Genomic DNA, 72,089 nt, shown 5'->3' on the forward strand with positions numbered 1-72,089 from the left:
CATTTTTCTCCTCACAGTTACCCTAATTCTTTGATCTCTCAGAGCTACTTGTACCACTTTCGCAATTGAAAATTTTCCCTTTTCTCTTCTAAATCCATGTTTTCACTAAACCTTAACAATTGCAAGATGATTTGCACCTTAGACAATTGTTGTGCCACCACAAACGCTCTTTAATGCTTGGGAGAGGAAAAGTATAAGACCAATATTTCCAAGAGGCCATTTTGCCTTGAAAAAGGTTTTCTTTTCAAATATGAACCTTTTATAGGGTATGACGCTTCCGTCTCTTCTATGGTAGAAAAACATGGTTGAATTACCTCTGATGGGTTGAATCAGGTCCTCCAAGATCTTTGTGTTGAGGGAACTCAGTGGGCAATATCTAGGCAAGACTGTTACACAGTTGAAAGGACATCCTTAAAGCCCAGTTGCAGAGTTTGGTATCATTTCTTAAAGACATGATTAATCCCTCCTAACCATAACTCTACAGTCTCCAAGGAGCAGATGTTGCTGCTCCACTCCATCATGATAGGCAAAAGGATTAATATGGGCAAAATAATCTTCAATGAAGTCCACCATTCTACGTAGAAAAATGCATGGAGTTTCAAATTTCCATCCTAATCACTGCACTTTGTCAGCATGTCAATGTCCAAGTCTAGCCTAGTGAGCATATAACCCTAAATATGGGGGCAATCATAAGGGTTTTTGTAGCCAAAATATCTGGAGAGGCCTTGCCACAGCAGCAACCACCTAGCTCAGCTTCTACATCCTCTACACCAACGTTTGCTACAACAACCACTTCTTTTTCCAACAGTCTATTTGAGCAAAAAGTGCTCAGCTCATTTGAGAGGTTGCAGAAGCAGCTCAATCTCTTCAAGGCTCAGCAACTTTGAATTGCTACAGGCTTGAAAAAGGCGCAAGAACGAATGGCCATTTTCTGGGCCTATGTGGAGAAGAGAGATGCTACCTTGAAGAGGTCCCTTCAAAATAAATTTACCAAGCCCATGCCTGCATTCCTTGAATTTCTTAAGGAATTGCAGGCATTTGTCAAAGAAGGGATGGCCGACGCAAAGCCAGCTGAAGTAGAACCTAGCACCACCAACCTTGCTGCTGAAGAGAAACAAACCAAATCATTTGATGAAGATGCAGAAATGACTAAATCATTCTACATAGAGATCGATGACAAGGGGACTAAAGAAGCAACCTCTACACCAGCACCACCGAAGGATAGTACTGCAACTGCCCCACCTACATCTACAGAAGTAATGACTAAACAAGACCGCAAAATCGATCGTATCATTGATGAGACCACCAAGTCTGATAACAAAGAGGAAGACATGCCACTCCAATCACTAAAATAGAAACTATGTTATAAGCATTCGGCATGAAAGTCCACCAGTCAAAATTGAAGCAACGATAATTAAGCTCCGAGTCAGGGGAGTGCTTTTCCCTTTATTGCATTATAACATCCATATTTTTGCCATGACATTCTAAGTGTAAATCTATTCTTGCATTCATGATTCAAGTCTATGCATCCCTTAGGTTTGGGGTGTATTGAGCATTTAGGATGCATTAGATATTTAGTTGAGCATGTTCATTTTGACATGACACACGTAATTTCCAAGGATTGTTTAGATTGTTGTGAGTGTAATTTTTCTCTGTGATGTTCGATGTGGAGATTAATTCTTCAATAAATCTAGAAAATATGATAGTGGATTAGGTGAATTTAGTTTAGGATAGTTTGCCTAAGAATGGACCCCTAAAAATGAGATGTCCTAACTTCAATTACAATGTGTCTATAGTAAGTTCTTGTAATAAACTTAGAGATTTTTGAAGCTAAGCTCAGTAAAAAGGCAATACCCAATAATGAATAAAATGGTGAAACTTAAGAAAAAATCAGAGAAATTCCATAAAACACTCCAATGCTTAGAATTGCCGAATAGGTCAGCAACACTTTGTTTGCTCCATTGTTTTTTTTATTAGAAAAAGCTACTTTAGGCAAGAGTGTGTAATAAAGAAAAAAAACTCTAGGGGCACTCCACTGTAGTAATAGGCTGAGTAGCTAAGGAGGTAGTAGTTTGCTGCATCCATCTTCTAAGTCAAAAGCCTTAGCTTCATGAGTGACTTCCATTCCACTTGTGAAATAATTAAATCCTCGGCAATAATTGTATGCTCCAATGCTATTGTCATATCAGAAAACCATGTGACAAGTTGAATCCCCTAGTTTTCTAAAAAATATATATTAATATAATAAATAGATATACATGTGTTTGAGTAAATACGGGGCCATGGTTAAAAAGAAAATTGAGTTTAGGTAAAAGATAAACTAAGTAAAATAGGAGATATTTGCTATAGTCAAATTGCATACAAGAGTATGTAGGATTTTTGTTTTTACGGCAATATTTTCCGCATTGCCTTTGCTAAATAAACTTATGAAACTTGAACAAATTTTTAAACATAAAAGGTTGTTGAGAACTAAAGTACAAAAGGCTCTATATATGGTTTGGCAATACAAAAGTGGTTATGTGGCCATGGCAATTCTTGCATTCATGCATTCATAAATACTTTGCTTGAGGGCAAGTAATAACTCAGGTTTGGGGGTCTGATAACTCTTGAAAAGAGTTATATTCCATGCCCTTAGGCTTATTTAATTCTCTGTACTTAGGTGAGTTTAGTTGCATTTTAGGATATTGTATTGGTATTTTTAGAGCATTGCATTAAAGAGCTTGAATTGTGCTTAACTGTTATTACATGTTGCTTTTAATTGCCAATGCGAAGGAATTGCTTGGTGATTGATTGGCAGGTGCAGAGTGTAGAAAAAGAAGTAAAGGATTGAAGGTTTGTCATAGCAAAGTTTGGACAGTTTGCCAACACAAATGTTGTGGCAATGCTGGTGTAACAACCCGATTTTAGCTAAATTGGAACAGTGTTTTAGAACTACAAATTCAAGATCGTAAAATTATTTTAATATTATTTTTGGTATTTACAGTATTTTATTTGATATGTGTGGAAATGTTGTGATTTAATTTTACCGTTTGAGTGGTTAATTCGGTAAAAAGGACTAAATCACGTAAAGCATAAAAGTTGAATTGTATTAGCAAAAAGGGTTCAATAGCTATAGAATCTCAAAATAAAAGTCTTTAAATTTAAATTAGCCACAAATAGCATGAGTCGACGTAGTGGACTTGAATTAGTGAACTTTTAATGTTAAAATAAAGGTTATTATAGTAAATTGGTAAATAATGTTATAATAATTAAAATAAAAATAAAAGCCATCATCTTCCTTAATGCACCACCAAAAATTTGAGAAGAAAATATCCATGGGAGTGCATTAGGTTCAGCCAAACTTTGATTGCTCATCTAGGTACGGTTTTAACTCCGTTTTTAATGATTTCTACGTTTTGTGATCGTTACAGCTACTATTAGTTAGCCCGTGTCTTCGATTTCAAAATTGTTAAAGATTTTGATAGTTTTCATTGATGAGTTTATGTGGTCTTTGATGTTTAATGATGAAATATGAATATTTGATGTTAGATTTTTATATTTTATAAAGTGATTTTTGATGAAAATCCAAATTAGGGATTTATTTGTGAAATGTGAAAATGTGTGATTAAATGTGTGAATAAATGATAAATATAGGCTGATATGTGCACTAGGAAAATTTGGCTAGCTTAGGAAGGTATTAAATTGCATGAACTTTGTGTATTTGTAAAGTAGGGACTAAATTGAATAAATATGGAACTTTAGGGGCTAAAGTATAAAAATGTCCAAATATGTGTTTGTAGACTGAATGGGACGATTTTATGAATAAAATGAGTTAATTTTTCATGTATATAGATCAAGAACGAAAGAAATCGGATTTAGATTGGCTAAAATCAAAGGTTATCAAATAGTCGATCCATTCTATTTATTCCAAAAACAAGGTGAGTTCATAAGTAAATAAATGTTTGTTTTGAATTGAAATGTAAATGTTTTTTATATTACCAAATTGGTTTATATATAGATATTTATAGCCAATTTGATTTGTATCTGAATATACATCACCGAATTGAATTGTATAGGTATACACCTATTTAGAATTGAAATGTATATATATACTTATATTACCGAATTGAATTGTATAGGTATACACCTATTGCGAATTTAAATGTATATATATACTTATATTGCGAAATGAATTGTATAGGTATACACCTATTTCGAATTGAAATGTATATATATACTTATATTGCCAAAATGAATTGTATAGGTATGCACCTATTACCGAATTGAATTATATATGTATACTTATATAGTCGAATTGAATTTTATTTGTATATATATATTGCTGATTTGATTTGAGCATTGGATGACTGGTTTTGTGCATGAATTGATTTAGTTACAAAGTCGAAAGCCCCAAATAAACCATAGGATAGGATATTAATGTCATAATATTATGATTTCTGAGGTGTGATTTCGTGTAAGGCCATGTCTGGTACATTGGCATCGTGTATGATTCATATAAGACCCTATCTGGGATAGTGGCATCGATATATGTTAACATGTAAGACCATATATGGGATATGGCATTGTACTCACTTTACATGATTTTCGAGTGTCCTTAACAACTCTGAATGGTTCAGCGGGCAAGGTCAAAATGAGTACGAATGTGAATTTGAACTAAATAACTCAGGTACGTATATGGTGTATATGTTCGTTAAAGAATAAGGTAAGTGAAGTTACTTAACATAGTAATTTGGATTATATGAGAATAATGATTGAATATATGTTTGAGATTAGCTAAATTTTTGGTCTATTACATATCAAATTATATATGTTCTCGTGATGAAATAATTGCTTATGACTTACTAAGCTTTCAAAGCTTACTTTGTGTGTCTTTTTTTTGTTTTATAGATTTTGAAAGCTAGCTTGAGTTTGGGGATCATCTAGGAACATCGTCACACTATCGATCACTATTTTGGTACTTTAAAAGTTTGTATTTTCAACTTATGGCATGTATAGGCTAGTCTCAATAAGGTTTATTTTGATCTGTATATATGTAGCCATGCGAAAATGGCTTGATAATGATGCTAATGTTTGAGTATATTCGGCCATGGTATATAAATGTATGGTGTTTGGTTTATAAGTTTAGGTTAATCAACGATTTATTTGATGGATGTGTTTTTACAATAAAATATGAGTTCCTATAAGCTAAGTTATGTATAAGAGATTGTTTTACATATTGGTTGTTTAGGTACGGTTGGTGATGGCAAAAGATGACTATGTATAAGAGATTGTTTTACAGTCACTTGAGCAAGTAAAATGTGTTTGGTTAAAAATGTTGTTTAGTTACGAAATGGTACCTAGTTGGGATTTAGTTTTGATATTGGTATGACCTATAAAGGTTAAATTGGATGATTGAATAAATGATTAATTGATTGATTGAGTATATGAAAATTTGACATGCTATTTATCATGCAAATCAGGTGTAAATTGATTTGTTATTTGTGTACAAAAATGTTTAATGTGGCTATTGTGAAATGAACCTAAGCTGGCAATGGTTACAATTGTATTTGGTTATTTAGTGATGCTTGTTTATGTTTTATATAGGTATGCCTAGAAAGTCATATGGGATAGTTTTACTTATATTAATGTGCGGTTGTGTATAATTTTACGAAATGGTATGTTCATTAAGTGGTTATGACTCGGTTAAACTTCAGAGCATGAATTGTAATAAAGAACTGTGTTAGACTGTGTTATGCTCAGTAATGCCTCGTAACCCTTTTTGACAATGAATACGGGTTAGGGGTATTACATTTTAATGGTATCAGAGCTACGGTTTAGTCGGTTCTTGGATATTAGGGTCAATTCTCTTTTTCCATGAATTCTTTCTTGCTCTTTCCTTTCGCGCTTTATGTGCCTAACTTCCTCATGGATTTTGGTTTTCTCCACCAAAGCTTTGAAAACCCTCTCTTGAAGCGAAGCTACTTGCATTATCAACTCTGACCTTAGCCCAAACTCAAATCAGGCGCACTTATCCTGTTCATCTGCTACCATACCCAGAGCATAATAGCTAGCCTCAATAACTCAGCCTCATAATCAGCCACGGACATGTCACCCTGTCTAAGCTCAATGAATTCTAGTCTTCTGGCCTCTACGTACCTCAAGCCCACATATTTCTCCGGAAAGCTTCCAGAAAATATTCCCACATCAATCGATGGGCTTGGGTACCTCTCACAATGGCTTGCCACCAGCGATAGGCCTCATCATGTAGCAATGACATAGTCCCCTTAAGCTTCTATTCAAGGGTGCACTCCATATCATCTAAGATCATTTCTGTAGCCTCCGGCCAATTTTTAGCTACAATGGGGGTCGTCCCATCAACGCTCCTAAACAACTTAACCCTACTTGAACAGAGTCTCTCAGCAATAGTGCCACGACTATTAGCTCCAGTCTGAGCACCCACCACTTGCTCTAACACTCGTAACATGGCCTACGATACAGCCTCGTTTGCATGTTTTTGTTGACTTTCCTCAACAATGGGTGTGCTTTCCATGTTTTCCGCTACTGGCTTAGGGGTTCGCACTTGATATGCGAATGAGTGAACTTGGGTTCCTTGAACTTGCTTTCTACAAGCTCTCATTCCTCGAGTTCTAACTCCGCGATTACTCATTCTAAGTTTTATGAACGTTTGTCAATAAAGATAAGTTGTCACTTAAGTATTTTTAATCAAGGTTTTATTCTTTTAATTAACACTTTTCTTGATATATATCGTTTTCACAATCTAGAGTTTTCTCAATTTATAGTTTTTTATAGTTTTCACAATCTATAATGCATGAAATTTTGAATCGGGAGTCTCAGATTTCTTTTATAACAAATTTAAAGTGGAATTTTTCCCCAAAATACCCTATTATAATGCATGAAATTTTTCGAAAACACTTTACCCATAGTTCATGTTTTGAATCGGGCTCTGATACCACTAAATCTAACCCCTCAAATCGGGCCTAGACATTACAACTCAATCTAAGTAATTACATAGGCCATAGAAATGGTGAAAACCTTTATTGACTTGGATTCATTTGTTTTTGTAAAACCAAAGTTATTGTTTCTTTAAGAAAATAAGGGAAATCCTTTGTCTTTATTTTGAAAACATCGTAGTGATTCTTAAGTTCATGTTCGTTAAATAGAGTTTACAAAAATAGTTTTATTAAGAAAATACCAATTCATTCAATCCATAATAGAAAGCCATGCAAATTAACCAATGCTCAAAATTTAAAATACCATGCCACAGTTCAATAGTTTATCACAAAAATAAAAGCCCAAAAAAAATCATAAAGTCCATAAAAGTCCCAAAATAAAATGTAAGTCCATAATCAAGAAAACCTTTTTCTGGGAGCATCTTCGATAACCGAATCCAAGTCCTAACCACGAGGATTATCTGAAACACACAAGTAACGTGGGTGAGCTTTAAAAGGCTCTGTGTGAGATCAATACAAATGTATTTTCACACACAGATCATTCCATAAAAGAATTATGACATGTCTAACATCATAATTTTCATAGATTATAACACTAATACTTATGCATGGACATTCCATGCATATTTAAAAATAATGCACATTTTATAAAAGTTCTTACACATTTCCGCTACACACCACATATGGAGTTCTCCAAAACTCATACATTCGAAACACCTGTTGTGGATAAGCCACCACTGAATTGTAGATAAATTGCCATTGATAACACTTTTGTGGACAAGCTACCACTGATATGCAGATATACTACCACTAATAAATTTTGTGGACAAGTCACCACTGATTTGTAGATATACTACCACTGCTTCCACCTTTCACAATTACCCACCCCATCGTGTGATATGGCAAATTCACTTTTTAACACATATGGATCACTTTTACACTTGTACATGTAAACATGCTCTCATAATCACATATCACATGATAATCACTTTTAACATGTTAAACATGTTTTTCACATTAGATCATGGATCTCAATATTTTTAGCTTACACATATATAAATCTCACATGTTTAAATCATCGCATATATCACATAAGTCATACATCACATATCATGAGAATGAGATCTACACATACATCATAGTCACAATCATAATCACATCAATTATCATGTGTTTCATAGAATCACTCGGTTAAAGTCACTTATTTTGTGTACATCTTGATAAGTTTTTCAACACTTCTTAAATATTTAGTGTGCTCATGATTTATTATAATTAAGTTATTAATATAATAAAATAACTATATCACAAACAAGGAATAGTAACGATCCCACACCTTTTATCGAAGATCCAATTTTCCACAATCCTTATTAACTATTTCATTTTAATCTAACTCGCAAGACGAATCTAACACATGAGTAACGTTTATTATTTAGAATCCTTTGAAAATAATTTATCACTTAAAGATCGATTACTAATAGTCTTATCAACACTTATCCCACAGGTTTGGACTCTCGAAAAGATTATTTCTAATTTGAACTTAGGGTTCTCCCTTATGATTATCGTTTGGTCCTTCAAATGATATGGAATAGTATTAGTACGATAATAAATAAATAATAAATAATGATATGTAAAATTGACCTTATGGACACTATACCATTCGGCCATGATATGAAATCGCCAAGAGAAGGATTTTACAATCCAAATAACCAACACTTACAACTTGGTTAAGCTGGGATAGACAATAAATTGAGAAAGGGACGAGATCAATGAGTTGAGAAATCTAAAAAAATTGATAGAGCAAAGAGAAGATGTAAGTTTAATTAATATGAGAAACAAAAGAATAAAGGAGGCGACGGCGATAGTGGTTCAATGGAGGTCCGGTGACGAAGGATCGGTGGTCCAACGGTGGTTGAAGGGGAAGAAATTAAAGGGTTTCGGCACAAAGAGAATAAGGAAGAAAATAAAAAATAGAGAAAAGGGCCCACAGTGGTGCTCGACAGCAATGAGAGGAGAAAAAAGAGGAGAGGAGGTGCGACGGCCACGAGGCGTGTTGAACGGTAGTAGAGGGTTTGGTCACAGTGGAGAAAAGAGTAAAGATTAAAAGAAATGGCGGTGGTTATTTTGCAAAATGGAGAGAAAATGGATAAGAAAAGAAATGAAAAAGAAAGAAAATGGGAGTAAGAGGGAAATAGGGACGGCAAAGGGGTGGTGAGAGCTTGGTCAACCATGACTAGGTTCAATGAACCTCAACTAAAGGCAAGGTAAGAAGTTTTGGCAAGAAGAGGGAGACATGGAGTAAAAAGGGGGATCATCTCCCTCCATATAAGGTAAGTTTGACCTATATGGGAGGAAAGGAATCCTCATATTTTTGGTTAAAATGGGGTGGACAACAAGCACTAAAAGAAATGGAAAAATGTCTAAAAATTAAATAAAATGAGTGGGAACAAGAGGGCTTAAACTTAGGACCACTAGGATAGCTAAGGAGTATTAAACCACTAGACCACTTCCTTTCTTGTTCTCAAACTTCTGCAAATAATAATAATATAGGATGTGACAGATACGTCATTTCTCATCCCAACGTCACCGTCAGTTTGTCCCCTCGTTGAGACTGCTCATCGTGATGATGCTAGGCCACATTGGGACATGAAGTGGGCTTATCAAGACGACGCGACATTCCTCGTCTCGACGTCACAGGCTGTCTCGACCTCCCCATGCGCGAAATTTTATCTTCTTCAAATCCTTGATTCTTCTTGTTTCTAAACTCAACGACCCTTGTATAAAACATGTAAAAACATCTAAATTAAAATTTTAAATAAAAAATAATGAAAATAATCAACTATAATGAAAATTTAAAATTAAAAGAAATTTAAATAGGAAGCCCTTTGTCAGGCTCGGGACAATCCGTATCGCCTCTGAAGAAGAACTTCTAGCTAGTTCTCGAGAATTTGATCCATCATTTGTTTTTCCATCAAGATATGCAAACCAGCACCCTAAGTTGATCCCATCGATGTTGCCTTATCTTAAACCAATGCAACATCCACATTTCAAGCCACTTGGTGTCGAATCCAAGCCAACCCCAATTTGTTTTTCAGGGTATTATTACCTCGAGCTTTCTCACATTCGTGTCACGTGAGGCTCTGTTAACTCAAGCTTTACTATCATCATTGAACAAGAACAAGACAAACTCGTCAGTTGCTTTAGTTGGCACCTCCTCGATTTTGGCCAGAAATTGTATCAGCTCGTTTACACTTTTATTCAGAATCTGGTTAAGCTCCATGTTAGTGCTTAGATTTACTTCTACTTCTATATCTACATCTACGTCTACATCTATAGCTATGTCTATCTCTATGTTAATTGGATCGAAGATGCCTTCGACTATATTCAACATCTCCCCGTGGTCTCCAGTTCTAAACTCTTCTTGACTATTATCATCTAACTCAAAGTGATTGACGACGATACGATGGTTCTCATGATCTGAGTTGGGAACATCATGTCCGATTACTTCTAAAAAAATTCATGCCTCTATTTGTTGTGTCAGTGATTTTATCATTTCCAATATTTGCACCAACAGTTCTTTTATTTCCACCACATCCGCAATATAGACTAATGTGGTAGCCTCGATGAAACTATCTCATGCAAATTATGAGAGAGGTCGGTTGGATATTTTATATCTTTAACTGTTCTGATTGTCTTTGGACTTCCTCTAATTTAGCTTGGACTTCCAACTTGAAGCGAAAGGACTATATCCCACCGACTCCGGGGGAAATTTGTATAAATCTTCATAATCACCACACCTTCGATCATGACTTCGTTGGTTTGTTGAAGCTCTATTCGACCATCGTGATATTTTATTGTTTCTATGTTGCTCATACAAATCCCGGTATACCTTATCATCCATGATTAGATCCAATTCTTACTGAGCTGGATATCCAGGAATGTCGTATTCTTTGTCATAGCTCGTCGAAGCTTCATTTCTTCATTAGAGCAACTCTATCATGAGCAATCTTTGGTTTTCCATAATTTCCCATTGATCGTAATCGTACCACGCAAACATCTCGCGTTCCTCGTCCCAATTGCTATCATCATCAAATTCATCATCAACTACATCCATGATTAAATTAAATAGTCAACAAGGTATCTAAAAAAATTAAATTAATAAAAATTAAAAATTAATTAAAAATTGGAAAATTATCTAACTCATATATCTTTCAACTAGTATTATTTTACAAAGCAATTAAATTAATAACAATTTTCACCGTCGCAATCCCTGGCAACAGCGCCAACAACTTGATCGCCTCCAAACATGTGAACATTTAGAGTGATAATCATGCAAATAAAAAGATATAAAATTAGTGTGGTATATGCAAGCGAACATGTCAAATTGTAATATAGATGTGTTACAACGGAACATTGGTAAGTATTTCGAGAATCATACCCAAGGGATTGCAGATAGGAGAAATTTATTATTAAATTAATTACAAAAAATAACTACTAATCTAATCAAGTTACAAATTAGTAGTATGAATCCAATTTGAAATATTAATTAAACTAATTAAATTACTAAACCTAAATTAACCTAATGGAATTTCTTATTCCTAGAGTCAACGATGCGAGCTCTCAATCTATGATCAATTAAATACCTAATTATCTAATTAAGCCATTAATTAACCTTAATTGATTCTTTATCACGCTTAATAAGAATACTTGTCAGGTCTCATCTTTATTAAGGATTACCACCTAGTCACCCTTCCGGTCTCTTCTTAGGAATACGGTTCTCCATTAGGTCTCACCGTTTGACACAAGTTATATACAACAAGATACCCTTCCGGTCTCACCTATCTAGATATTCTATTAGGGGTGTCACTTCCTAATATATTAAATACTCTTGAATAAACACTTAATTTTAGATAAATAATTACTTAATGAATAAATCAGTTCTATAACTGAAACATGTCAATTATAAAATAAAGTTTAATAATTTATTCTAATATTCATACAAATGCTAATTGATCAGGTTAATGAAAATATAAATAAAAGAATAAGAGATAAGAGAAAGCTCGTGAATAGAAGCGTGATTCCGGAGCAATGTTCACTCGCAATCGTCTTCACATCGGAATAAAAATAATTCCGACCACAGGAACATAAAAATAAAAACAAAGTAAATAAAATTGTCTATCTAGGTCTAACCCCCTCTAATGAGGTTATAAAGTTGTCTATATAAGCAAACATTAGGATGCTAGATGCCTAAAATGCCATTGGAGTGATTAGGGTTCAATTAGGGAAAATAACCCTATGTGGCCGTCCAAATTCGGTTGAATATTCCCAAGTTTACTCTTGTTGTCGTGACATCAGGAAACTCCTTGCGCAACGTCGCTGTGAAGATATTCTTTCCAAGTTCGTCAAGTCATCATGACATTGGGAAAATCCCTTGTCAGGATGTGGGGTGGTTTTTCAGCTCTGGCAGCTTCAAAATTTTGTGTTGCAACATAGACCTCCTTGTGTCGTGACATGACCATCCTGAAATGGCATCCTACACACGTAAATAGCCTATTAATCATTCCCGAGGTCCGAATTAGTCTAACGAGTCATCAAAAAACTTAAAACATGTGTAAAACGCTTATTTTGCTAATATTTATATATGATCTACTAATACTGGAAATGCAATAAATAAACATAAAATGGCTAGAAAAAAAGCTCATAAAGTGTCGAAAAGTACTTAAATTGCCACTACAATTTGTGACAAGTCAAAGGTAGAGACATAGATGTCATTGTCTAGACTAACAATACAACGAACAAGACTCAAGTTGAATTATCCCAGATCCGTTTATGGATTTATTTACTTGTAACATTCATAGTATGACATACCTTAATCCTAAGTGGATGATAAACTATATATGCGTAACTTATATACTTTGAGGAATTATAAACCTGAGTTCAAATAGATAAGGAACTGAGAGCTAGTACGTTGGGTATATGACTATTGTATGATGTAACCCCATTCCACAGCAGTGGAATCATAGCCATGTAAGGGTAAATGATACTCTCTCATTGACATTACATGATTGATGAAAATTGAAAATGGCCACGAGTCATTTGTCATATGACAAATGATTTAATTACTATTTGTTAGTAATTGACTTTGTCATATTGAAAGATGTAATGGAAACCATGAGATAAAATAGAATCACATTGGGATAACATATTTTATCCCAAAAAGACTAATGATATCATATAAAGGTAACACACTTATGACATTGTTATTGGACAAGCATTTAATAAGTAGCTTTCATAATGATACATAATAAAAGAGAGTTCAATCATGGTACTATAGAAGGAATAACTCCATGATTATATAATGTTGTAATTAATAGGAGTAGAGTTGAAACTTAGTTACAAATTATTGGAACCCTAATTATAAATGTCCAATCAACCCTCCACTAGTTCGAGATAACTTAAAACGAATTACATGTAAAATCGATAATTGTGAAATGAATGAAAATGATAAGAAAGATATATTAAAAATTTAAAATATATATTTTGAGAAAAAAATAAAATAGTTTTCTATGTGGGTGGTTTTTTAGTAAGTGGTTTTTTAGACTTAAGTGCTATTTGATAAATTGAAAAATTAAGTACTAAAAAATTAAGTATTGAAAAACTAAGGTCTTGTTTGATAATGTTTTAAAAGAAGTTAAATTAATTGAAAATTAATATTTTCAACATCATTTTTAAATATGTTTTATAACTCACAATCAAAATTACTAGATACTTTTTTTAACAAAAAGTGTAGAAAATGATAAGTAGATAAGGACCTACTAATCACTTAAAGAGAATAATTTTATTTTATTTTATTTTTATTTAATTTAATATTATATTATTCTTTATCAAACTGTCTAATTGCATTTAACATTTAATTTTAAATAATATACAAAAAGAATTATAACATAAATTTAACACTTAATTTTTCAAATAAGTTATAAATTTATTCTGTATATGTATTAAAATTAAGTACACAATATAATTAGATTATTTGATAAATGTAATTTTTTAAAATTTTAAAAAAGTATATAAAGGATAATATTAAAAGAAATAAAATAAATTGAAATTTTCTACCTTATACATTTTCCATACTTTTTCATTTGCTTTTTATTATAAATTATAAAATATACTTAAAATCAAATCATTAAAATATTAATTTTTAATTAATTTAATTTTTCAATGAATTACAGGTATTATTAAAAACATAAATGTGACTATACCCATAATCATCTTTTACCATAAAAAATTAATTTGGGCTTTGTAAAAATTTTGATTTGGGTTTTTTTGGTGTACTTAATTAATTGAGTTTGACACAATTTGTTTATATATTATAAACTTTATTACATTTATGTATTCATTTTTTTCCTTCTTTTGTCATTTTATATCATGTTTTGTTTTATGTTTTAATTAGGTTTAATTGAATAAGAACCCTTAAATTATACCACTTTTTGAAGTAGACACAAACTTTTTTTTTGTCAAACTAAATACTTAAATTATAGTTAAAAAAGAAATACCACATCCTCAACTCCTCCGATGGGCAGAATGGTTTTCTAAATTTACTTTTTGATGTTGTTCATATAAAAGGAAAACATAATGTCCTTGCTGATTTCCTTTCAAGACCACCGAATTTTTCAGCTCAAGTCCATCATCCAGTTGAAGTTTTTATGTTCCAACCTTCCTCCTCCAAAGGTAAAGGTAAAATATATTAGATTAAATTAAATTATTATTGAATATCCATTTTCCTTTCAAATTCTTCCATTTTCATCCTCTTTCTCTCTTTCACTTTCACCTCTCCTCCATCATACACCCCATCGATATTGATTTCTTCAATTTCTTTTTTCCTTGATATCTAAAATTGACAAATCTACTTTTTCCATTGGAACAACAATATATTAAGTATAATCAAATCCGATCGGTTTTTGTTTTAAAACTTGAGCTTAGTTTGAAATAAATTTGGGGATAAACTCAAAGCTACAACTTTATTATAACGTGGACTGTTATTTATTAACTTTAATTATATATATAATTTTCATTTTATTCAAATTTCATAAATTATGAACATAATTATTGATAATATTATCTTCCATATTACAATCACAAATAATTACATTTATCTAATATAAAAATAAATTGATGCATTTATTTATTTAAATATATGCATAAACGTGCATAATTACACCAAATTAAAATTGATGTATCAAATTATCGGTTATGGCGCTCTGACTTGGAGCTCAATTATTTAATTGATTTTTAAGAATGAAAGAAACCATTTTACTGTGTTGGAAATTGCATGTATAGTTCTGATTGAAAATCAAAGAGAAAGAAACAGGGTATCAAAACAAGGTGGGTAAGCCATAATATGTTCAAGCACCCCTGCATGGATGCATGCATTCTAAACCATTATTGCTCATCTCATAAATAACAGGTTCCAAATAATCACATACACTCCACTTTATAAGAATATTACCATGGAACCTTCACATTGCATTACTATCATCACAAGTTTTAAAGCCTCTTAACAACACCCAACTTCCATCCACATTAGCAATGAAGAGCAAATATACAAGAATATGATTCAGTGTATAGCCAAAATGACACTATGATTCTTGTGCGGATGCAAGTCAAGTTATTACTGGGAAGAACCGAATCTAATCGGCTACCAGATCAAACAATCCAATTTTTGTTTTTCAAAAAATGGAGGACCGATCATTCATGTATGGCTGCTTTAGCCCAAAAGCAGACAAAGTTACCTTTGTTTCAGTCGAATTAAACCAGGGATTTATGCTTATGGCATGATGCAAGCTTTGCGTCTCGCTCACAGATGATCTTATGACACATGAAATTTCATTGTCCGTTATATGGATTCATTTAATGGGTGGCTTTCCGTGCTGGCTCTCTCCATGATCCCTTTCTACAGTTCCATTAGAACATAAACAATCAACAAACACAAACAAAATGAGTCAAGAAACAATGTGGCTTCTCATGCAAAATGGCAACCCATACTTCAATATGTTCTCTCTCTATTTTATTCCAAATATGTGCAATACTAAAACACATGAACATTTATACGAGTTGTATAGTTTAAAATAACCTGTACTCATTGAATTTTACCTGGATGACTTTTGTGATAATCCCGGGACCCTGCTATTTCAACAAAGAAGAACGATTATGAGAAAAAAAACTATGTTGCTCTGAATCTTCATTTCTTTGAAGTACTTGTGTCCAACGCCTATGTTCAACGCAATTTGGTTGCATGAGTATGAGATATAACCCTTCAAATACCCCTCCAATTACATGGAAAAAATTTTCAAAATTTTGTTTGAAGACACCCATTTTCGACACATTCATATCTGCTACTCAAAACTTGAATTCGAATAACATAGGAAAACAACACAGTTTAAAATCCTAGGTCCCTAATGCCATTGTAAAAAAGATACGCACCTGAAACTTTTTCTCAATCCATGATATTCCTTCGAAACTTTTTGATTCGAGAGATTCCCATGGCTGAGGAACTTTAATAGTCTCCACGTGCTGTAAAACTCTCAAGCTATCTGCAAAAACAGTGTATTGTTTCAATTGATTTTTTTGTTTAAACCTTCAGCCTTCAATACAAATCAAAGCCTAGTGATTTAATTCAGCATATTATCAGATCCTAATTGTTTCTTTTCATTTTCTATGAAGCATCCATGTCCAACACCTGGATCCAACACACATTTATGGAGGTATAATTCCCAAATATATGACAAACCTTCGATAAAAAGATTAAACTACCTAGCAGGTCGATGTACCATAGGCTGAAGAGAACATTGGTACCTCTACTTCAAAAGTGAACAACTTAACCTTTTTACATTTAATTTTGAAGCAAATTTGTAAATTTTAAACGCAGTACCCTTAACATTTAAAACTGCTGACTTTGTTTTAAAGTAACATGAGAAGAAAAATTCAACATTTTCTAGAACATGATAAGTACTAAATTGCTCATTTCTTCACTGTCATTTTAAAACACAAGTATTTTTTGAACAGCAGTATTTTCTCAGTCACTTTAAAACAATTTTACCTATTGCTTCCAATTAGATGTACAATGACTAAATTACTCACTTTACAGTAAAGAGACTAATTTGCCCCTGAGCTTTATAAATATGTAGATTAACCTAGAAAAATTGAATATACACATGTCAGACACAAACCATACATATAAAGGTGATGGCATCGCTCTGTGATTATTACATGAACCAACACGTGCATTTGCATGTACAATTCTGAAAATTGATGGCAAATCCAAACAAAAAATATAAAAAAGAAAATAGTTTACTGGTAACAAATGCCTCTTCCCAAAGTCGATGTCTTTCCCATGATGGTGCAACTTCACAAACTGGGATGCCTTTGCTATGGCATACTCTGCACGGATCGGATTGGAAAGTTCACAATTTAGCACAGAAGATCATAGTAGAAGTATATTATTTGTTTAATTCTAGTAGATTGAATTACTCGTATCTGCCATTCATGTCTGACACATTTGGACATGACTGTGAAAATATGACCTTCCAAGAATCTTTCAAATACATGAAAATGTTTGAAAAAATTTGAGTAGACATATGTTTGTATCCTACACTTATACCACTGATCCACCTCAAGAGTGCTGCACCAGCAATCAATCATGTAAGAATCTAAAATCTTTACCAGGATTGGATACGAATAATTTAGTAGAGGGTTAACAGGTTCGAAGTCAACATGCCATTGACACAAAATAGAAATGATACTGAATGAATATAGTAAATTCTATGTAACTTTGATTCTTCATTTTCTTACAGTACATTTGACACATTTTCGGACATCGAATATGAGAATATGATCTTCAAATACATGAAAAAAACTAAAATAAAAATTGATATAAGCGCATCTGACACACCTATATCTAACAAACATCCAAATCCAAGGGACATAAGTTAAATTTATATGTAGCAAAGACTTTAGTTGAATGATACCTTTCAGATAACAAAGAACTAATAAAAGAAAATTGAATTTTGAAGATGAGAGAAGGGCTTACTCAATTACCAGTTGCCGAATAACACCGGGAAGAACACCATCGGAAATAGGCGCCGTCTGTACTTCAACGGAATTCACATTATTGTAGTCATCCAGGTATTTCCCCTCTGCTTCACTCTTATCCTAAAAGCAAATGCCATAGGGGAATACAGATTATAAAATTAAGAGAAGAACAAAGGAAGCACATAAACACCCATAGCTACACCAACACAACACAGAATGAAAATCGCTATAAAATAGTCGTAAAATATCATGAAAATCCATATTTTTCTACAATTCAGCCAGGCTGACAATCTTAGATTGTTAGACCTATGTTTCTTAGACTTGGGTATGAGTATCATATACAAGTGTGTATCTGATACGGGTTTTTTTTCCCTATGTTTTTCTATGTATTTGATAAATCCAAATCATATCCACATAATCATATCCACATACCCATATCTGAATATGCATTGGACACAAATCTCGAACAAAAGTACTTAAAGAAAAATGAAAAATTGGAACAACATAGGTCAAACTACTATCTTAATCTTTCTCCTAAAGTTGGCATCTATAACCAGAAAATCATTTGATGCATGAAACATATACTCCCAATACAATGCTTAGAGCAAACAAGTCATTCACATAATTCTGTTTCTGGCAATTGTATGAGTGTCCGGCACTGATATGTGCAAATTTCTTTTTCTTCTAAATTTTCCATGTATTTGGAGGGTCATATCATATCCCCCATACTTATTGTTGAGAAAGTCTTGGATACAAGTATTTTAAGAAAAATAGAGTCAAAGTAACATATATAAACCATTCCAAGTGTAGGTTCTGAATTCTTGACCACTTACCCTTTGGCAAATGACAAAGAAGTTTGTAATGCAGCCCTCAAGTATTCGATCACCATCGTTAGACAACAAGAGCTCAGTCACTGAAGGAGGCCTCAATTTCTCCAATGGCTTCCTTAACCTACAGAGTGTAAAGTTGTCAAATCGAAAGTTCATCACAGCATATCAAAAAGATATAAAGAAAACCAAAAACTTCACATATATACGCATATATATATAATTATCTTGGTCCAACTCTTCATATTTCTATCCGATATCCATGTCCAATGCTTATCCTGGCATTGATATTTCTATCCGATATACATAGGAATTTTGGGAAAAATTGTGCATACCCATGTTGGACATATATTTGTAACTAACTCTCACATCCGAGTCCGACTAACATAAATTATCCACCAAAAAGAAAGACGAAACAACCCCAATAAGTCAACTTACGGTTTTCTTCCACCTGCATCTTAAATTTTCACATTTTTATGAAAATCTTAACTTATTTTCTTCCAAATGCAACTTGGCAATATCATACACCAACAACACATGAAAAATGTAACTAAAACATATTGCAGATGTAAAAGTAACATGAAAAAGATATGGATATATGAATGTAGCAAAATGATTTAATTGTGAAACGTTCACATAGAAATTTATAGAAATATTAAAAATTTTAAATATGATTATGACAAAAAATAAATAAATAAGGACACGATACTAACACAAGAATTATAAGCAATTCTAACCTTACCCAATCCGAATACTTAGCATCGGCAAGATCCCTTCCGCGACCCACCAAAGCCAAATGTGCTCCACTTTCTTCGATCCCAAACACCGGAGGAATATAACTCCCTATATGCAAATGAAGATCAAGAACCTGAAAAACTCCGTTATCATCATCACCACCACCACCAACATTCTTCATTGCCTTCAGCTTCTCGATATCCCCAGAAACAAGAGCAGTAACCGCCAACTCCTCCCCATTAGACCTCTCCTTGAGAGCAATGGGTAAAACTTGGTTCAATGAATTACTAACCAATGACCGAACCCTTGACTCCCATTTCAATGATGAAGTCACATAAAAAGGAGAAAATAACAATGGGCTTTTCTTGTTCGCCTTGAACATGAGTTCTGGGTTTGAATTTAGTAGAATTCTTGTAGAATTCGACAATCTTTTTAAATGCCTTTCCCAAAACAAAAGGGTTGTTCCATTTTCATGCGTTCTAGTTGTTGTGTAAGATCCTGAGAGTGGGAAAAGTTAATTTAAATAAGTGTTTTGCAAATTTTCAATAAGAACAAAATGGAAAGAGATGGAAATGGGTTTGGGTTTTAGTACCTGGAAGGGATTCAAGGAAAGTAGTGATGGGAGGAGCATCGGGGGAGCAAGAAACGACGCCGTTGCTGTAGAGAAATCTCGCGCCGCTCATCTTTTGCTGTGGCAGCGTTGGACTGAGAAATTGCAGTGACATTCGTATTTTAGATTTATATAAAATAGAGGTGTAATAGAATTTTTATGGTTGGTTGAATTGAATACATATTGTAATAGTATAAGAAAAAAACTTGAATAACCAAAGTACCTTAACAGAATTTTTGTAATTTTTGTAGGTAGATAATTATTGTTATTAAATTTTAATAAGATTATTGTTAAATATATTTTAATAAAAATAAAAATAAAAATAAATAATTTAATTATATTTTAACATAATTATTGTACAAGCCCAAATTTATCCGGGCCCAACAAGCCTAACTACCCAAATAACCCACTACAAGCCCCAAAACACCCAGGCCCATTTACAATGGAAAAATCTTCGTCCACCTGCCCTCTGACCGGCGCCGCGCCTGCTCTCTGCGCCACCTGCTCCACGTCAATCAGCTGCAAAATTGACCAAATACACTGCCAAAGTAGAAGTTAGCCAAATCGGCTATATAGGAAAAAAAAACATTGTCATGGCCACTGGCCTTTGGATTATTAAGAAAATCAGAGAAAAAGGTGATTTTTTTTGGTGTTCGAATATCCTTTCTATCTTTATTTTCTTGTTTTATTTTTACCTTTTTACACTAACTAACAAAGAAACAAAAGAAAGGCCTTACCTGCGCCGCGCCGGAGAAGGGGGAAAACGAACAGATTCCTCCTTTTCCCTTCGGTTTTGGCCCATTTTTTAACGAACCCAACCTCGAATCCGGGTTCCAAGGAATGATCGGCTTCAAACGGGGCTAGAATGACCCCATTTTGCACCTCCGACCGCCGCCGCCGGCGGTGCTACGGCGGAGGTGAGCCGGAACCTCAGGCCGGAGTAGGGGGTTTTGTGAGAAGAGGGGAAGGATTCAGTTTTTTTTTTAAATGAGGGGCTGAATGTTTTTTTAAAATTTTTTAACTTAAATACCCTAATCAAAACGGCGCCGTTTTTGCAAGAGGGGTCAGGAGCCAAAACAACGTCGTTTTGGCCCTGACCCGCGCGCTGACCCGACCCTGGGGGAGGATCCGCGTGTTTTCGCTTATGGGATTATTTGCGCAATTGGTTCCTCCAATTTTGCGGCATATTCAATGCAGTTTTTTTTTTACTTAATTTTGGTCATAAGATCTTGCTTCTGTTTCAATTTGGCCCATAGGCCATGTGCACGCGCCTCACTGAAACGGCACCGTTTAATCAACATGGAATATTTCCCGTTTGGCCCCCCCTCCTTTCGCACGTCCTGATTTAATCCTTTTCTGTTTTCTTTTCTTTGATTTTGGCCCCAAATTTTGTTTTAATTTCAACTGGATCCGTCATTTGTGATTCTAGTTATTTTATTTCTAAATTAGTTTGTATTGTTATTGCTGTTACATAACATCACTAATATTATTATTATTATTGCCAGGTACTCTTTTGATTCCAAGTTTTGTTATATATATACATATACATTTTTATAATATATATCTACGTACATATTTTTATTTGTTATATACATATATTTTTCCATGATGCACACTTTTACATACGTATACATATATATTCATATATTTTAATGCATATACATATATATGTTTATATGCATACTTATTTTTAACTTATATACATGTCTATATATATTTATGTACATATTTTTTAACTTTCATAAATATACATGCATACTTGAATATATATATATATCTTATAATTTTATATATGTACAAACATATATCTTTGTTACATTTTATAATTTCATTCATTTTCTTTATTGACTTTTTTACGTTTTCATTATTATTTTGAAAGAACGTTTTATTTTTATGCACTTACATGCTTGTTATCTTTTATGTTATTGGTTTGTATTTTTATTTATTTTATTTTTGTTGCTATTGTTTGTATTATTTAGGTTTATGCCATCGTATTCATTTTTATTTTGTTACCCATATTGACACCTTGTCTCATTTTTATTATTTCGTGTTACACTAATTTTATTCAATGCATAAATTATAACTTTTGAATAAGTGAAATCTTGTGTTTAGATTCGAGAAGATCATCCTTAACTTACGGAGTTTCGATTTTCACAACGAGTCTAAATTCGTGAATCTTTTCAAACTCAAGTTTTAAACGATCTCGGGAATTAAAAAAGATCGCGTCTTAACTTACTGGTAGTGATCCCTTTTTAAAATCCGAGATGGCTAAATATCTTTTAAATAAATAAAATTTTGGCATTCACTTGTGCATCAGGAATTCAAGACATTATATCCTAACTTACTGGATATAATTCTCTTTCTCGATTAACGTGAAAAAGTCCGTTTCTTAAAAATTTTCAACATTTCAATAAAGGATCGTATTTTAAATATCTTTAAAGTTTTCAATCTTCGACACTAAGACATTAATTAATCAGCTAGGTACTAATTTTTGGGCACTACGAGGGTGCTAATCCTTCGTTGTACGTAATCGACTCTCAAACATGTTTCTCTGAATTTCATGGATCAAAATTGTCGTTTTAATAAAATCAAATCGTTTATTAAAAAAATCACTTTTCGAGGTGATCCGATCACACCTCATCAAAAAGGATTGGTGGCGACTCCCATTTTTGTTTTCGTTTTTAAAATCTAAGTCGACTCCATTTTATCAAAAAAATGGTGTCAACAATTATTATTAAATACAATTTAATAAAATAATATATAATTTAATAACATTCCTAATATAATTATTAATAATATTTAATAATAATTTTAATATAATATTATTATTAAGAATATTTCAATGCCTAATATATTTGCTTCAATCTAGCATCTCACTGTTCTCTTAGGTAACAATAGCCAATATAAAAATGATTTTAACATACGGTATGATAATCCTCTAATAACATTTTATTTTAATAGTCAATTTTAATAGAAAACATATTTTTATATTTTATTTTATCTTTTATGATAACGTGATAACAATTAATTATAAGGTATACTCTTTAATAAATTAATTATTTATAGCAATCTTTTGGTGAAATAAAACCTTCAAATTTTACATAAAAGTTACTAAATTTTAATAACATTAGTTTTTTTCATATGTGAAATAAAAAATCAAAACTCATAGTCCTATGTTATTCAAAAACTCATAGTTCTTTTCAATTAATTATATGATTGTGTTTTTTGCACGAAGCTGCTGCAGAAAAAACATGCTAGAGAAAGGGAAAATTTTGTGTTCATATTCCTTTCTAAGCTACAAGAACTGTTACCAAGGAAAAGAATTTATTTTCAACAAAGAAAACCGAACACATGAGGTACAATTTGTGATTTAAGCAAAGTCTAAATGTGATTATGAATAAGTTTACATGCAATTACGAGTCATAGTTAAAACATTATAATTTAAGATACAAACCAGAAAGTGGAACCCAACATTATATTTTAACTCACATTCTTAAATTAAAACTAGTGATTTAAAGAAACTCATATGCTTAAATGATGTGGAAAACCAGATTATGCGTAATGTGCAAACCAGATTATGATGAGAAAGTCAATGGTATGGATGAGCTCTTAGCCATTTGGGGTTATAGAGTTCGGTCTCCCGACATGGTTGATTTAGCAGCAAAAATCAATAGAAGGTACCATCTTAGCAGCAAAAACCAATAGAAGGTACCATCTTAACTGCAAAAACCAATTAAAATCCCAACCCTAAATTCATGATTTCTTTTTTGATTTCTTGAATGATTTTTTGAATTTCTTTTTTGAGATTTTATACTACTCTTATGAACCCCAAAACCTAAATTGAAGGAATCTGTCATTAAAATCTTGAGAAACATAGTCTCATAAAAATCCATTAAAATCGAATTCATTACTTGGAAATGTAATCATCATAAACTTGTAACAACTTTTTTTTATCAATTAATAAAATAAAACCTAAATTACACATCAAAATTTCATATTAAAAAAAACAAGCACATGATTTCATCGACACCAACAGAAAAGAAATGAAAGCATAACATTTACTCCAAACCGTCGTCACCAACAACATAACATTTACTCCAAACCAATGAAAGCATTCCCAATATAAAAGAGGTGAAAGCTTTACAGTACCTTCGCGACGATGAAGAAAAATGAAACGATCGAAAACCTTATACACAGAGAAGACGATTTCAAGACATTTCAGGGTCATCAACAAATAACAAACAAAAAAATTAACAAAGACAAGAAAACCCAATGTTTAAATGCGCAGAATCGGGAAATCGAACCTTAAATACTGATTCCCCAGAGGACAAAATCCGAATGTCTGGCCACCTTCTCCGTCTTCTCTATGTGGGTTATGTAAGTTAGCAAGAAACCGAAACAATGAAGCTAAATAATCCTTATAAGTTTGCAAGAAACCGAACAACGGAACACTGAAGCTTTTCAATTGAAGAATCGCATGTAAGAAATCGCAGATAGAAAAAAGAATTAGGAATTTCGACAGATAGGGGATTTGTGGCTGGGAGCGGGGATTCAGTCCAAAACTGATATATGTTTAAAATGACCCCATTTTCTATTCCAACTTTTATGGCGCTTACAAGGAAATGCCACTAATTTTACAACTTTTACGGCGTTTGGAGAAAAAACGCCACTAATATTTAATTCGTCAATGAAACGGCGCTGTTTCATTCCATTTTTATTATATTCTCTGCGGCGTTTATTGACAAAACGTCACTAATATTTAGATTTTGCGGCGTTTTTTCAGGAAAATGCCACTAATTATTCACTTTTTAAATATATATTAATAAGCTTATAAGTTTTCAAATTTTTAATAGATTTATGAATTTGATACATTCATATGACATTATTTTTAAGCAACACATTGTTATGACATTATCAATATTATTTCAATAATATTATTTAAAAATATGATCTGATTTAATACATTATTTTAATTGTTAAAATTTAATAAATTTTATAAATCTTAAAGAGTTTATAATTTAAATTTTATCAACATTCAATTTATAAATTATTGATATTATTCAAATAATGTATTACAATTTTAAATTTATGCTCTATTTTTAAGTTAATAAACGAATGTAAATAACACAATTAATTTGTTTCATCATAACATATATGCCACAACGAGTCAATAAACTAAGCAATTGTGTCACTTAGAACCCTAATAACATAATAAGAAGTAAAAAAACAAAAAGTATTTGTAATTTTTTTGAATTTGGTATCACAAAAGTAATTAACCCTAAAGCCCGTAAAACTAAATACTAAACCCTAAACCTTAAACCCTAAATCCTAAATCCAAAACCCAGAACCATGCATTGTAAACCTTAAATCATTAACACTAAACCATAAACATCAAGCCCTAAAACACTAAACTTCTATATCTTATAAGTCGTAAACACTAACCTGATCTTAACACTAAAACGTAAACCCTAAATCTTAAACTCCAAACCCAAGCCCTAAACATGTACCATAAACCCTGAACTCAAAACCCTAATCCTAAAATAATAAATATTATATCATGAACCCTAAAACCCTAAATTGTATACAATAAACCTTAAATACTAATCCTTAAATTAACCCTAAAATTTAATTTTTTATGGCATTTTAACAAAAACGCCGCTAATACCACTAAACCTCATGAAAAGCGACGTCGTTTTATCAAACTTTCCACCAAAGAAGAACAATAAACGAAGTTGTATTGCACAACTGTTTGCGGCGTTTTAGTAAAACGCGCAGCTAAAGTCCCGATCTATTGCGGCATTTAGTAAAAAGCGCCACTAAAGAAATATAGTGAAAAAAAAGAAGTCGTTTTGCTTAAATTTTTTGCTTAAATTTTTTGCGGCATTTTTACAAGAAACGCCGGAATCTATAGCGGTGTTTTCACCTTAGCGCCGCTAAAGCCCAATATACTGTGGCATTTTTTAAAAAGCGCCACTAAACCAATAAAAGAAAAAAAAAACGGAGTCGTTTTGCACAATTTTTTTGCGGCGTTTTATAAGAATCGCCGCTAATTCCTGATCTATACTAGCGTTTCTAATAAAGCGCAGCTAAATCCCGATCTTTTGCGGCATTTTTTTAATAAGCACCACTAAAACAATAAAAGGAGAAAAACGAAGCCGTTTTGCACAAAGTCTTTGCGGCGTTTTACAGGATGCGTCGCTAATTCATGATCTATTGCGGCGTTTTGTTTGTAGCGCCGCTAATTATCATTTATTGCGGCATTTTTGTGTTAACGCCACTAAAACTTGATCTTCTGCGGTGTTTTTGGTTTAAATGCCGCTATAAACGCCGCTAAAAACCTATTTTACTGTAGTGATTATCATACCGTATGTTAAACTCATTTTTATATTGGCTATTGTGACCTAAGAGAACATGTGAGAATATTCTTAATAATAATATTATATTAAAATTATTATTAAATATTATTAATAATTATATTAGGAATGCTATTAAATTATATATTATTTTATTAAATTGTATTTAATAATAATTATGGTAAAATATAATTAAATTATTTATTTTATTTTATTAAAATATATTTAACAATAATTTTATTAAAATTTAATAACAATAATCATCTACCTACAAAAATTCATTAAGGGTACTTTGGTTATTTAAGTTTTTTCTTATACTATTACGACATCTATTCCATTCAACCAAACACAAGAATTCTATTACAACTCTATTTCATTCCATTCAACCAAATAATTGAATTACTGATTACAGCTCTATCCCATTACAATTCTATTCAATTAGAGCCCTATTCCATTACAACATCATTCCATTCAACCAAACACAAGAATACTATTACAGTTCTATTCCATTCCATTCAACCAAATAATTGAATTACTTATTACAGCTCTATTCCATTACAGTTCTATTTAATTACAACTCTATTCCATTACAGCAAACCAAATGTGCCCTTAATTTCTATTAAAGGTTTATTCTTGTTTTAAGTTCGTTATATCCATCTATTCAACCTATCTTCATTTTTATCCGCTGTTTTAAACCATCTTCTTTAAAATATAAACCTTTTGTTAAACCGAAACGAGAACTACTTAATTTGACGATTGGGTATGTCAACGACTCAATTACCCCCGTAATCGGGTTCGTATCACTTGCAATTACTTTTATTATATACGTGATGTCCATAGTTTTCAACACATTTGAATCTCAGATTTGGTTGCATAACAGGATGTAATTATGTGTTAAGCTTAATAATATGTATAAATTATTCAAGTGATTTATAAATAAGATTATAATTGCTCGACAACGAATGTAATATTTTATAGCTCAAATAAGATTTGATCGGTATGGGATATTACAAATTGTAATATGTGAATTTTAAATTATGTATTAAAAAAAAGAAGAAGTCATACTATTGAGTTCATATGATCAAGAAAAATATCTATCCGTCAAGAAAAATCAAGAAAATGGACATGGCATGCCAGTAATTTTAAAAAATAAAAATATATTTTAAATTTGATAAAAAAATCTTTTGAGTTCTTATGATCAAGAAAATTACTAATATTTTTAGTAAATTCTTTTACCCTTAAACTAATAATTTTTTTGAAAAGAAAATTGTATTGGAAACTTGAAAAACCAAAAGAAAAAGTGAGAGCAAGGATATAGTTTTCAATTTAGAAGAAAAGTTTATGATATTTGAATTTTGAGAACTTTAAAAAATTTCTGGGATTTGTTGAAATCCAAATCCAAGTTCAGAAATTTGCCCAAATCTTGATTTTATAAAAGTTAAGATTATCACTTATGAGAATCCAAGTTGTGTGGAGAAAAAGAAGAAACCTGATGTGGAGGGCCATGGATGAATGGGTTATGAGGCAAGGGGGAGTGGGAATATGTAAAATAAAGGAAAATGCTGTAAAGTAAATTGCGATGGTGGATGAGAGGAAGGAAGAGCCTATCTACAAATTTTCAGGGTATGGTAGAAAGTGATTAATATTTATTAAAGAAGAAATAGAATGAGAATTAGGAGAGAATGTAGGCTAAAAGGATATCCTCTTTACAAGGTTTTTGATAATCAAATTCAATCTAATAATGTAGATACCAAATATTAATGCTTATTGATAAAGAATAAAAAAAAAATGCAGGAAAAGATGTTTATAAAATCAAATCACTTCTAATCCTTTGCTTTACAATTGAGATACTCATGGAAGAAAACATATCTCATTAACTGAAAACACAGCTAATTTCCATCAAAATCTACACCAAATTATAAAACAAAAGCAGAAAATATCTGCACTTTGCTATACTACTAATACATAAATTGCATATATAATTCCTGGAAGATAACCCACCAATGTCAGCACCAAATCAATCCAGAATTCCACCTGCCAACCCATCATCATTTTGTAATCCACATCATATACCAATATATATATATATATATATATGAAGAGAAAGAGAAAGGGAAAGTGAAATACCCCTAAGCCATAACGAAGAAAAACTCCAACAGGAGGAAGAAGAATTGCAAGAATCACTTCAATCAAAGTCTCTGAACCCATTTTTTCCAAATTAAACTCAATTTCTTTTCCATTTCTTCGGCTTCAAATAGCAGGGCTGAAGGACAGGTGGCAAAATTATGGAGCTTAGACCTTACAGATGGCGATCATTCCCCTTTGCATTCGGATTTGGATTTTACTCCAATCATAAATTCTTATTCGGCTCCAAGCAAACTTAATTTACCATTTTCCCATTTGAATATATTTTTATTATTCACGTCAAGTCCAACCTGAAAAGTTATGGATTCCATTTTGATTAACTGAACAAGCCAGTTTTGGCAAAAGAACATCATTAGCATTCATGCTTTACAGATCAAATTCACGAGGAACCAAAACAATTATCAGGACCTGATAATCCCCTATACGACATCGATATGATTAAGCAGCAGAAAGAAATAGATTCAATTAAACAATTCTCTAGGTCCTCTCCTCTAGGAATTAACATCAGTGAAAAACGTCATATCATATATTACACTAGCCGGAGCATATGTGAATGCCAATGCACTCAGTACAGCATAATTTGACAAAGAAAGAATCCGAGCACAAGAGACCCGAGTTGCACCAGACGAGCCATCTGCCGCCTCCTTGCTTTGGGTTTGGGTTTGGGCTTGGGCTTGGTTTTTGTGTAAGAATGAGTTTGGATATTGGGTTTAAAATATTTGAGTTTGGGGTTAATTTTCTATACTAAAAATTTGTATCTATAAAATATAAAAATATATGCATATATAACCGAGTTAGGCTTGGATTTCAAAAATTCTATTCAAAGCTCGACTCGAATAGAAAACAGGCTTACATGTCACTAAGAATAATTTTTAGAAAATAATTTCTCTCTCTAACAATAAAATATATTTTGCACAGAGTCATTCAAACACTAAAAATGATGTCTTCTCAAAAAATTAATCCATTTTCTAAAAGTTCTCTAAGAAAAAACAAAACGCAACGTTAAAAGTTACATCAACCTAAACAAAACTTAAGTTTATATACTACTTAAGTTTTACTTACATAAGAGTTATAATCTAATCAATTTTCTATAAAGTAAAGCTAAAATCAAGATAAAATAATATTTTCATAAGAGTCCCGATGTGATCCAATGTTTTCAACTATAAAAGTTCAACTCAAATATGGGTCGCCTTTTGACTTAAATATTCAAGGCTCAAGTTCAACTCAATCTCTTTTAAGTTTATAATACTTTATATTATGTTAGTTTTATATATTATATAATTTATAACACAAAAATAAATTTATGCTGAATATATAATACCGCTCTAATATAAACACTAAAATAATGTTAATATAACTATATAAAAATTGTAATAAATAAAAATATATAAAATTATTACATATTTAATTAAAATAATATAAATATTTTTAAAAATAATATGGACGGTCTTAAAATAGATTTGGTTTGATCTTTTGTAAATATGGATGAGTTTAAACAAAATTTTACATTCACATTTCAGATCAACTAGGCTTAAGCAACATAAAGTATGTTAATATCTTGCATAAATCAACTTGGCTAATGTACACCTCGCTTCTTTTTCTACTTTTCTTTGTTTGGGGTTCAAAGAAAAGAAATGAAAAGAAAAAAGAACTTAATTAAAAAAAACAAACAAACAATTGGGCTATTTTTAATATGTTTAACATATTATAAATTATTATTCAGTAAAAAAAAAAAAAGAAAATGGGAGAAGAAAATAAAGAATAGAGAAAAGAATGTGTTAAATTTTGTATTAATATTTTTATATTTAAAATAAAATTTACTGTTACAAGTTTATAGATTTTTGTAGGTTAATATTTGTTTTATATATTATTTTAATATGTTCATTGCAGTATCCCATCATTCTATTTTTATATTAAATTTTAATTATTCTTCTAAGTCAACACATGTCATGTTTATTAATAAATTTAAAAGAAGTAATTTATTCAACATGTTAGGAAATTTTAATAATTTAAATAATTTATTTAAAGTGATTGATCTACAAACTAACCCTCACATTAGCTTATTATACCTGATTTAAAAAATTATAATAAATTTAATTTTCATAATCAATAAATTTTAATTTACAGTTAATTTTTACCTTAACTAAAATTTTATAAAGAAAATTAGAAACCCCAGCGGAAGCGGGGATCAAGACTAGTGTACATAAAAAGGGACGTAGTAGGTCCTAACACCTTTCTTCACTGCCAAATTTAGCCTCGTTACCGTAAACAAATCACCCTTTTTAAAGAAATTTTACTTAGTTTATTCAAACTCTTGGCATGAAAGTTTTTAGTATATTCCTTTTAAAATTAAGTAAAACTTTCATTGACGGAATATACTAAAACACTTTAAGCCAAGAGTTTGAATAAACTACCATTGATAATGCAAAGGACTGCGCTTACTCTTCGGCTTCTTTGGAGCACTCATTTCCGAAACATTTTTGAACATGAGAATAAGATATGACCCTCCAGAAACATTTAAAAGAATATCCATGTCGAACAAATACAAGTTACACCCAAATCCAATGATTGGATTATGAAGCTTATTTGTCAACTAAAGATGCTGCATGAAGAGGCTACAAGAAGCAAAACTTGACTAACATTAATGAGCCAAAATAAGGTGCACGACAGAACATCTTTCCAGTTTCAAACAAATTGTTTCTCATTCCCGGTTAAACGTTAGGTTTACACACTCTTAATGCTTCAAGATTCTATGGAGTTTTATGCTAACCCTTTAAGAAAAATGGATTCTCAAGATGAACCTGGATTACCTGGTTCCTGAATTTGAACGGATGTTCTTGACAAACTAGCTTCAAGTTCATTCAGCTCATCCATGTCAAGTTCATCATCGTCGTCATCATCATCAAGAAGGATATCTTCAGAATCAGCAGCTACACTAGCTGTGCCACTCGGCCCAGCTGCTGTTGTGTCATCCTTGCCCTGAAATTGAAGACACTGAAAGTGAGCAGAGAAGAAATATATGAAATGCATCTTAAGTTTTCATGATCCTCATCCTCAGTAAATATACAAGTTTCTACCCACTGTAAATCAGACGATTTTAGCGTGTTACCAATTAAAATTTGATGTCTGAGATCAAAGATAAATAACAGATTCTGTTTCAATCAAAGCTCAAAAGCATTGCAAATCCAAAGAACCCCCAATGGTGAAGCCCCCTGTAACCAACACATGGAATAATCCACAACCAGCTTCATAGTAGCTATATGTTAACTCTTCATTTTTCTTGAAGCACACGTCCAACATCCATGTTTGACCATGTATCAGGACACAGATGTAAGTTTATCATATCCGACACTTATGCCCAAGTCTAGTTAGCATAGCATAGCTGGATAGTTCAATTGTAATATTAGCAGTTGCACCACCAATGCATGTTTAGAGAACAAATCAAATAATGAGTTTCCAATATTTCAATACATGGCTACACTGTGAAACACGATAAATCCAGCACTTCATGTCCAACATGCCGCATATAATAATAAATAAGCATGTCCACAAAACTCTTCATTTTTCTTGAAGTGCCAGTGTTCATGTTTATTTGGACATGAATATGATGATGTGATCCTCCAAAGACCCTCCAAATACAAGGAGAATCTTGGAAAAACGTTAAACTTACACATGCCTGACACCCACCATCGGAGTCCAATTAACATAGCTTGTAGATATGAAGTATCTAGAGTTCTAGATTCATGTTCTGTTGTGTTCCAAAGCAGGCAGGTATTAAAATCAAAGTAAAATAAGAAAATTTACAAGGCTCAAGGTTGCTGTTCCTCCAAAGCAAAAATGTCTCCCATATAGGGCTTTTTGTGCATGCGTGCATTGCGGTAGGTAAGTGGAGATAGTGATGGCAAAATAATCCAGACCCATCAGATTCTGATTCAACCGACTCTATAGGATGGGTTTTCTTATCGGGTTTGATGTGATGTGGATTCTCAATTAAATTTTGGATTCAGGCTGGCAGGTATTCAATTGAATTTTGGGTTCGGGTAGGGTGGGCTTAAATCAAACATGCCCAAGAAAATTACCAAAATACCCCTATTTAATTTTATAACTACTTTATACAATTTAATTAGGTTTCTTTTCCATTTTAAGACTTTATAACATTTGAACTATTTTTTTACCAATTTTAATTAGGTTTTCTTAATTTGTATATATGTATCTTATTTGATCTTGTAAAAATTAATAATATATAGAATTATGTAATGTTTTGAGGCAGGGTGGGGTCTAGGAGTTTTCTTTCTTGGGATCAAGTTTGGGTGTTAAAGTTTATAATAAAGTTGAGATCAGAGCGAGATGCATGAAAGTAGGGTCGGGTCAGGTCGCAAAAGACCACCTTGTCTCACCCCACTCTATTGCCATCCCTAGGTGGACAGAGAGGGAGATAGAAGAGTAATGTAGACCGACTACTGATTAGAAAAACAAGTTTTTGGCTGACAGTGTTATCAATGGTAACAAAGATTGATAGTATAAGAATTACCTTCTGCTCAGTATCCTCAGGTTCTTCTCTATGGTATGCCTCATATGCCTCAGCATCATCCACAAATAAACTTGCATCCGAGAGAAACAATTCACGACCACTGAAATTGACAAACAAATAAATAAGATTCCTCAAATGGGAGATGTTAACACCGATCAACCAGCAGGAAGATAATACCTCATGCGATCATTCTTAGCCCTGTCTGCTCGTTGCGCAGCCAAACTAACCTCTCTTTCTTCCATCTTTTTCGTCTTCCATTGCATAAATAGCTCAGTAGTCATTGGTGTCGATGATGTTGTTTTAGAACGCTGAAAAAAAAGAAACAATTACACAATGATCAAATACCGGTAAAAAAAAAATAACTAGTTTACACATATGAGCTAAATGGTCCTTTCATTGAGGGAAGAAAGAAAAAAAGAAAAGGATCAAATCACAACTTCGGCACAAAAATAAGATAATTTACCTGGTTTTCGATCTCTTCCTCAATAGTAATCTTCTCACTCTCTTCCTCCAAAAGAGCTTTCATTTGAGATTTCAAAACATATCCAGGTGGAAGGGCATGTCTGTAGTGACAATCCTTGCCACCATTTGGGCATACCCAGAACCAACCATACTGTTTCTTTTCGACAGCTTCCAGAAAGTGTTTGCACACCTGTGTCACAAGTATTATAAAAGTAAAGTTGAATTGGTACACATATCTAACCACATGAAGAAGTCAGATCACAAATAATAAATCTTCTCAAACATGAACAATAGAAAGACATGGGATTTGTTAAGAATGGCTTGTCAGTTAAGTTGAGAAGAATCAAAGCCAAAAGGGGAAATAACCTAAAACTATGTCAACGGAGTTGGTCATTAGCTGGTATTTAATTATGTTGCTCAACTCTTCATTCTTTTTGGAAATACCTGAGCCCAACACCTGTGTCTAATATGAGATTGGAGATAAGATCAGTCAAGGATTCTCAAAATTCAAGGGGAAACATAGAAAAAGTTGAGCATGTCCGTGTCAGACACACATCTACATCCGGCACTCACACCCAAGTTCAAATAACATAGGTTTTATTCTTCCAAGTGAAAAAAAAAACAACCATTACCAGACAGAATTAACACTTAGTGATTATCATCATTAGGTGTAAAAAAACCGAGTCCACCCAACGAAACCTGATTGCCAACATAATTTTCTAACTTCTAAGTTTTTGCTCCTCATTACACTAAACTCTACTTCCAAAAGCATTATTAAATTGCTATACTTCAACGCAGAGGGAAGATACAAGAGAGCAGAGCAGAAATTTTAAAATATAAACAGTGGAATACAACCAACAACTTATGAAATGAAAGATTGAGAAAGAAAGAGTTACATACAATCTCGGTGGGCTTATTCTGGTTATACTCTGTTTTCTTTGATTCAACAACCTTCTCAAGTGTCTCTTGATCCCAGTCCTCCATCGTTTCTTAAGGAAAACAATCCCAAAAAGAAATCAAAATCCCATTGGTACAGCAAAAAGTCAAATCATTGCATACTAACTATATGTTTATCAGTTACCTTGATCACGCTTATCACTGTAAATATCAATCTTCTCACCCTTCCGTTGAACATTCAAATCATGAGAGAACTTGCACTTAAACCCTTTCGTACATTGTCCTGCTTTAAAAAATTCGCACACTATCGACTTGGGATCCACACCTATCCAATACACAACTTCAGTTATCGACTAAACAAACCCAGATTTTAAATATAAAACACAAAACAAACGGATAATTAAGCACCAAAAACCAAAACTATACGTACCAGGAGGCACTTTTGGTTGTGTAACAGCAATTTTAAACAAATCATTTAACTCCTTCTCCCTAGCTTTCTCTTCTTCTTTCTTTTTCTGTTCATCATAACAATTTGCGAATTCTTTAAAGGAAGAATTTGGTCTCACAAGTTAACCGGACACCAACTCAAGCAAAAAAAACCTAAAATCAATTTTACTTTTACCTTCTAATCTAAAAAGATCTTTAAGCAAAATAACTTCCGCTCTTTAAAAACAAAACAAAAATCTCTGATCTCTCCCTTAAAATACCATCCATTTCAAAAATTACTATTAATTTAAAATATAAATATATATTTTCATAAATATTTTTTAGATATAAAAATTTTAAATTACACACTTACCTCTTCATTCTTTAATTTAATGATTCTGAAACCTTTTTTGAGTTAGTCTCACTAAACTCAACTGGAAGTGTCACTTGATTGTGATACTAAACTCAGTTTGTGTCACTTCACTCGTGACACCATACCCAATTGAAATAGGTGTCACTTCACTTGTGATACTAAATTTAGTCAAAGTATTCCATTATAGCAATGAAATAAATAATAATTTTATTATTAGCATAGATGCGCTAAAATGCATTGTATTTTCAAATATAACCATTGTTGTATAAAATGTGCATTTCGAAAAACTTAGTTTTGTTCTAAATACCCAAAAAATTATCAGAACTAATATTTACTTCAACAGTCAATATTAAAATATGCAAATATTTAACATGGAACGAATTATCCAACGAATACCTATTCCCTATAGAAACAAATAATCGTAAATTCATAAAAGTTTAAGAGTTTCCATAGAGAGAAAGAATTTATATTAAAAAGAATCTCTTTTTTTTTTTTAAATAAAAACAAAAGAAGGGGTTAAAACAAGCATTTACTTCAATATTCAATATCAAAATAAGTAAATAATAAACATAAAATGAATTTATAATGAATAATTATTTCATAACAGACTAAAATTGTGAATTCAAATATTTTGCTTTTGAGATAGAAAGTAGGGTACCTTAGCAGCGACTTTAGACGGGTCGGCTTTGGGTTGAACGGACTGCTGGAGATTTTGAACATATTTCTGAACATTTTTGCTTTTGTTTTTGTTTTTCAATCCAAAGGTTTTGTCTTCAACCACTTTTTGCTTCTTCGCCAAATCGGCTTTCGATTTCCCTTGCTGCTTTGGTGGCATTGTTCCGCGAATCACCGAATCAGAAAACGAAAATAATTAAATCGAAATTAATAAAAGAATGGGAGAAAATTTGAAACTTTATTTGCGGGCAGCGAGGGAAGATTTGGGAATTAGGGTTTTAAGAGAGTTCAATTTTATAGCGTGGAGAGTAGAGATTGAATTTGTTTGATTCAGTTCAAATTACGACTTTGTCCTCGCAAAAGGTTTTGAGCTTAAGGTGCGTTTTTAGCTTTTTATTTTGGGTAAATAAACCATGAGTAAATGGATACCGATCCACCATAATATCATCGAATCGTTAGTTAGAGTTCGTTTTGAATGAGTGTTCAATCGAATTGAGTAATAAATTTTTTGAGTCATATTTTATTATTTTAATTTTATTTAAAATTTTCTCGAGTAAAATTGTTCTAATTAAATTAAAAAATTAAATATGTCAAATTAAAATCTTATGACAAAGATAACTAATTTCATGTTAGAGGAAATAAATTTGAAACCATATGTATTTGGAAACTTTTTCAAAGCAAAACAATAAAAAAAGACTCTAGTGTGATAAACTTGAATAATTAATTAACTTATTTAGATATCAAAATTATTATTTTAGAACATTTTAAAATTTTAACTTTTTATATATCTTTTAGAATTTTTAAAATATATATATAATTTTTGGAATTTTATAAATATCTTGAATTTCAAAATTATTTTAAATTTTTAAAATTATTTGAATTTTTTGTAATTTTGTTGAGAGAGTGATCAATTTGCTCATTTTTAAAATTGACAGAGATTAGAAGGGTATTTACATCAATCTATTATTTGAGTTATTCGACTTATTCAAATTGTAAAATTTAACTCGACTCGAACCCGAAACTCAAATTATTTATTTGAGTTGACTCGAATAACTTGAAATTCAATTTTTTTTTTCAAAAATTTTAAATTAAATTAAGTTTTGCTCACCCCTGAGCTCGCTAGTGAAACTTAAAAAAAAAAACTTAATAGTCTAGTGACTTAAATAAAAACTTTTGAATAGTTTGATAATCAAATTGTAACTTTTTTTAGTTAAGTGATTAAAACGAAAATTTACACATAATTTAGTAACTAATGGTGTAGTTTACCCTTTTTATTTTTCAAAAATTCTTGGGTCAACTTTTAAATATAAGCTTCATATTCCATAAAAAAAAAAAACAAATTAGCTTGTTATCCATAAACTTCCAAAATTTCTAACCAAATACTAAAATCTCTAGCGGAACTTTCACTACGGCCCGCCCGAAATATGGGAGGGTTTGGATTAAAATATAGGCCCGAAATATGGGTTTGGAAAAAAAATGAGGCTCATTTAGAAAACGGGTCGAGCCTCGGGCAAAATTTTTTTGGCTTGGGCCCGGCCCGGCCCGAATATAATAAATATATATTTTTTAAATAAAATTTTCATTTCCCTCCCCATTTCCCATTTCCCATTTCCCTAAGCCCGTATATTTTGAAAATTTTTTTATTTTTATTTTAAAATTTTTAATTTTTATATTTCAAAATTTAAAATTTAATTTTAATTATTAGTATTGTTAAATTTGTTAATATGATATTTCATGGGCAAGGGTTCTACTCTAAAATAAGAATAAAAATTCTTTTTTTTAACTCTTTATAATTTATAAAATTTTAAAATAGTAATGGTAAAATTACACTTTGCCCTCAAATGATAAAAAATTAATTTAATCTTTTAAAAAGGGTTAATTTGGGCAGGCTTAGTATTTTTTCCCCAGGTCGGGCCTAGACAAAATTTCAAATCCATATTTCGGGCTGGGCCGGGCCAGGGCCTAGGAAGCGGGCTGAAATTTTTTCTGGGCCCGGCTCGGCCCATGATCACCTCTAAGCCGAAGATGTTAAATATGTTAGCATAGATTATAGATTTTGTTATATGTATAAAATGTTGTTATTTTTTATAAATAAAAAAAAGCTATGTTGTTATATTTTATAGATTATGGTAGTTATATATCATATAAATAGATTTTAGAATCGATGACGTGACTTGTCAAGGTCGACGTTGACTGATCAACGCTGATCATCAATGTTAATCAATGTTCGAGATCAACGTGCCACGTCATCTATTTCAAAATATATTTATATAATATATATAACAATATTTTTATAACAACTACCAATACATATAATTATTGCTAAAATTCCTATTGAAAACCTTTTGTAACCAAATACTAAAATTACTTTTGGAAACCCATTTTATAATCAAATATCAAAATTTTTATTGGAAACCTAACTTTGTAACTAAATACTTTGTAAAAAAATTTAAAAATTGTGAAAAGTATTAATTAAAAATTATAAAATTTATAATACCAAAATTAATTTTATAATCTTTATGATTCTTCAACATATCTATTTGTATAATAATATTTTATACTACTAAAATCTATTATATGTACCAATATATCTATTTATATAACAACATTCCTATTGGTCCATGCACAAAGAAATTTTGGCATTGACTTATAACGGTTTGATTTGATAAACCTATTTCAATATTTTTTGAGAATTTTGAACTTAAATCTTATCGTGTTAATATAATTTGTATTATCATTATACTCAATACATATCAATAAAAAGTAGTTTTTGTTTAATTGCAAATAAATTATTTTAAGGTGCATCTGTTATTGGTATAAACATTTTTAACATATAACTGTATTATTAAGTAAATACATATTATATAAATTATTATTTTAAATATACAATTTTATTTTTAATAAACATTATTCGGTTATAGAAGGGTTGTTTGATTTGTGATTAGAAAATTTATTTTACTATTGTCAAAACCAAATCAATTGAATCGATTTTGAAAATTGATGGTTCAGTCGATTTAATTAATAGTATATAATCAAAAATAGTAAATCACTTTAAATTGATAAAAAAGAGAATTTGTGATTAAAATTAGTGGTTTAATTAGTTCAATTGGTTATTATTATTTTAAAATTATTATTAAACCGATGACTCAATTAATTAAACAAATTAAATCAAAAATCGATAACTTGACTGATTCAAACATAAAGTTAAAGAAAAACCTTGAGCAATAAACCTTTGCAATTCGAAAGCCTTAGTAAACAAACTACAATTAGTGATGAATATTTTGATATCCCCATGCCATAATGATATTGTTAAAATTCATCCGTGTGATACATCAAAAGGTGAAAGGTAATGATATTTTTGGTGCCTTGAATCTTGACACCAACAAAGCGTATGACCGTATTGTGAAGCTTGCTAGAAATAATTTTAGGAGTTTTTAGTTTTGAAGTTTGTTAGATCATGAATATTATGGTATACATTACATCAATTTCATATGAGATTTTGTTCCACGGAGAAGTATTTAAACCAATAAAACGAGAATAGGGACTAATACAGGGTGTCCCTTGACAAGAATAAGATAATTTCTTGAATTTTATTGATAGACCTCAATGGTATATATATATATATATAGTAATAATTACTTAGAAATCAAATTGCTAAAAGATAATATATCATAATAATATCATATAATATCTCATTATGAATCAAATTGCTAAGAGATAATATCCATAATAATATCCTATAATATCTCATTTTTTGTAAAAGATAATATCCTATAATAATATCCTAACACCCCCCTCAAGTTGGAGCATACAAATCATAAATGTCCAACTTGCTGAGAAGATATTCAAATTGCGATTACCGAGTGCCTTTGTAAAAATGTCAGCCAACTAAACAGAGCTCGAAACATAAGAATGTGCAATCAACCCATCCCGGATTGCATCCCTAACAAAGTGACAATCCATTTTAATATGTTTAGTACGCTTGTGAAATATGGGATTTTGTGCAATATGCAATGCAAATTGACTATCACAAAATAAAGGAATTGTTTTAGGATGATGAACACCTAAGCTCAATAGCAAGGCCTTTAGCCATTTGAGCTCACAAGTGATGGAAGCCATAGACCTATAACCAGGCTCAGTAGAAGAAGAAGAAACATTATGTTGTTTCTTAGTTTTCTAGGAAATAGAATATTATCCTAGAAAGACAAGCCAGCCAGTAAGTAAATGTTGAGTTAATGGACAAGCAGCCCAATCTGGATCACACCACTCTTTCAAAGACAAATCACTATCAGATCTCAAAAGAATCCCTTGGCTAGGAGAGTCTTTCAAGTATCGAACAACACACAGAGTCGCGTCCCAATGCTCTTATCTCGACTTATGCATAAACTGGGGTAAGACATGAACTGAGTATGCCAAATCAGGTCTGGTCACTGCCAAATAAATTAAATAGCCCATTAACCATCTGTATAGCTCAAGGTCAAACAAAATCGTCCCTGTAGCATGCGCTGATTTATGATTTTGCTCTATTATCGATCCTGTGGGCTTTGCTCCCAAAAGACTCGCATTCGAAATAATATCAAATGCATATTTTCTTTGACAAAGAAATAACCCCAAAGAGCTATGAGCTACCTTTATCCCCAAAAAATATTTCTAAACACCAAGATCCTTCATATGGAAGCAAGAACTAAGATACCCCTTAAAAATTTTCAAAGTAGCGGAACCGTTCTCAGAAATAAGCAAATCATCAACATAAACTAGCACATTAATGCGTGCAGATCCCAGAGTGTATATAAAGAGAGAATAATCAGAATACGATTGAAGAAATCCATACTCTTTCAGTGAAGTAACAAGTTTTGCAAACCAACACTGAGGAGCCTATTTCAACCCATACAAAGACTTGAACGACAAACCATTCCAGGCTCATCAGGAGCAAAACCTGGAGGAAGTTTCATGTAAACCTCTTCATCAAGATCACCATGCAGGGAGGCATTATGGGCATCCATTTGATGTAATTGTCAATTTTTTGAAGTTGCAATAGCTAATAAAGCCCGAACACTCACATTTTTCCCCACAAGTACAAAAATTTCACTATAGTCAATACCTTCTACCTAGTGATTACCAAAAACAACAATACAAGCTTTAAGTCTCTCAATACTTCCATTGGGTTTATATTTAATCTTGCACACCCACTTACTACCCAGTGCTTTCTTTCCAAGAGAAAGTGTTTTTGGGAAATGTGTCAATATTGCAGTAAACATGTAATTGTTTTCTATGTATTTGAACGATGAATAAATAAATTTCACATTTCATGTTATGTCTTTTGTATTTCTGTCTTTCATATTTTGCATGCATAGTGAAATTGTGACAAACAAATATTAGCTCATTTATTGTCTAAGTTCAGACTAATGATAAGTGGTATTGTAAGAATGTTTACATTGTAAGAAAGACAACTTACTTCAGTAGATAATCTAAACGAGTCCTTAATCTCGTAAAAGAATCAAAGTAAGCATTTTATTGAAATATTGAGAATGATTATTATGTCGTCTAAAATTCCAATTGAGAAGATGGCTAGTCTTGGCTATCTGAGTAGTTGACTCCACAGGTAGAGACGGATGTATTCAATGGCAGAATGATACATTGGACTGGACCTAAGATGAATTAATTTTGAATCTGTTTGTGAATTAATTCACTTGTGACATTCATGGTGTGATTTACCTAAATCATGAGTTAGTTACTGACCATGCGTATGTAACTCATGTGCTTTAATATAAGTGAAGAATTGTAACACCCTTATCCCGTATCCGTCGTTGGATTAGGGTTATGGAGCATTACCATACAATCGGAACATTTAAACTTAATTTCATTTAATATCATAAACATAACATAAACCATTCATACATACACACATCGCCCCTATATTGAGTCCTCGAAGCCCAAGAAACACCTTAGAAATGATTCGTGACAAAATTAAAATAATTTGGAAAGTCTAGGAAAAAGTTACAAAAATTTGAATACAGGGGTCACACGGCCGTGTGGTTAGGCCATGTGCCTCACACGGCTAAGACACATGCCTGTGTCTCAGGTTGTGTAACCTTCAAACTAGGGACACACGACCGTGTCCCAACCCGTGCCCCCACCTATGTAACTCACAAAGTAGGTTACGCGGCCATGTCACACATCAGTGTGGTAGGCCGTGTAACATTTGAAATTGCCCCACACGTCCTTGCATCCTAAAGAACTCATCAGATGACACACGACCGTGTCGCCATGCCGTGTGTCTCATACGGCTGAGTCACACGCCCGTGTGGACCCAAAATGAACCTTAAACAACAAGTTTACCATTTCAAGCTTACTTGGACTCTAAGTAATCCATTTACCAACTAAAAGACCTATTCAAAGTGACATTAAGCGAGCCACAAATAAGCTAAATCAACATCCTAAGTGCCTAACCAATGTATCCTCATTTATACTACAAGTATATACAATTATACATCAAAATGAAACATTAATCGAAACTTATCAATTCACCAAATCTAACACCTAACCAATGTACCAATCATAGGCACCTCAAACAAAATATTGCATTAACACATATCATTCATATTTGCATTGAAACATCTTACCTTATTTACACATATATCATATAAGTTACTTATTTGCAGTTAAGGTCATACTTAACATTTTACATATCCAAAACAATAGTAATGACACAAAAGCCTATTACATGCCATATAATCCAAAATGAACGTTCCAAAAACTACTGAACTATATGGATAGTATGGCTTGAGTGCTGATCCGACCGTCCAACCTTCAGAATATCTACATGAACAAAAAATAACACAAGTAAGCTCAATGAAGCTTAGTAAGTTCAACATATTAAAACGATAAATCTTACCAAAGTAAGTACAACAAATCAAATAGTAATAGTATAACCAAATGTGTTCCCTGTCATCCACAATCTCAACCGGTGAATCGTAAAATTCAATTCAAAACTCAAATATATGACAAATCCATCAAAATCATTAAACAAGTTACCTTACCAAGATTTACAATCTGATGAATGACTTACGGATGAGAGTACATCGACAATCCAACCAAAACACACTAGATGCTCATAAGAGTTTATCCATCCGAAACACACCAAATGCTCATAAGAGCTAATCTATTCGAAACACACCAATGGCTTCGAAGAGCTAGTCCAATCGAAACACACCGAAACAGAGAGTATAACACGAGAGTTTGCAAAAAATGCTGAGCCTCGTTTACTCGAGAAACATATATATATATCACTCCATAACCATCTCCACTCCAATCCCCCATAACACACCATATCTTGACTGTATTCTATCCCGCGTTCAATCCGATCCACGTATAAAATTTCAACAATTTTTCCTTAAATAACTTATATAATTTATAATCAAATATAACTATCACATTACATATTATCATCAAACATTCCATAAAGATGTTAAGTTATAAACTGTACGAACTTACCTAGACTGAATTGTAATAGTTGCAGAAGTTCAGGGATTATTCCGTAATTTTTTCTTTTCCACGAGTATCAACTAGATCTTGATCTAAAATATAAAATTCTACAAATATTACCTTACATTTCACCTTCCAATTCACTTTAAATTTTATACCCTTTTATTTTTAAATGTAAATAATTACCCCTAACTTTTACAACTTTTGCAATTTAGTCCATTAACTTGAAATTCATCAAATTAACCATTTTTCTCAAGTCAATATTCCAGAAGAATATACTAGGCCCTTAAATAGTCCCTAAAGAACATCAAATTCACTATCAAACACTAAATTTTTGACATTTTCAGAATTTAATCCTAAAATGAAAATTTAACAAAAATCACTTCACAAAATCATCAAACAACCAACCAAAGCTTCAAATACATGATTATCATAAAAAAAATTTAAGATTCATCAATGGAAACTTCTAAAATTTTTAACAGATTAAAAAATGAAGGTACGGGCTAGTTAGACCTAGTTGCAACGATCTCAAAAACATAAAAATTACAAGAAACGGGCATGAATTTCACTTACATGCAAATGTTTTATTCTTAGCCGAATTTGAAGCTTCAAAAATGGAAATTTCCTTTTGATTTTTGGTGGAAACATGGAAAAGATGATAGAAAGCCTATTATTGTCCATAAAAAACCTATTATTGTCCATAAAAAATAAACTTAAACTTTAATTAATTTACTAAATTACATATTTACCCTTAGTTATAACCTTATAAATCAACAATTTAAAAGCCTATTATTGTCCATAAAAACCTTATGGACTAATTGTTGCTTTAGTCCCTTTTCATTAATAATTATGCTATCAAATCAATAGAATTGAAGATTTACTATGTTTTGTATGTTTTTCAATTTAGTCCCTTTCCTTAATTGACTATCTACACGTTAAAATTTCTTAACCAAATTTTAATACGACTCTAATGATCCATAAATATTCTAAAAATAATATTTACGAGTCAACACGATGAAAATTTATGGCCCCAAAACCACTATTCCGTCACCATTAAAAATTGAGCTATTACAAATCTCCTCCCTTAGAAAATTTCATCCCTGAAATTGTTACCTGAGAATAGATTTAGATATTGTAGTTTCATCGATTTCCCAGGTAGCTTCTTTTGTTCCATGACGATTCCATAAGAATTTTACTAACGGTAGCCATTTATTTCGCAGTTCTTTAACATCCCGAGCCAAAATTTTCAATAGTTCATCAAAATATGTGATATCTGACTGTAATTCTATCTAATTATGAGGAATTATATGTGAAGGATTAGATCTGTACCGTCTCAGCATTGAAACATTAAACACATTATGAATTTTCTCGAGTTCAGAGGGCGAAGCCAATCTTTAAGCTATAGGGCCAATTCTTTCAACAATCTTGTATGGCCCGATAAATCCCAGGCTCAGCTTCTTTTTCCTGCCAAAACGTAGCACTTTCTTCCACAGAGAAACTTTTAGAAATACTCGATCGCCAAAAAAAAATTCTATATCTTTTCTTTTCAGATCCACGTACAATTTCTGATGATTATATACAACTTTCAAACAATATCGAATAATTCGAACTTTGTCTTCTGTTTCTCGGATCATATCAATTCCCACCATTTTGGATTCACTCAATTCAGACCAATACAACGGTGTTTTACATTTTCTTTCGTAAAAAGTTTTGAACGGTGCCATCTTTTTACTGGATTGATAACTGTTATTATAAGCAAATTCAGCTAACGGTAGATACTTTTCCTAGCTACCTTCAAACTTGAGTATACAACATCTCAACATATCTTCCAGAATCTGTATCACTCGTTCTGACTACCTGTCTGTTTGAGGATGAAATGCTATACTGAAATTGAGTTTAGTGCCCAAAGCCTCGTGAGTTTACTCCAAAATCTAGATGTAAACATCGGATCACGATCAGAAGTGATAGATATAGAGACCCCGTGTAATATCACAATCTTAGACACATATAGTTCCGATTATCTCTCAAGTTAGAAATTTGTTCTGACTGGAATAAAGTGTGTCGATTTAGTCAATCTGTTAACAATTACCCAGATTGAATCTTTCTTTTTTGGAGTTATAGGTAAACTAGACAAAAAATCCATCGTGACTCATTCCCACTTCCACTCAGGAATCATAACAGGTTGTAGTAAACATGACGGTACTTGATGCTCTGCTTTTACCTGATGACAAATCAAACATTTAGCTACAAATTCACAAATTTCACGTTTCCTACCCTGCTGCCAGTACATCTGTTTTAAGTCACAATACATCTTCGTGCTACCAGGATGAATGGAATATGTACTATTGTGAGTGTCAGACAGAATATAATGCTTCAATTCTAAATAATGCGGAACATAAATCCTATCATGATAACGTAATGTACGATCAGCATCAACACTGTACTCAGTAATCAAATTATTTTGAACCAAATGTTGTTTCAATGTCAACTTCAGGTCGTCGTTTTGTAAGTCCCGCATTCGTTACAGAAACAAGGGTTTAGGTCTCAACTTTTCTTCATTCAGAGCTAAATGAGCGTTCAACGTTCGAAGTGCAAACAATGACGACTTTCGACTGAGTGCATCCGCAACTACATTAGCCTTTCTAGAATGATAATCAATAACCAGATCATAATCTTTCAGTAGCTCTAACCAACGTCTTTATCTCAAATTTAGTTCTTTCTGAGTCATCAAATACTTTAAACTTTTGTGATTCGTAAACACGTGACATTTCTCGCCGTATAAATAATGTCTCCAAATCTTCAAAGCGAATACAATTACAACCAATTCGAGATCACGAGTAGGATAATTTCTTTCATGTGGCTTTAACTATCGTGAAACATAAGCTATTACTTTCCCTGCCTGCATCAATACACAACCTAAACCTTTGAGAGATGCATCACTATAGACAACATATGCTACCCCATATTCAGGCTGAATCAACATTAGAGCTTCTGTCAACATGTTTTTCAGCTGATCAAAACTCTGTTGGCACTTATCAGACCAAACAAACTCGACATTTTTCTGTAGTAATCTGGTCATCAGTGAAGCAATGATCGAAGAGTTTTTAACAAAAAGTTGGTATTAACCTGCTAAACCTAGGAAACTCGCACTTCAAAAACATTTTTTAGAGTTTTCCAATTCATCACAGCAGAAACGTTACTCGTTCAACTCGAATCCCGTTAGATGATACTATGTGACTAAAAAATCTAACCTCACGAAGCCAAAATTCACATTTACTGAACTTTGCATACAACTATTTTTCTCTCAAAGTCTGTAACACAATTCTCAAGTGTTGAGCATGCTCCGATTCGGTCTTGGAATAGATCAATATATCATTAATAAACATAACCACAAATCTATCCAAATAAGGCTAAAAGACTCGATTCCTTAAATCCATAAAAGAAGCAGGGACATTAGTCAAACCAAATGGCATTACCAGAAACTCATAATGACTGTAACGAGTTCTGAAAGCAATCTTTGACACATTACAGTCTTTAACACTCAACTGATAATACTCGGATCTAAAATCTATCTTCGAGAACACTGTGGCACCTTTTAATTGATCAAACAAATCATCAATATGTGGCAAGGGATACTTATTCTTTATTGTGACTTTATTCAATTGTCTGTAATCAATACACAATCTCAAAGAGCTGTCTTTCTTTTTCATAAACAATACAGGTGCACCCTAGGGAGATACGCTTGGTCGAATAAACCCTTTATCTAACCACTCTTGCAACTGTGCTTTCAACTCTTTTAATTCAGTTGGTGCCATGCAATATAGTGATATCGATATCAATGCAATTCTAGGAACTAAATTAATCAAAAATTCAACTTCACGATCAGGAGGCAAACTCGGGAACACTTCAGGAAATACATTAGTAAATTCATTAACAATTGGTAACTGATCTAGCTTTGATTCTGGATTTCTGGTATCAGGAATGTATGCTAGAAATGCTTCACTACCTTTACGTATCAATCTCTTTGCGAAAACAGCTAAAATGATTCTAACAACACTATTTGGCCCATCAGATTCAATTGAAATCATCTCTCTAGTCTGGTATCTCAAATCAATCCGTTTCTGCCTATAATTTACAATTGCATCATGTAATGATAGCCAATCCATACCAAGAATAACATCAAATTACCGAAAGGGTAGTAACATTAAATCAGGAAACTCACATCCTCTAACTTTCAGTGGACATTTACAAAAAACTAAGTTAACTATCACACTCTGACCTAGTGGATTAGTAACTTGAATATCATATTCAGTTGATTCAACAAGTAGTTTCTTTTACTTTACTAATGCAATGCAAACATAAGAATGAGTTGACTGGAACGACGGAAATGTGCAAGTGTACACATTCACAACAAGTAATAAAGTGACAAGTAAATGTCGAGGTATCGTACCCACAGGGATTGTGAAAAGAATTATTTATGAATGCAATTAAAAACGCTTTGGTGAAGAAAAATATTTTGATTTGAGAATGTGCTTAAAAACTAAGTTTTTAACTAAGTAAAATAAATAAAAAGAAAATAAAAGTTTCAATGCACGATTTCAAAAGATGATTTTAATCATGATGACATAATTGTGTTAGATTAATTACATTTCTTAACTTAGAATTATTAAACTCATGTTCATGTTGTTACGAATAAATTCACGGCAACTCAGTAATTTGCTAACTTATGAACATACTTACCTACCAAAATCTACTTATGTCTTGACTATATCTCTATGCCAATTCAACCGGTTAAACAAATTTTAATAAGCAAATGTGTTAATACACATACATACTTATGAAATTGAAATAATCTCTTGTACCTATCTCTATGCCAATTCAAACAATTAATTCAATCTCATAAGCACATAAAAGATTACGTGAGGTAACAATGTATTTCTATCTTAAAACAGTTTAATCACAATAATCTTGCAAGTTATGCAAGGCTAATGTATCGTTAGATACCGTTGCTAATTTAACCCTTAACTACCTTACAATTCAATTAATTAAAAGGATAAGGAGCAAGAATATCGTGTCAATTAATTACAATTCAATCCATTTAAATAATTAATTTATTAGTTACCTTACAATTATAATGCAAGAATAACTTAGTCATGGTTTTACTTAATCAAACATCTTACTGAAGCCTATAACAACAGAAACACAATTTTAATAACTTAAGTAGACGAAATGCAATAAACCTAACACATATTAAATTTAAGCCATATTTATTAAATTAAACATATAAACATCACAAATATTCATATACATGTTCATAACAACAACAATAAAATTAAAAGGATAAGGAGCAAGAATCAAATTTGGTGTTTCTCCGAGGCTTAACTAGTTTGCTCCACTCCTCATTCTCCGCTTGTTCTTGTTGAATCGAAGCTTTCACGAACACATGAACGCTGCTCCAAATGGTGGTTGAATGAATCTTTTTCAAGAGGTGAAATCAACAAGGGAAAGGGGAAGAAAATGAAGGACAATGGAAGGGAATGAAGAGAGAAAAGTGAAAGAGAAGTAAAGAAATGAATGGGTTTGAGATGTGTTTGAAGTAAGAAACCAAGGGGGTATTTATAGGTTGAGATGACTGCTAAAATTAGAAAAAATCAGCAGCCATAGAGTCCCCCCATGGCTGGCCACACATGTGGCAAGTTTTAAGGTTTCAAACTAGCTATCTTAAGGTAGGGGCAAATCTAGAAAGGCATAAGTAGTGGAGGGGTTTGAATGAAATTTGAAAGAGTCTTCAAGGGCTATTTTGCAACCCAAATAATCAGCCAAACAAGCTGATTGGGTTAGAATGTGGGACGGTTTTGGGCTGCCCAGTGCTCGGTTGGTTCGGTTTTCTTGGTTCAGCTAAACTAAACCCCTTTTCATAATTAATTAACAATAATTTATTTAACCCAAATTAAATTGAATTAAAATTAAAATTAATTATATTATCAATTAATATTCATAATTTGGACCGTCTTAGACTAAAAAATTAATTTTCCTTGATGCTTCAAAATTTCTTCTCGGTTTTGTGCTTCTAATAGTGTCTAATGAGCCGTTTTTTGCCCTTTATGCAAATCTGTCGAAAATAATCAAAATTAATCAAAATTTGATATAAAATTAATTAAAATTTAACATGTTAATAATTTGAGTGCAATTTAATTATTTTATAATAATTATATATTTTTCGACAAGAATTTTACCGAAATTGCATGAATTTAAGTTAAAAAGGGCATGAAAAAGTGTGAATATTTTCGTGTTTCCATTGACCCAGGGTCAATCAGTGCATGCACAGTAACTTCAAAGAGATTGAATTACCCACAATCATATTAGGTACAGTAGCTTCCTCTTTGGCTCGAATGGCATATGTGTGAATAGATGCTCTAACCTCTAACTGAACAACGGTGTCTTTTGCTCCTGTACAAGTAATCCCACCAATACTTTTCTGGCCCGGACGTCTACCTTTCTGAGATATAGACATTTGCTTTTCATTGTGTTCTTTATTTTCATTTAACTGTTTAGGACACTTTCAAAGAAAGTGATCAGTTGACCCACATCTATAACATGCTCCCGACTTAGCTCTGCACTTGCCAGGATGAAATTTTCCACAATGTTTACAACTGGGCTTCGGAGCATTTCGTACACTTCCCACATTTTAAACTGGTTCCATAGGAGTTTTAAAATCATGCTGAATCAAATTTTTTTGTTCGGGTGCTCAGACATTGAAGTAGCTCGATTAAAGTCTTCTCTAGTCTTCTTTGCTGGTGGTACAAAAGACGACTTAAAAGAACTTCTCTTGTTAATCTCTTGAATCAGTCTATCCCTTTGTATCTTGCGGTTGTACACTTCCTCCAATTTCTGTGCACGATCAGATAAGACAACAAATTCTCAAATTTTATTACCTCTGATCGTTATTCTGATTTCATCATTCAAGCCATCTTCAAATCGGATACACATATCTTATTCAGTAGGCACAATTTCTCGAGCATATTTACTAAGATATACAAACTCTCTCTCATACTCAGCCACTGACTTATTTCCTTACCGTAACTCAAGAAATTCCCTCTTTTTCTTGTCCAGATACTGTTTCCTGACATACTTCTTTTTAAACTCGGTCTGAAATAAATTCTAGGAAATTTTCTCTCTCGGTACCACAACTACCAATGTAGTCCACCAACTGTACGCTTTTTCTTTTAGCAGTGAAACAACAAATCTAAGAAAATCATTAGGAAGACAAGCTATTTCTTTAAAAACTCGTAAGATGTTCTGAAGCCAATACTCGGCTTTAACTGGATCATTTTCCGGTCTACCTCAAAATTTTTCGGTACCACACTCCTAAGCTTTTCTATTGGAATTCATCGACTAAATTCCATCACAGGAGGAGGTGGAGGTGCAATAGGAGGTATAACAGGGGGTAGAGGTCGTTGAACTAGAGTATTCATTTGTATAAATTCATTGAACCACTAGTTCATAAACCCGAAGAACATGTTTTTAAGTTCATGCTCATGTACTTGTGGAATCGAGATATTACTACTTGTCCCTTGATCAGAGGTCGGTAAATTACTATTAACCTCGTCATTGTCAGCATGATCAAATCCGTCTGACATCTTTACAATTTATAAGAAAAACAAAGGTTAGATCGAATCGAACATGTTACACTATCACAGGTTATATGACATGTAATTCTAGACATTAATCATGCTACATTCAGTCCAAGAATCGACTAAACCGTAGATCTGATACAACTAAATGTAACACCTTTATCCCGTATCTGTCACCAAATTAGGGTTACAAAGCATTACCATATAATCAAAATATTTAAACTTAATTTTATTCAATATCATAAACATAACATAAACCATTTATACATACACACACCGTACCTATATTAAGCCCTTGAAGCCCAAGAAACACCTTAAAAATAATTCGGGACTAAATTGAAATCATTTAGAAAGTCTAGGAAAATGTTACAAAATTTTGAATACAAGGGTCACATGGCCGTGTGGCCAGGCCATGTGCCTCACATGGTTAAGACACATGTCCGTGTCTCAGGCTGTATAACCTTCGAATTAGGGACACACGGCCGTATCCCAACTCGTATCCGCACCTGTGTAACTTAGTAAGTAGGGTCACACAGCCATGCCACACAGTGGTGTGCTAAGCTGTGTAAGACTCGAAATTTCCCCACACAGCCGTGTGCTAGGCTGTGTAACTTACTGACTTGCATCCCAAAGAACTCATTAGATGACACACGACCGTGTCGCCATGCCGCGTGTCTCACATGGCTGAGTCATATAAGTTACTTATTTGCACTTAAGGTCATACTTAAGATTTTACATATCCAAAACAATAATAATGAGACAGAAGCCTATTGCATGCCATATAATAAAAAATAAACGTTCAAAAAACTATCGAAATATATGGATAGTGTGAATTGAGTGCCGATCCGATCGTCAAACCTTCAAAATATATACAAGAACAGAAAATTACACAAGTAAGCTCAATGAGGCTTAGTAAGTTCAACATATTAAAACGATAAATCTTACCAAAGTAAGTACAACAAATCAAATAATAGTACAACCAAATCTATTTCCTGTCATCCACAATCTGAACCGGTGAATCGTAAAAATTCAATTGAAAATTTAAATATATGACAAATCCATTAAAATCAGTAAACAAGTTACCTTACCAAGATTTAGAATCCGATGAACGATTTACGGATAAGAGTACATCGACAATCCAACCAAAACACACCAGATGCTCATAAGAGCTAATCCATCCGAAACGCACCAAATGCTTATAAGAGTACATCGACTAGCTCACAAAGCCAAAAAATTGGACTCAAAGGATTTATTTTAACCCAGCTTGGAAGTGGGTTGCTGAAAAGAACAATTCTGCCTTCACATTGAGCCCAAAACTGTCCATTAAAGGGGAATGAGCCCAAATTTGGCAATGACCTAGTAGAGCAGCCCAACCAAATTTTGGAAAAATTAAATGAGGGTCCTTACATATGTTAAAAAAACCCACAAATAAGCCCTAGTAAAATCTCAAAGTTGTTGTCCAAACCATGCCACAAATTGAGCAAGAATTATGCTTGAATCATGAAAAAATCAACCCCTTTTCCACAAAATGTGGTCGGCCATGCATGGGAGATTTTTAAGGGATGTTCATGCTATTTTTAGCAAACTCCCAAGCCTTCCCTCATGTATAAATACCAACTTCACTCATCCCATAATCCAAGAATCTCATCAAACATTCACTCACCTTTCTCTTCTCTCTTCCACGCCTAAGCCCTCCACTCTTTTTTTTTCTATCCTCTCTTTGAGAGTTCCCTTAGCTAGAAGTTCTTGAGAGAAAATCTCTCTTGGCCAACCACATGCTCATATTCATGATCCTAAAGTATGAAAACTAGTTTAATCTATTACACTGAATTACAGCAGATCAAACTCCTCTACACTTAAGTCATTGCTTGTCCTCAAGCAAGGCGAGATAGAAACAAAAAAAGAAAAGACGACCCTTTAGCAAGTATCTTACACAGATTGGTTTCAGAGTACATAACTAGGTATTTTTATATTTACACATAATCTTGGCATGGTATATAAATGATATACCAATTTCAATATCAAACACGTAAGTCCAGTATGTTACAAAGTATATAGTCATTAAAGTTTTCAAATATATGAATCCATCCATAAATCATACAAGTAATTTGATTATCTTAGTAGAAAACAAACAGTAGTTATTATAATTGCTCAAAATAATGTCAATTCATGAATAAGTTTACCTAGGTCACATAGGGCTTTTCGGCTTGTAGCCTTTTGAGGCTTAGGACAAGTATGGAATTTAAGAACAGGAAGCATCAAAATAGTTTCAAGCACAGAAATAGTTTGGCACATCATGTTGTTCCCTATTCTCCCCCTTAATAACCCTTATCCACTCACTGACTTATTTCTTATTCTCTCATCTTTCTTATTTCTCCACATAGGAAGTCGCAACATAATATAGCAACTACGACCAGCTCACGAGTTTTTGTGCACTAATGTCTGAGTTTTTCTAATTCTGTGACTTTGTCACCATTTTTTTTACACATCTCACTCATAATGCTTTTGTTTTTTACACACTTTTTCCACTCATTTTGACTTTCTTTTTGAATTTTTCTTTTGTCTTGTACATATTGGTTAACCTATAATTACTATATCACATTATTTCTTCCCATTTCACTCTATTTTTAAAAAACCTATCGTGATGTATCTATTTAACCCTCAATATGTATGGCCAGACATATATATTCATACAACTCAGGACGAAGGAAAAAGGTAAGTACAAATTAATATTTTGGCTCGGGTTTTTCATGAAGTTTCATCAAGAAAAGTTTTATGGCTCAAAATAACTACTAAGGATTGTTAAATAGGTTAGCTTTTTGGCTCTGGGCATATACCAAAAAATGCCTTAGGTGATCCCTAGGTATCTCAATATTCACAAATTTAATTACTTAAACATTTACAAATTCAACTATTTATCATACATACTAACATGCTTGTTTCCCTACATTTACTATATCATCTAGTCTATTCAATTACTCAATATCTATTTACAAGTAATATATAGAACTTAGTAGTCTAATAATTGAAAATTTAAAATCATTCACTATCATGCCAAATTTATAGTAAATACAATCAACCTATATACATGCTTCTAACCAATCACTTGTATTTCTACAAGCTTAAGCATACATTTGACAATAAAAATTAAAAGTATGAAAAATTAAAAGTATCTCCTATAATACTTTTGGACGACTCATAGATTGGTCAATAGTCGTCATTGGTACATCATTTGTAACCATTGATGATCTGGTTTCATTAGTTCTTCTATATTTTCTTAGAGGCATATTCAATGTTTTTAAATCTAGGATAGCTAACAAACTTCAATCAATTTCAAATAAAAGTAATTCAATGGAACAATTAAGATACAAGTTTAGAAATCTTAAACTGATATGGGATTTCCAGGATTACTTATGCGAAGCTCGTAATATTTTTCCTTAATTTATTATTCCTTCACCAATTGAAGCAAAGATTGTAACAATAGAGGAAAATGGGTTTTAGGCTTTAAGTATTTGAGGTGTTTTGAGAGGCTTTGAGAAGTTTGAGGGTTAGAAAAGGATTAGAGCTAAGTAAAAATGAGTTTAGGTTTACAAATTTTAAGTTTTTACACTTAAAAACTAGGTTAAAATATGTTCGAAACTAGCGCGTTAAGAAACGGGTCTGGTTGACCCTGCAGAAAATTGCAATGGTGTCACAACACAGGGGTTCCCTATCACAACACCCTTGACAGGATGCCGATGTCACGACATCGCCTTGAAATGTTTTAGCCCTGTGGTATTATGCTTGTTGTGTCATGACATTGTGCCAATTTGCTCGATTTCTTTAGTCTGTCATCGATGTTGCGGCATGGAGTTGCTTTGTTGCAACACTGACTCTGTTTCATCCCCAATTCTCAATTATCAAAATGTTTTGATTTATATTAAACATCAATTTAAATAAAGATTAAATTCTAAATTATTGGTTAGTTTAATGTACAATAATATAAATAAAGTTAATATTTAGTTAAAAAATTTCAAGTCTTGCTGTTGGATTCATCCGTCAGTCCTATTAATGTAGACGTGGACACTCTTTTGGTTTCGTTTCTATCAGTATTGGTCCAGCATCCATCGTGCCATTTCACCTTCCTCTACTTATCTCGTTCTCTAAATTTGTTTTTCTGACCTACACTAATCATAGAAAAAAGCTTTCTCGATTTAAGGTAATTAAGGTTTTGTATAGATATTTGGTAACATTGTTTCTCTAATGTTTCCCTATTTACCTCCTTCTGTTGATGACCACAATTAAAAATTTCTGTCTCACCATTGATCCTCATAGTTAACTCATTATTTTAGGTCAAAATGGTGGACCTTGAGGTTGTTAAAAATGGTCTACCCAACATAATGGGTATCTTATGGTCCTCTTCAAAATCTAGGATTACGAAATCAACCGGAATGATAAAACTTGCACTTTCACCAATACATCTTCAAGTACCCCTTCGGTTGTACTGAAGATCTATTGGCTAATTTTAGTGTGATCTGGGTATTTTTAAGCTAACCTAACACGAGTTTTTCATATATAGATAATGACATTAAATTAATACTCGATCCTAAATCATGTAGAACCTTGCTAAAGTGAATATCACCTATCTCTATAGGTATTGTAAAACTCCCTGGGTCTTTTAGTTTTAAGGGAATCTGTTTAGATATTATCACTCTATAGGAGGCGTCTATATTAACCTGCTCTTCTATTTTAATTTTCCTATGCCTAAACATAATTTCTTTTAAATACCTAGCGTATTTAGGAACATTTTCAATTAACTCTATTAAAGGTAGGTTATCATTTAGAGATTTAAATAAGTTTAGGAAACTTACAAACTCTGCTTCATCCTATTTTTTCTTATCTTCTAATCGTGAAAGGAATGGTACTGTTGTTAGTGTATATTCTTTGATTGGCTCTTTCTTTGGCTCAGTTGCCGGTGCAGCTACCACTTCTAGTTCTAGTTTGGTTTCAGCTGGTTGAGGGTTCTTTTGAAGATCTTTGAAATCCTCTTTGTTCTTCTCTTGAGTCGGGTTTTCTGGGTTACTTAGTAGTTTACCCAAGAGAAGCGCCATTGTATTTACTTGCTCTTTATCTTCCTTTCGAGGATTATTCTCTGTGTTGCTTGGTATTTCAGTGCCAATTTTCCTCTTGATATCTCCCATCATGCTCATCAATTGACTCATTTGATTTTCCATCTTAATCAACTTTTTCGTCTTATTGGTTCACTCAGATTGCACATGTTTTACTTCGGTCGTCATTGATTGCATTTCCTTTTCGATCCAGTCCAGGCATTGACCACATACAGTATGGTCATTCGAGTTAGCCCTTTCCCGAGGCTTCTATAAATAGGGAGGTTGGTAAGTATTATTTTTGGCAAAATTAGAGTTATTACCTCATCCCTAGTTTTCACCCCATCCCAGGTTTGGGTGATCTCTCTAGCCAGGATTGTACGTATTTGAATAAGGGTTTCCACCTCTATTCCTGATGTAGTTCATTTCCTTGATTGGGTTATTGAGATAATGGAAAAGAGGTTTATCTCCTCCACATATTGATGACGCACTATATGAGGATTCTATGTGGTTAAGTCTGTCCAAAATCTGTTGGTATCTATCATCTTCCTCGATAGCTTTTACCGTAGATTATCGTTGGCCATAAGTAAATATTTCATTTGCCATTGGCAAGAATTCATCGCCATGTTTTCAATTAGGTCATACACATCCTTGTATGTCCTATTCATCAGGGCTCCTCTTGCGACTCCATCTAATCCTGGGTGTGCATATGCATCCAACCCATTATAGAATGACATCTTTGTATCAACATTTTAAAATGCTCCAAGGCTTCGTGAAAGCTTTCTCCTTCTAGTTGTTTGAATCTGGTGATCTCTCTCCTTAGTTAGATTGTTTTGCTAATAGGAAAAAACTTCTGCAAGAATTTTTTCGCAAGTTCATTCCATGTCGTGATCAATGCTAAGCCTGCAAGTCTAACCAACTAAATGTGTTATCAATCAAGGAGAAGAGGAACAACCAAAAACGAATAACATCATCAGTGACCCTGTTGTATTGAAATGTATCATAGAGCTAAAGGAACCGTTTTAGATGCTGGTTTGGGTATTTAGTCATTGTGCCCTTAAACTGCAGGTTATTTTGGATCATTTGGATCATGGCCGGTTTAATTTTGAATTTCTTTGCCATGATGGCTAGCCTTGTAATGCTTTTTTGAGCCATTTTTAGATTTGGCAAGTCACAATCCCTTAAGGTCCTTTCTGCTTGCGCCATAGGTGGATTTGCTGGTAATTGTGGTGGTGGAGGTAGATCTTGGAAGTTAGCATTGTCAACCTCATCAAACAGCGGATTCTCGCACGGTAGGTTACCTACATCAGGCAATTGAGTTCTCATCTTCTTTTGTTGTTGTTGCTATTGACGATTTATACGAATTATTATTTCTTTATCAGTGGTCAGTTCTAAAGGTGTTCCCCTACTGTGAGTCATACACTGAAACCAAAAAAGAAAATAAAAGATGTTAGTACAAATAAAAATAAAATTGTATCTATAATTTTGATATTTCATAATTATTCTATTAAAACATAAAAAATTAAAATCAATTTAGTAGCATTACCTCCCCGGTAACGGTGCCAACAACTTGACCGCCTTCGGACATTCCAACATCTAGAGTGTAAATATTACAACTAAAGATATGGAATTGAGGCGGTGTCCACAAGTATACGAGTCAGGTTGTAATATAATTTTACAACGAAGTAGGTGAGTGCTTCGAGGATTGTACGTAAGGGAGGAAGTACTAAATTAAAGATAACCTAAACACAAATAGAATTAATTAGTAAAATAAATAAATAAATTATATTATGAGAAAACATAAAGAAAAGTTTTTGGGTTTTTTATAATTAAAGAATAAAAATTGTATAAATAAAGTGAACTTTGAATAAGTGAAATCTAAACTCAATCAAATCTAGATATGGGTGATTAGCTCACTTCAGTGGTTATAACTAATTCCTATTTCGGGTGCCTATTCAATCAACTAGTCGTTACCCTAGCAGGATCTCTCAATCTTCCACTAAACTAACAAGTCAAAAAAACTACTTACCTCTCGACCTCACAGTCTAGATTGGTTTGGGGTTAAGGTGTTCACGGATATGCCATACCAATTTTGGGTTAATTCCCACCTAAATCTCTTCCTAAGGCCATCAAGCCTAGGGTTTAAGTCCTTTCTGTCCCAAATAGTTGATCTGTTAAGGAAACCTTACATAGCAATTAATTAATCACACCTCCATTCATTAATCCCCCATAAGAGGATTAGTTCCGCATGGATCTCATAAACACAATGAACTTGATACATAGAATGAACATTAAAAACAATTCAATAAAAGAGTTTAAGAAAAATCTTGAGATGTATTTGATTGAAGCACTTAATCCACAATAGTTTGATTGCATTTACAAATCACGTTCTCCGAAGAACACTAATGAAAAGAATTGTAAATTAAATCTACAACCTAAAAGAAAGAAAAACTATAACTTAAATTATAGAGAAAAACTTAGACTATGAAAAGTTATCCTTAAACAAGGTCTAACTGAGCCTATTTATAGATTTAGGGTAGCCGTCATCCTCAACCCTGGGTTAGCTGATGTTTTCATGTTTAATTTCCATTGTGCAGACCAAAATTCCCTTAGATCGTAATTAATCTCGTACAGGGCCAATGTCGCGATACCTTAGCGTCTATGTTGCGACATCGGAGCCAGTATGCTCTTGTTTAGAGGTGGCTTCAGGGGTGCGTCGTGACACCAAAGGTAGACTTGAACTTCCCGTGTTGCAACATTGAACTTAAAGCAACACAACTATTGATCTCCTATGCTTATGTTGTGACATTGAACTTCCTGTGTTGCAACGCAACGACCAACCTTGAGCTTTTATATATTTGAATGGTCTCCTGCACACTCACTAAATATGTTAGCTCACCTTTAGGCCTAATTTGGCCACTAAGGTCAATAAAAGACTCACAATACACTTTTATTGAATTTAAAACAAAATATGAAAACTTAAATAAAACATAATAAAAATGCTTGTATTCAAGCTCTTGAAGTATGAAAACTAGTTTAATCTGCCACGCTGAATTAGAACAAATTAGGTGTTGAAAAATCTTCAGCATGGTGACAATATCAATATGGATCCTGTAGTATTTCTTAAATGATTTGAATAAATCTGCAACATATTTGGATATTTAGGAGTTTCTGATGAAACGATTAAGTTATTGTTAATCCCTTTTACACTCGGAGGTCAAGTCAAAGAGTGGTTGGAAGCACTAGCACTTTGTGGGAGGAATTCATGCAATTGTTTTTGTGTAGAATTATACCAATGCCTACCATTCTAAATACATATGATGAATTGTTAAAATTCAAGAAAAAATTAACAAAAACATTGAGACAAGCATGAGATCAATTCAAAATAATTCTTCAAAAAGTGCTTAGAGGTGGTATTGACTTAGTCATCCAACTACGACATTTTTATGGGGGTTTAGATGAGGATAGTAGAGGTTAATTTTACATTATTGCAAGAGAAAGTGTTTGGACTAAAACAATCTATGAGATAATTCTGCTACTAAAAGAAGTAACTGGCAACGACCATACCTGGAGGAAAATCAGAGGTCCAGAACCAATAGAAGAATTAATGAAGATCATTGAACCGATAGACTTTGAAATAGATAATGAAATTTTAGATGATGACGATTTAGAGAAAGGTGATGAAGATTCAAGGGATAGTAGATCTGATACATTAGATACAGAAGAAATAATGGAAGAGGAGGTTACTAAAGAAGCAACAATGGAATATCTGGAACAAATTTATCAAATAGATTGGTGGGGGCATTGTAAGGAACCGTTGGATCTAGAGGGACACTCTCTAGATAAGATGGTCCCATTGATGATTAAGCCACCAACAATGTAACTGAAACCACTCTTGACACATTTGAAAAATGGGTATCTAGAATGACGAAAATGTGCAAGTGTACACAATCGCAACAAGTAATAAAGTGACAAGTGAATGTTGAGTTATCATACCCACAGGGACTGTGAAAAGAATTATTTATGAATGCTATTTAAAACATGTTGGTGAAGAAAAATATTTTGTTTGAAGAGGGTGATTAAAAACTAAGATTTTATACTAAGTGAACTAAATAAATAAATCTCAAATGCACGATTTCAAAATACAATTTTACTCAAGATGACATATCTGTGTTAGATTAATTACATTTCTTAACTTAGGATTATTAAACTCATGTTAATATTGTTACGAATAAGTTCACAGCAACTCGGCAATTTGATAACTTATGAACATACTCACCTACCAAAATCCATTTATCTCTTGACTATATCCCTATTTCAATTCAACCGATTAAACAAATCTTAATAGGCAAATATGTTATTGCAGATACATACTTATTAAATCGAAATAATCTCTTGTACATATCCCTATGTCAACTCAAACAATTAACTCGATTTAATAAGCACATAAAAGACTATGTGAGGTAACAAAGTATCCTTACATTGAAACAGTTTAATCACATAATCTTGAAAGTTATGCAAGGAAAATGTATCGTCAAATACCGTTGCTAATCTAACCCTCAGCTACCTTAGATGATTAAACATGCACTGATTAAGTACTATGTCTATTAATTACAATTTCAATCCATTTAAATAATTAATTCATTAGTTACCTAACAATTGTAATGCAATAATAACTTAGTCATGATTTTACTTAATCAAGCATCTTACCGAGACATATAACAACATAACACAATTTTAATAATTTTAACAAACGAAATGCAATCAACCTAAAACGAATTAAATTCAAGCTAAATTGATTAAATTAGCCATTCCAACAACATAAATATTCATAGATATGTTCAGCATAACAACAAAAAAACTTAAAAAGATAGGGAACAAGAATCAAATCTGGTGTTTTTCTGTTGCTTGACTAGTTGCTCCGTTCTTCCTTCTCCGTTGTTCTTGTCGACCAAGGCTGCTATGAACACTTAATTGCTGCTCCAAATAGCTGATGATTTCCCCTTTCCCAAGAGAAGAAATCGGTAAGAGAGCAAGGGAATTTTGGAATGGAAAAGAAGAGAGAAAGTGGAGAGAAGAGAGGAAAGATGTGAATGCTTGAGGCGTGTTTCTAAAATGACTAGCCTAAGGGGGGTTTTTATAGCTGAGGAGGGCTGTTAAAAATAGCTAAAATTATCAGCCAAAGAGCCCTCCCTTGGTCGGCCACACATGTGGCAAGGTTGATAGTTTCAACTTTGCTAATTTAGGCTTGGGGCAAATCTATAAAGCCATCAATTGTGGAGGGGTTTGAATGCAAATTGAACAAGTCTTCAAGGGCCTGTTTGCAAGCTTAAATAATCAAGTAATAAGCTGATTTGGGTCAGCTCTTGGGACGGTTTTTGGCTGTCCATTTCTTGGTCGATTTGGTTAACTCGGTTTAGTTCAACTGGACCACTTTTTCATAATTAATTAATAATAATTTATTAACCCAAATTAAATTAGATATAAATTAAAATTAATTATATTATGAATTAATACATATAATTTTGGACGTTCTTAGGCTGAAATTTAGTTCGCCTCGATACTTCAAATTGCTTCTCGATTTTGTGCTTCTAGCAGTGTCTGCCGAGCCATTTTTCTCCCTTTGTGCAAATCATTCGAAAATAACCAAAAGTCATCAAAATTAATTATAAAATTAACTAATATTCAACATGATTATATTTTAAGCACACTTTAATTATTTTGTAAAAATTAATTATTTTCTCGACAAGAATTTTATCGAAACTGTATGATTTTAAGTTAAAAAGGGTATGTAAAATGTGTAAATTTTCGTGTTTCCACACCCCTAAACTTAATTCATTGCTCGTCCTGAGTAATGCACAAATTAAAAAGAATTACTTAGAAAAAACCTTTGAAATATTCCTTCAGAATAACATTCTTCCCAGAATTACGAATTTAATATACTTATGCTAAAAAATAAGAAATTTTATAGTTATGCTACTTAAGTATACATATCCTTCAAATTAATCTCAACAACTATTATGATAGCACAATTAGACTAAAAGCTTCCTTAACAAGACATGTTAACCCTTACCAATTTGATTTTATTTCCTTATTCAAGATTAAGCTTCAATCATTAAGTTTAACTTATGCCTTCATATGTTGAACATAGCAATTTCTCTCCACTAATGTAGGTAGCATAGAAAACTTGAATCAATAGGTCTTTGAAAAGGTTGTAACGTAGCTAGGCTAGAGGTAGGTAAAAGATAGATAAACTTAGACTTTTAAACCCTAGATTCAGCTTCAATCGGACATTTGGAATAACTTCCCTCAATACACCAACTTACTTTGCTTTTACATGCTCCTTTGTACGTTTATTTTCTTTCAAGTACATGTACCTTTTCTTTGAGCATTTTACTGTATGTACTACAATTTTTAGAGCATTTGATACTTCTTTCAACTTCCCCAAACTTATTTTCAAAGAATATTCTGAATAGTACTGAGTCTAGTATTTGAGACAATTGAAAAATGATTAAGAGAGAAGTGATGGCTAAATATTGCAAGGGTTCAAATAAAATTAGGCCATATAGTCTCAAAGTTGGGTTTGAAAGGATAAAATTTCATCAAGGTTGGCTTGAAAGGCTCAAACGGTCCAAACAAGAGTTGTCTAAATCATTTTCAACATTCCATGCTTCCTAGGATTTCGCCTCAAGAAACTACTAAGTCAATTCTAGAGACTTAAACTTTCATGCATGCCTACATTTCTTAAGGAACTAAAAATTTTATGGTACGATTTGCATGATTTATTAAAAATAAATTTTTATCATTATTCAGCTAACATAACAATTGATTGAAATAATAGAACTTTATTTATACTGAAGTTTAGCATACTTAACAAAATTTCAAATTATTAAATAAAATATATCCTAATCATAATTAAAAGAAGTATTTATTCTGAGTGGAAATAATTTAAATTTTTTGGTCCCCTACTTAAAATGAAAAATGTCCTCATTGTTTAAAGTGAATAGATACTATACACCAGGTAGGATTTTAGAAAATAGGAGGTGAGTCAATTTGACTGCTTAAGTACCAAGCTATTTCTAAATCCAATCCTAGACATGTACATATCTATTGCCACACTTTATACTTCGCGACTTGTTAAATTTTATTAATGATTTCTATCTCTTGTTTTATTATGCAAAAATTCCTAATTAACTTTATCCTAAAATAACCTAAGAACATAAATAAAATAAAGTCGAGATCCCCCCTTTATTTATTTACAGATCCTTCCGAATTCGACTCATCTTTTGCTCCATCATTATTTTCTTTGTATGAATCACTTCACTTCTTTTTCGATAATGCGCTCCATGGTTCAAATATGTAATTTGGAAACTCAGGCGCAAAAATAAATGAGTCATTGTAAATTTTCATAAGAGCACTTCTCATCGAGTCATCCTTTATTTTTGAGTATTTCCAGTAAGCTTGTTGCTGCCACTGCATATGTTGCATTATGTCCATTAACTTTGATAGCTCATCTTGAAGATTTGGGTGAGGCGGTTGAGCTCTGAACATTGAAGTCTCGATATTAGGTTCAGCTTCTGGTTCCATTGGTTCCACCTTAACAGGGACTTTAGCCGATTACACTGGCTCGATCTCTGTGGGATCTTCTTCTTTTTTTTGGGATCCTCACTTTCTCCAGGTATTCGATAGAGGTCTCAAAACCTTCAAGTTAATTATAGCCAAAGGGCACACCCTTGATATTTAATGAAGAATGTGTCCAGGCTTTTGAGGTGCTTGGTAACACCCCTCACCCATCTCCGTCACTAGATTAGGGTTATGGGATGCTATAGTAAATAATAAAATAGGATCATGTTATTTTAATTCAAACTTATTAAAACATTCATTAATCATCAAACATTTAGTTAAATATGTTATACATGCAAGACTGAGGTTAAATCAAGCTTACAAAAGCTCTAAAAACAATTCAGAACTAAGAAGGGACTAATTGGAAACTTTTCAAAAAATTGTGGCAAATATACAAAACAAGGGTCACACAATCGAGTGGCTAGATTGTGTGATAGGCTAATGCCGTGTAATGCAGGGTCACATGGCCATGTCACCGGGCTGTGTAACTAACTGTGGTCTTGTGGACCTAATTGTAAAACTTTGCCAACATTCACACGACTATGTGGCTAGGCCGTGTCAATAATCCAATATCTAAATTACCAGTGGCATGATAACTCTTGAAAATAGTTATATTTTATGCCTTTGGACCTAGTTAATTGCCTATATTTAAGTACATCGAGTTGTATTTTAGGACATTTCATTAGTACTTTTAGCATTGCATTAGAACTTGGGCTGCATTTAAATATTAGGTGTTTTTAATTGCTTATGGAAGGGCTGTGTTTTGTAGTATTGGCAGGTGCAAGATGAGGAACAAGAAATAAATGAGTGAACTTTTTCCAAGGCAAAACAGTGGTCAGATTGCCAGCTAGTATGCCGTGGCAATGCCGGAAAGGTGTCCAGTCAGCATTCAACGCATATAAGTTTCAGCCCAACTCTACTTGTACCAGATAAATCTACCTAAAAAAAAGGAGAAGATAACACTTAGGGCTATTGGAATTATTTTTGAAAGAAAAAAAAACAAAGTAATTTAAAAAGAAGAAAAGGAGGAAACCCTAGGGCACGGAACTACGGGTAGGGATCCTTAGGCAAATTAGAAGGTAGCGACTAAATAGAGACAGAAAGAGGGAAGATGCAGGCAACCCTTTTCAGCCACCTTAGGACATTACACAACTGGAGTGTGGATTGGGAAGCGAACGCTGTCTTTCCGACATTCTTCCATTATTCAAAATCTGTTCCTTCGTGAATTATAGTGATGAAAATGATGTTGGAGCTGAATTTATTTGCCAACCTATAAGTTAAATCCCATAAGGTTGGGATTAATTTGATGAAACTTTAATTGTCTTTAATTATATAAATCTAAGTTATTTTATTATTTCATTCAATTATTTTATTCGTTACAATGTATGTGAGCAATCCCTAGAGATAGTCGACTGTGCAGCATACCCTTAAATTTAACTAAATTCTAAAAAAGGTTGGATTAGTTAGACCTTATTTGAATGATATGAGCAAGTATTCGATAGATACTTGTAGTAGACTCTAGATATAGAGCAGTGATCATACAGAAGGTAACAATGCAGGGTACCATATTAAAGTCCTGTAGACACAGGTAAGGTAACTTGAGGTTTTTGCTCTTGAAAGAGGCAAGCCACTTAAGAACTCTTTTGAGCAGTATGTTAAGTATGATTTTGCTGAGGCATTGCTGATAGAAAAAGTAGATTCTTAGTAATCTCGACCTTCCCACTCAACATCGCATAACCCTTACCTTTACCGTAGTAGCTTTGCCATAGCATTATTATTCGTTTATTCATTCGTTACGTATTATTCACGTAGTTATTCTCATTAGTGCCATTACATTTCTGCTCTTGTTTTGCCATAGCATTTCCAAGTATCCATTCATTCCACATATTGCATACATCATTATCCCTATTAATTGCCACTATATACTTACCATAGCTTTACCATAGCACTAATCACATTTTATTATAATAAGTTGACCACTGCAGTGCTTCAATCCGATCCTCGTGGGAATGATACTCACTCATCACTTTATTACTTGATTCAACGTGTATACTCGCACAAATCACATATTATATTCACACGCGACAAGTTTTTGTGTCGTTGCCGTGGACCGACAATTTGGTGTAATTTGGTTTAGTTATTTTAAATATTTTTATTAGTTTTATTTAACTTAGTTATATTTAATCTCTATAGGTTTGCCATCAGTGCATGAGAAGAGACATTTCTGCTAACCCAGAATTTACGAAGAAGGCGGAAAGAACTTTAAAAAATGGCTAGGAACAGAAATGGTCTTGGTCTCCATGATAATCTGAATGGTCAAATACTAATCCTCCTGTTCGAAGGGTGATACTAGGTATGAATGATAATTTGACTGGTTAGGGCACTGATTCGAATGTCTGTGGGTTGATAGATGACTGAGATAGGCCAATCCGAGAACATGTTGTGTCAATTTTGGATGATTTAAATCCAGGGATAGTCAGACCAACCATAAAAGCTCAGCAGTTTGAACTGAAACTGCTAATGTTTCAGATGTTACAAATGGTAGGACAATTTGGTGGATTACCTATTGAAGATCCAAGACTACATTTAATACTTTTCTAGAGGTTTGTGACTCATTTAGACAACAGGGTGTTCCTAAAGACGCTCTGTGACTTAAACTATTTCCATATTCTTTAAGAGATCATGCCAGAGCATGGCTAAATAATTTGTCATCGGGGATAGTGACATCCTGGAATGATCTTTGCTAGAGGTTTTTGCTAGGGTATAATCCACTGAATATGAATGCCAAGCTTAGAAATGACATCATGTCTTTTTGGTAGTTAGAGGATGAAACATTCTATGAAGCTTGGGAACGATTTAAGGATTTAATTTGAAAATGGCCAATGCATGGATTTTAGCACTGGACTCAAATAGAAATATTCTATAATGGGTTGAATACACATATGAGAATGGTAGTTGATGCATTTGCCAATGGTACATTACTAGATAAATCTTACAACGAAAGATATGAGATTTTGGAAAAGATTGCCAACAACGACTATCAATATCCTACCACAAGAGTTGGGACGTACAAGAGAGCTCTGGTACCAAGCAACTCGACGCAATTACTTCGTTGACAGCTTAGGTATCTTCTTTAGCTAACATGATTAAAACAATGAAAAATCCAATTGCAGTCCAGGAGATGAAATCAGTCAAGCTGTCATGCGTTTATTGTGGCAAAGATCATGTGTTTGATGAATGCCTATCAAACCCAACATCAGTATACTACACTAGTAATTTTAACTAGAAAATAACACCTATTCCAACATGTACAATCCAGGGTAGAAACAATATCCAAATTTGAGTTAGAATAATCAAGGTGTGGGGAGTTTACACAATGTTGCAAGATAAAATATCCATAATGCACTGCCAGATTATAATCATCTTATTCCGAGGCAAAATGCTCAACAAGGTCAGGTATCATCTTCTAATTATATTGAATATTTGTGGAAGGAGTATATGGCCAAAAATGATGCTGTGAATTAGAGTCAAGCTGTGTCTCTTCGAGCTCTTAAAAATAAAGTGGGGTAAATAGCGAACACTCTAAAGTCAAGGCCACAAGGAGCATTGCCAAGTGATACTAAAAATTTGAGAACCGAAGGGAAGGAACAGTGCAATGCCATCACTCTTAGAAGTGGGACTTAGTTGGATGGAGTTGTTTAGGATGTCATGGCAGAAGAAAACAAATCCAGCCATAATCAAGAAAGGATCTTAGAACCTACTGACTGATAGGCAACACCTGAAAATGGTACACAGAGAAATGTTGTGACAAAATTAAATCATGTTGCTAACAAAAATGCCACAACAAAATAGTATCAGCAACCTGAAGGACGACCACCTTTACCTTTTCCTCAGCGATTTCACAATTCCAAGCAAGACATTTAGTTTAAAAGGTTTTTAGATGTTTTGAAGCAATTCCATATCAACATACTGTTGGTAGAACCTTTGGAGCAAATGCCCAATTATGTGAAATTTATGAAAGACATATTGTCAAAGAAGCGTAGATTAGGAGAATTTGAGGCTGTTGCTCTCACTGAAGGGTGCACAACAATATTGATGAATAAATTACCTCCAAAGCGAAAGGGTCCAATGAGTTTCACTATCTCGTGTTCCATTGGAAATCATTATGTTGGTAAGGCTTTATGTGACTTAGGAGCAAGTATAGATCTAATGCTTATGTCTATTTATAGGAATCTAGGAATTGGGAAAACAAGACTTACTATGGTGACTTTACAATTAGCTGATCGGTCCTACGCCCATCTGAAAGGTAAAATTGAGGATGTACTTGTAAGAGTGGATAAATTTATCTTTCCTGTTGATTTTCTTGTTCTAGAATTTGAAGCTGATCAAAATGTGCCAATTATCCATGGAAGACCTTTTCTTGCTACAGGTTGAACCCTAATTGATGTACAGAAAGGTGAACTGACCATAAGGGTAAATGATCAACAGGTTACTTTTAATGTTTTTGGTGCTTTGAAATGTAGAGAAAAAAATGAAGAATGCCACATTATTGGTTTGATAGAAACGAAAGTGGAGGAGGAATTCAACAGAATTTGCCACAATAATTCTGATAATAACAAAGAGTTATTAGAAAGGATTGATGAAGTACGTTTCAAAGAACTCGGTGAATTCATGGAAGCCAAACAGACATTGGAGAGACCAGGGAAAAAGTTTGACTCTTTGGATTTATCAAGTCATTCATTCAGGCCTCCTAGACCTTCTGTAGAGGAACCTCCTACATTGGAGTTGAAACCTTTGCCACAACATTTAAAATATGAATACTTGGGAGATAACAGTACCTTACCGATTTTGATTTCTGCGAAATTGACATTCGAACAAGAAGTCAATTTGCTGGAAGTCCTGTGACGATTTAAGAAGGCGTTAAGATGGACCCTTACTGATATAAAGGGGATCAGTCCTATGTTTTGTTTGCATAAAATCTTGTTAGAGGATTGCCACAACAAGTATATTAAGTAGTAGAGAAGATATAATCCGATAATGAAAGAAGTTTTCAAGAAAGAGATTATCAAGTGGCTTAACGTAGACTTTATTTGCCCAATCTCAAACAGCTCATGAGTAGGCCCTGTATAATGTGTCCCCAAGAAAGGAGGTGTTACAGTAGTTAGCAATGACAATAATGAGCTCATACCAACTCTCGTGATCACAGGATAGAGAGTGTCCATGGATTATCAGAAGGTTAACAAGGCAATTAGGAAGGACCATTTCCCCTTACTGTTTATTGATAAAATGTTGAACACGTTAGCTGGGAAAGCTTTCTACTATTTCTTGGATGATTATTTAGGGTATAATCAGATTACCATAGCTCCCAATGACCAAGAAAAGACAACTTTCAAGTGTCCATATAGTACTTTTGCATTTAGACGGATTTCGTTTGGATTATGTAATGCTTCGAAAAGTTTTCAATGTTGTATGATGACCACATTCTAGGATATAGTGGAGAACTTCCTTGAAGTTTTCATGGATGATTTGTCTGTATTTAGCAACGATTTTGAAGGTTGTTTGAAAATTTTAGAATTGGTTTTGTGCTGCTGTGAAGAGACAAATCTTTTCTTAAACTGGGAAAAATGCAACTTCATAGTTCGTGAAGGAATTGTCTTAGTGCATAGGATATCACAACGAGGAATTGAAGTAGATAGAGCAAAATTGAAGTAATAGAGAAATTGCCAATTCCCACCAGCGTCAAGGGTGTTTGAAGTTTTCTAGGTCATGCATGATGTTATAGAAGATTCATTATGGATTTCTTAAAGTTATCTAAACCCTTGTGTACACTGCTTGGGTACTTTTGAGGAATTAAAGAAAAGACTAGTAGCAGCATCAATTGTAGTAGCTCTAGAATGGACCTTGCCATTCGAACTCATGTGCGATGCCATTGATTATGCCGTGGGAGCAGTGTTGGGGAAGAAGAGAGACAAAATACTATGTGCAATATATTATGCTAGCAAGACTCTGACGGATGCATAGCTTAATTATACCACCACAAAAAAAGAGCTATTAGTTGTGGTGTTCGCGTTCAAAAAATTTCGCCTTATCTAGTGGATACCAAGGTCACAGTTTACACAGATCATTCTGCTATTTAGTACTTGGTGCCTAAGAAAGATGCCAAGCCGAGGTTGATTAGGTGGGTATTGTTATTACAAGAGTTTGAATTGGAAATTTGGGATCAAAAGGGGACTGAAAACCAAGTGGCTGATCATTTTTCAAGGTTAGAATTGGGTAATGTAGATGGCATTAATAACTTTATTAAAGAAGATTTTGCAACTGAACAATTGCTATTTGCCACGACATTATCCTGGTACGTATATATAGAGAATTTCTTAGTGAGGGGTGTGATGCCGCCTGATTTAAACACCCACAAAAGGTAAAAATTTCTTCATGATGCTGAGCACTGTTAATGGGATGAACCCTTCTTATTTAAACATTGTGCCAATCAAATCATTCATAAGTGTCCCTGATGATGAAATGCACAGTATTTTAGAGCATTTTCATTTAGCTCATTATGGAGGACATTTTGGAGGAATGAGAACCACTACTAAAGTACTTCATTCGGGATTCTATTGGCCAAATTTGTTTAAAGATGTTCATGAATTCTGTCAATCGTGTGATCATTGTCAGAGAATGAGGAATCTATCTAGGAGACATGAAATCTCGCTGGTCAGGTCCTTTTGAAGTAGTTCAAGTATTTTCACATGGAGTTGTTGATATCAAATACATGAAAACGGGTGTTACATTCAAAGTTACTGGACAACGCTTGAAGCACTACTGGGGTGCTCATATGGAGCGTGACAAGCAGAGCATCGACCTTCAAACTGCTTGAGTTAGAAATTTTAGATTTTATTTTATTTATTTGCTTTACTTTACTTTACTTTTATTGTTTTTAGTTATTTTTGTTCGTTGGTTATGTGCGAAATTTTTATTTCATTTCTGATTCTTTTACATTAGTGCAACTTTTCAATGGTAGGATAAAAGACCAAACTTCTTAGTATGTACTAGGAGGATGAGTGCTGTGGCATTACAGATGAGTATTCTGCCATGACAAATTGGGTGATAAGGTGTTAAATTATCAAGGGTTGACTGGGTTGAAAAGTCCAAAGGAGAGTCCTTGAGCAGATTAACCTAATAAATTTTTTTGGGAGCCTTAGAAGTCAGCCTATATTGTAGGGCTAGGTCATTTTCTTTTATTTTTCCCTAAGGATTTCTTTCTTTTCTTCTCGCCACGTCACATACTTCCCTAGCACGTTTCTTTTTCCCTAAAACTGTCATTATTAACCCCCCTTATTTCTCTCTCTTCAATTGTTCATGTTTTACGTTTCTTATAAAGCTCTACCTTTACGGTTTCTTTAACTTCAACCTCTTCTTCATTTTCTTTACACTGCATCTCTCAAATATTTCTCTTTTTTCTTTCTTAATGGCTCGAGCCAAATATGCTTCTAAAACCGTAGAGTCATCGTGCACTGGCGCTTCTCAACCAAAGACATTCTTCAACTCTGCTACAACTACAAGGTACTCAAATAACATTTTAAAGTGTCCCTTTTGTTTTGAGCAAAGATTTTTATTTAAGGATGAACCTTATATGGGGTATGACTAGTCTGTTTCGTCGATAGTAGAACAACATGGGTGGGGCATTTTCTGCTTGCACCCAAGGGATGTTTTGGGTAGAGTAGTTAGGGAGTTCTATACCCGTGTGAACTCCCCTGATTCTCTTTTCATCTATGTGAGGGGGGCACCTTTTCACCATTTGATGAGGACCATATAAATGCCCAGTTTAGCCTTAAAGAGGTACAAGATACCGAGTTGGTGGATAACATTACAGCTGAGGTTTTAACACAAGTTTTGAAGGATTTATGTGTTGAGGGCACACAATGGATTGTCTCTAGTAAGGATTGCTACACTGTTGAAAGGGCTCCCTTGAAATCGATTGGGAAAGTGTGGTATCATTTCTTGAAAAGTTGACTTATGCCATCCACGCACAATACCACCATTTCCAAGGAAAGGATGTTGTTGTTGCATTCTATTATAAAAGGAAGAACGATTAACATGTGACATATCATTTTTCAGGAAGTCCATCGTTGTGCTAAGAAGAATGTCGGAAGTTTAAATTTTCCTTCTCTTATTATTGCATTATGCAAGACTG

At 33.0% G+C, this 72,089-nt stretch overlaps 4 protein-coding genes and 1 non-coding gene across 12 annotated transcripts; 1 reads left to right on the plus strand and 4 right to left on the minus strand.

Moving 5' to 3' along the window:
* Nucleotides 1-15,344: 15,344 nt before the first annotated feature.
* LOC105780496 (hypothetical protein) lies at nt 15,345-21,199 on the minus strand. Of its 8 annotated transcripts, none has more exons than XR_008195275.1 (10): nt 20,945-21,199; nt 20,431-20,747; nt 20,190-20,302; nt 19,600-20,095; nt 18,869-18,986; nt 18,034-18,155; nt 17,299-17,384; nt 16,428-16,537; nt 16,098-16,215; nt 15,345-15,897 (listed from the first exon to the last, which is right to left on the minus strand). XR_008195275.1 is itself a non-coding variant. In XM_052629538.1 (10 exons), the coding sequence occupies exons 3-10, from the start codon at nt 20,278-20,280 to the stop codon at nt 15,841-15,843; spliced, it is 1,110 nt and encodes a 369-aa protein (XP_052485498.1). In that variant the 5' UTR covers nt 20,281-20,302; nt 20,431-20,747; nt 20,945-21,199; the 3' UTR covers nt 15,345-15,840. The 8 variants fall into 8 exon arrangements, 6 of the variants coding, with proteins under 6 accessions (XP_052485498.1, XP_052485496.1, XP_052485497.1 ...); XM_052629538.1 differs by having other exon boundaries at nt 16,098-16,127; XM_052629536.1 differs by having other exon boundaries at nt 16,098-16,258.
* A 7,150-nt stretch (nt 21,200-28,349) lies between these two features.
* Nucleotides 28,350-29,351, minus strand: LOC105781015 (salt stress-induced hydrophobic peptide ESI3). Its single transcript, XM_012605581.2, has 2 exons — nt 28,688-29,351; nt 28,350-28,594 (listed from the first exon to the last, which is right to left on the minus strand). Exons 1-2 carry the CDS (start codon nt 28,766-28,768, stop codon nt 28,511-28,513), a joined length of 165 nt encoding a protein of 54 aa, XP_012461035.1. The 5' UTR covers nt 28,769-29,351; the 3' UTR covers nt 28,350-28,510.
* Nucleotides 29,352-31,321: 1,970 nt separating this feature from the next.
* LOC105780350 (zinc finger CCCH domain-containing protein 11) lies at nt 31,322-36,361 on the minus strand. Its single transcript, XM_012604626.2, has 8 exons — nt 36,053-36,361; nt 35,026-35,110; nt 34,780-34,920; nt 34,599-34,687; nt 33,700-33,888; nt 33,414-33,544; nt 33,237-33,336; nt 31,322-31,684 (listed from the first exon to the last, which is right to left on the minus strand). The coding sequence occupies exons 1-8, from the start codon at nt 36,227-36,229 to the stop codon at nt 31,496-31,498; spliced, it is 1,101 nt and encodes a 366-aa protein (XP_012460080.1). The 5' UTR covers nt 36,230-36,361; the 3' UTR covers nt 31,322-31,495.
* Nucleotides 36,362-66,684: 30,323 nt separating this feature from the next.
* Nucleotides 66,685-66,791, minus strand: LOC128040712 (small nucleolar RNA R71). Its single transcript, XR_008195518.1, has one exon. It is a non-coding gene; the product is annotated as a small nucleolar RNA R71 (small nucleolar RNA).
* A 1,100-nt stretch (nt 66,792-67,891) lies between these two features.
* LOC105778985 (uncharacterized) lies at nt 67,892-68,803 on the plus strand. Its single transcript, XM_012602739.1, has 2 exons — nt 67,892-68,327; nt 68,460-68,803. Exons 1-2 carry the CDS (start codon nt 67,892-67,894, stop codon nt 68,801-68,803), a joined length of 780 nt encoding a protein of 259 aa, XP_012458193.1.
* Nucleotides 68,804-72,089: the final 3,286 nt, after the last annotated feature.

Source organism: Gossypium raimondii, chromosome 4, assembly GCF_025698545.1.
Source record: "Gossypium raimondii isolate GPD5lz chromosome 4, ASM2569854v1, whole genome shotgun sequence".
Lineage (NCBI taxonomy): Eukaryota > Viridiplantae > Streptophyta > Magnoliopsida > Malvales > Malvaceae > Gossypium > Gossypium raimondii.

Excerpts from the sequence above, each read along its gene's own strand:
- LOC105780496 (XM_052629537.1), bottom strand. The coding sequence starts at position 20,280 with ATGAGCGGCGCGAGATTTCTCTACAGCAACGGCGTCGTTTCTTGCTCC. Across the intron at positions 16,538-17,298 it reads GGAAGAGGCATTTGTTACCA|ATAGCTTGAGAGTTTTACAG; the intron begins GTAAACTATTTT and ends CTGTTTTTGCAG. Across the intron at positions 16,259-16,427 it reads GGATTGAGAAAAAGTTTCAG|GGTTATATCTCATACTCATG; the intron begins GTGCGTATCTTT and ends GGGTATTTGAAG.
- LOC105781015 (XM_012605581.2), bottom strand. The coding sequence starts at position 28,768 with ATGGGTTCAGAGACTTTGATTGAAGTGATTCTTGCAATTCTTCTTCCT. Across the intron at positions 28,595-28,687 it reads TTCTTCGTTATGGCTTAGGG|GTGGAATTCTGGATTGATTT; the intron begins GTATTTCACTTT and ends ATGGGTTGGCAG.
- LOC105780350 (XM_012604626.2), bottom strand. The coding sequence starts at position 36,229 with ATGCCACCAAAGCAGCAAGGGAAATCGAAAGCCGATTTGGCGAAGAAG. Across the intron at positions 35,111-36,052 it reads CGTCTAAAGTCGCTGCTAAG|AAAAAGAAAGAAGAAGAGAA; the intron begins GTACCCTACTTT and ends TATGATGAACAG. Across the intron at positions 33,545-33,699 it reads AGGAAGAGATCGAAAACCAG|CGTTCTAAAACAACATCATC; the intron begins GTAAATTATCTT and ends CTTTTTTTTCAG.
- LOC105778985 (XM_012602739.1), top strand. The coding sequence starts at position 67,892 with ATGCCCAATTATGTGAAATTTATGAAAGACATATTGTCAAAGAAGCGT. Across the intron at positions 68,328-68,459 it reads AAGACCTTTTCTTGCTACAG|AAACGAAAGTGGAGGAGGAA; the intron begins GTTGAACCCTAA and ends TTGGTTTGATAG.